This window comes from Neoarius graeffei, chromosome 17 (genome assembly GCF_027579695.1).
Source record: "Neoarius graeffei isolate fNeoGra1 chromosome 17, fNeoGra1.pri, whole genome shotgun sequence".
NCBI classification, from domain to species: Eukaryota; Metazoa; Chordata; class Actinopteri; order Siluriformes; family Ariidae; genus Neoarius; species Neoarius graeffei.
The window spans coordinates 46,462,503-46,534,591 of record NC_083585.1 but is presented as its reverse complement, the minus strand read 5'-3'; the positions used below and the strand labels follow the sequence as shown (position 1 = coordinate 46,534,591).

The window sequence follows — 72,089 nt, the reverse complement described above, 5'->3', positions numbered from 1 at the left end:
CAGAGACCCAGAGACACACACAGAGACCCAGAGACACACACAGAGACCCAGAGACACACACAGAGACCCAGAGACACACACAGAGACCCAGAGACACACACAGAGACCCAGAGACACACACAGAGACCCAGAGACACACACAGAGACCCAGAGACACACACAGAGACCCAGAGACACACACAGAGACCCAGAGACACACACAGAGACCCAGAGACACACACAGAGACCCAGAGACACACACAGAGACCCAGAGACACACACAGAGACCCAGAGACACACACAGAGACCCAGAGACACACACAGAGACCCAGAGACACACACAGAGACCCAGAGACACACACAGAGACCCAGAGACACACACAGAGACCCAGAGACACACACAGAGACCCAGAGACACACACAGAGACCCAGAGACACACACAGAGACCCAGAGACACACACAGAGACCCAGAGACACACACAGAGACCCAGAGACACACACAGAGACCCAGAGACACACACAGAGACCCAGAGACACACACAGAGACCCAGAGACACACACAGAGACCCAGAGACACACACACACACACAGAGACCCAGAGACACACACACACACACAGAGACCCAGAGACACACACACACACACACAGAGACCCAGAGACACACACACACACACACAGAGACCCAGAGACACACACACACACACACAGAGACCCAGAGACACACACACACACACACAGACCCAGAGACACACACACACACACACACAGACCCAGAGACACACACACACACACACAGAGACCCAGAGACACACACACACACACAGAGACCCAGAGACACACACACACACACAGAGACCCAGAGACACACACACACACACAGAGACCCAGAGACACACACACACACACAGAGACCCAGAGACACACACACACACACAGAGACCCAGAGACACACACACACACACAGAGACCCAGAGACACACACACACACACAGACCCAGAGACACACACACACACACACACAGACCCAGAGACACACACACACACACACAGAGACCCAGAGACACACACACACACACACAGAGACCCAGAGACACACACACACACACAGAGACCCAGAGACACACACACACACACAGAGACCCAGAGACACACACACACACACAGAGACCCAGAGACACACACACACACACAGAGACCCAGAGACACACACACACACACAGAGACCCAGAGACACACACACACACACAGAGACCCAGAGACACACACACACACACAGAGACCCAGAGACACACACACACACACAGAGACCCAGAGACACACACACACACACAGAGACCCAGAGACACACACACACAGAGACCCAGAGACACACACACACAGAGACCCAGAGACACACACACACAGAGACCCAGAGACACACACAGAGACCCAGAGACACACACAGAGACCCAGAGACACACACAGAGACCCAGAGACACACACACACACACAGAGACCCAGAGACACACACACACAGAGACCCAGAGACACACACACACAGAGACCCAGAGACACACACACACAGAGACCCAGAGACACACACACACAGAGACCCAGAGACACACACACACAGAGACCCAGAGACACACACACACAGAGACCCAGAGACACACACACACAGAGACCCAGAGACACACACACACAGAGACCCAGAGACACACACAGAGACCCAGAGACACACACAGAGACCCAGAGACACACACAGAGACCCAGAGACACACACAGAGACCCAGAGACACACACAGAGACCCAGAGACACACACAGAGACCCAGAGACACACACAGAGACCCAGAGACACACACAGAGACCCAGAGACACACACAGAGACCCAGAGACACACACAGAGACCCAGAGACACACACACACAGAGACCCAGAGACACACACACACAGAGACCCAGAGACACACACACACAGAGACACACACACACAGAGACACACACAGAGACCCAGAGACACACACAGAGACCCAGAGACACACACAGAGACCCAGAGACACACACAGAGACCCAGAGACACACACAGAGACCCAGAGACACACACAGAGACCCAGAGACACACACACACAGAGACCCAGAGACACACACACACAGAGACCCAGAGACACACACACACAGAGACCCAGAGACCCAGAGACACAGAGACCCAGAGACACACACACACAGAGACCCAGAGACACACACACACACAGAGACCCAGAGACACACACACACAGAGACCCAGAGACACACACACACACAGAGACACACACAGAGACCCAGAGACACACACAGAGACCCAGAGACACACACACACACAGAGACCCAGAGACACACACACACAGAGACCCAGAGACACACACACACACAGAGACCCAGAGACACACACACACACACAGAGACCCAGAGACACACACACACACACAGAGACCCAGAGACACACACACACACAGAGACCCAGAGACACACACACACACAGAGACCCAGAGACACACACACACACAGAGACCCAGAGACACACACACACACAGAGACCCAGAGACACACACACACACAGAGACCCAGAGACACACACACACACACACAGAGACCCAGAGACACACACACACACACAGAGACCCAGAGACACACACACACACACACAGAGACCCAGAGACACACACACACACACAGAGACCCAGAGACACACACACACAGAGACCCAGAGACACACACACACAGAGACCCAGAGACACACACACACAGAGACCCAGAGAGACACACACACAGAGACCCAGAGACACACACACACAGAGACCCAGAGACACACACACACAGAGACCCAGAGAGACACACACACACAGAGACCCAGAGAGACACACACACACAGAGACACACACACACAGAGACACACACAGAGACCCAGAGACACACACAGAGACCCAGAGACACACACAGAGACCCAGAGACACACACAGAGACCCAGAGACACACACAGAGACCCAGAGACACACACAGAGACCCAGAGACACACACACACAGAGACCCAGAGACACACACACACAGAGACCCAGAGACACACACACACAGAGACCCAGAGACCCAGAGACACAGAGACCCAGAGACACACACACACAGAGACCCAGAGACACACACACACACAGAGACCCAGAGACACACACACACAGAGACCCAGAGACACACACACACACAGAGACACACACAGAGACCCAGAGACACACACAGAGACCCAGAGACACACACACACACAGAGACCCAGAGACACACACACACACAGAGACCCAGAGACACACACACACAGAGACCCAGAGACACACACACACACAGAGACCCAGAGACACACACACACACACAGAGACCCAGAGACACACACACACACACAGAGACCCAGAGACACACACACACACACAGAGACCCAGAGACACACACACACACACAGAGACCCAGAGACACACACACACACACAGAGACCCAGAGACACACACACACACACAGAGACCCAGAGACACACACACACACACAGAGACCCAGAGACACACACACACACACAGAGACCCAGAGACACACACACACACACAGAGACCCAGAGACACACACACACAGAGACCCAGAGACACACACACACAGAGACCCAGAGACACACACACACAGAGACCCAGAGACACACACAGAGACCCAGAGACACACACAGAGACCCAGAGACACACACACACACACAGAGACCCAGAGACACACACACACAGAGACCCAGAGACACACACACACAGAGACCCAGAGACACACACACACAGAGACCCAGAGACACACACACACAGAGACCCAGAGACACACACACACAGAGACCCAGAGACACACACACACAGAGACCCAGAGACACACACACACAGAGACCCAGAGACACACACACACAGAGACCCAGAGACACACACACACAGAGACCCAGAGACACACACAGAGACCCAGAGACACACACAGAGACCCAGAGACACACACAGAGACCCAGAGACACACACAGAGACCCAGAGACACACACAGAGACCCAGAGACACACACAGAGACCCAGAGACACACACAGAGACCCAGAGACACACACAGAGACCCAGAGACACACACAGAGACCCAGAGACACACACAGAGACCCAGAGACACACACAGAGACCCAGAGACACACACACACAGAGACCCAGAGACACACACACACAGAGACCCAGAGACACACACACACAGAGACCCAGAGACACACACACACAGAGACACACACAGAGACCCAGAGACACACACAGAGACCCAGAGACACACACAGAGACCCAGAGACACACACAGAGACCCAGAGACACACACAGAGACCCAGAGACACACACAGAGACCCAGAGACACACACACACAGAGACCCAGAGACACACACACACAGAGACCCAGAGACACACACACACAGAGACCCAGAGACCCAGAGACACAGAGACCCAGAGACACACACACACAGAGACCCAGAGACACACACACACACAGAGACCCAGAGACACACACACACAGAGACCCAGAGACACACACACACACAGAGACACACACAGAGACCCAGAGACACACACAGAGACCCAGAGACACACACACACACAGAGACCCAGAGACACACACACACAGAGACCCAGAGACACACACACACACAGAGACCCAGAGACACACACACACACACAGAGACCCAGAGACACACACACACACACAGAGACCCAGAGACACACACACACACAGAGACCCAGAGACACACACACACACAGAGACCCAGAGACACACACACACACAGAGACCCAGAGACACACACACACACAGAGACCCAGAGACACACACACACACAGAGACCCAGAGACACACACACACACACACAGAGACCCAGAGACACACACACACACACAGAGACCCAGAGACACACACACACACACACAGAGACCCAGAGACACACACACACACACAGAGACCCAGAGACACACACACACAGAGACCCAGAGACACACACACACAGAGACCCAGAGACACACACACACAGAGACCCAGAGAGACACACACACAGAGACCCAGAGACACACACACACAGAGACCCAGAGACACACACACACAGAGACCCAGAGAGACACACACACACAGAGACCCAGAGAGACACACACACACAGAGACCCAGAGAGACACACACACACAGAGACCCAGAGACACACACACACACAGAGACCCAGAGACACACACACACACACAGAGACCCAGAGACACACACACACACACAGAGACCCAGAGACACACACACACACACAGAGACCCAGAGACACACACACACACACAGAGACCCAGAGACACACACACACACACACAGAGACCCAGAGACACACACACACACACAGAGACCCAGAGACACACACACACACACAGAGACCCAGAGACACACACACACAGAGACCCAGAGACACACACACACAGAGACCCAGAGACACACACACACAGAGACCCAGAGACACACACACACAGAGACCCAGAGAGACACACACACAGAGACCCAGAGACACACACACACAGAGACCCAGAGACACACACACACAGAGACCCAGAGACACACACACACAGAGACCCAGAGAGACACACACACACAGAGACCCAGAGAGACACACACACACAGAGACCCAGAGACACACACACACACAGAGACCCAGAGACACACACACACACAGAGACCCAGAGACACACACACACACAGAGACCCAGAGACACACACACACACAGAGACCCAGAGACACACACACACACAGAGACCCAGAGACACACACACACACAGAGACCCACACACACACAGAGACCCAGAGACACACACAGAGACCCAGAGACACACACAGAGACCCAGAGACACACACAGAGACCCAGAGACACACACAGAGACCCAGAGACACACACACAGAGACCCAGAGACACACACACAGAGACCCAGAGACACACACACAGAGACCCAGAGACACACACACAGAGACCCAGAGACACACACACAGAGACCCAGAGACACACACACAGAGACCCAGAGACACACACACAGAGACCCAGAGACACACACACAGAGACCCAGAGACACACACACAGAGACCCAGAGACACACACACAGAGACCCAGAGACACACACACAGAGACCCAGAGACACACACACAGAGACCCAGAGACACACACACAGAGACCCAGAGACACACACAGAGACCCAGAGAGAGAGACACAGACAGAGAGAGAAAGACACACACAGAGAGAGAAAGACACACACAGAGAGAGAAAGACACACACAGAGAGAGACAGACACACAAACAGAGAGAGAAAGACACAAACAGAGAGAGAAAGACACAAACAGAGAGAGAAAGACACACAAACAGAGAGAGACAGACACACAAACAGAGAGAGACAGACACACAAACAGAGAGAGACAGACACACAAACAGAGAGAGAAAGACACATACAGACAGATCTGGTGTTGGAGAGGTAGAGGCTTAGCAGTGGAGATTTGAGTGGCTGTTTTCTGAGCTTAGTCAACAGGCCGGCTCTGCAGCCTTGCTTTTGCTTCCGCTCCCGACGCCGCCTCCTTTGCTTTGCTTCCGATAACAATCCACGGAGACCCCGCTGGTCTCGCTATCTCGTCCGGAATGTTTTTTTTTTTTTCTCGTCCGGAATGTTGTGCATGCGATGGAAATCGCTACAAACCGTCATTTTCTGCTGGAAACCAATGTCCAGTAAGTCCATACGGTTGTAGTGGATATTGAAGTCCGGTACAGACGAACAACACGCAAAAATACACACAAAAAACATAAAAAACGTGCACAGGTAGGGAGAGCTTGTAGCCGCAGCCGTTGTAGTAGAATTGTATATAGTAGGGTTTTCCAGAAGAAAAGGTAGAAGTAAAAGCAGAAGTAGAACTAGAAGGCGGAATATGGTGTTTGACCGACAAGATGGCGTCTGTCACAATCTGGATCGGCTGTGACGTCACATGCAAGTGCTCCATAGAAAAGCAAACTGATTCTCAGCTGGCTCGCAAGTTGATCGAGTTGTGAACCAGCACCAGCACTGGCCCCGAACCAGCCCTGGAACTGATTTGGTGGAAAAGGGGTAACAGAGACCCACACACAGAGACCCAGAGAGAGACCCACACAGAGACCCAGAGAGAGAGAGACCGAGAGACACACAGAGACACAGAGAGACACCCACACACAGAGACTCAGAGAGACACCCACACACAGAGACTCAGAGAGACACCCACACACAGAGACTCAGAGACACACCCACACACAGAGACACCCACACACAGAGACCCAGAGACACACCCACACACAGAGACACACCCACACACAGAGACACACCCACACACAGAGACACACCCACACACAGAGACTCACCCACACACAGAGACTCACCCACACACAGAGACTCACCCACACACAGAGACTCACCCACACACAGAGACTCACCCACACACAGAGACTCACCCACACACAGAGACTCACCCACACACAGAGACTCACCCACACACAGAGACTCACCCACACACAGAGACTCACCCACACACAGAGACTCACCCACACACAGAGACTCACCCACACACAGAGACTCACCCACACACAGAGACTCACCCACACACAGAGACTCACCCACACACAGAGACTCACCCACACACAGAGACTCACCCACACACAGAGACTCACCCACACACAGAGACTCACCCACACACAGAGACTCACCCACACACAGAGACTCACCCACACACAGAGACTCACCCACACACAGAGACTCACCCACACACAGAGACTCACCCACACACAGAGACTCACCCACACACCCACACACAGAGACTCAGACACAGAGACACACCCACACACAGAGAGACACCCACACACAGAGACCCAGAGAGACACCCACACACAGAGACCCAGAGACACACCCACACACAGAGAGACACCCACACACAGAGACCCAGAGAGACACCCACACACAGAGACCCAGAGAGACACCCACACACAGAGACACACCCACACACAGAGACTCAGAGACACACCCACACACAGAGACTCAGAGACACACCCACACACAGAGACTCAGAGACACACCCACACACAGAGACTCAGAGACACACCCACACACAGAGACTCAGAGACACACCCACACACAGAGACTCAGAGACACACCCACACACAGAGACTCAGAGACACACCCACACACAGAGACTCAGAGACACACCCACACACAGAGACTCAGAGACACACCCACACACAGAGACTCAGAGACACACCCACACACAGAGACTCAGAGACACACCCACACACAGAGACTCAGAGACACACCCACACACAGAGACTCAGAGACACACAGAGACTCACCCACACACAGAGACTCAGAGACACACCCACACACAGAGACTCAGACACAGAGACACACCCACACACAGAGAGACACCCACACACAGAGACCCAGAGAGACACCCACACACAGAGACCCAGAGACACACCCACACACAGAGAGACACCCACACACAGAGACCCAGAGAGACACCCACACACAGAGACCCAGAGAGACACCCACACACAGAGACTCAGAGACACACCCACACACAGAGACTCAGAGACACACCCACACACAGAGAGACACCCACACACAGAGACCCAGAGAGACACCCACACACAGAGACACACCCACACACAGAGACTCAGAGACACACCCACACACAGAGAGACACCCACACACAGAGACCCAGAGAGACACCCACACACAGAGACCCAGAGAGACACCCACACACAGAGACCCAGAGAGACACCCACACACAGAGACCCAGAGAGACACCCACAGAGAGAGAGAGAGAGAGACAAAATTCCCTTAACATTTTATAAGAACAAAGGGTTGATGGATAGACAGCTAGTTCACCTCAATTTGTACTCGACTTATTATTATTATTATTATTATTATTATTATAGTCTCTCAGGGTGATCAGTGTTGCCAGATTGGGCGGTTTTGAACATATTTTGGGCTGGAAAACGTCAGCAGTATCCGGCAACACTGAGGGTGATGTCCTGCAGGTTTACAGGTGTGATGTGCACAGTGTTAAACTCACTCACCCTCCAGCAAACAGATGAACCAGTGTGTCTCTGTGACTCATTCTCACTCATATTCCGCACTCCAGTGAAGTTAAACCCGGTAACAGCGGCCCGGCCCGGAGTGGGTTCTGGGGAAATCTCTCCGGACCTGCACACTCTGGGCTGAACTTCAGCGCCGCGTGCGCGTGCAGCAGCTCATGCTGCCGAAGAAGAAACGGCGGCAGAGGAACTCGCTAGCTCCGCCTGCTAACTCTCCCCAGCACCGCGCTCACTGCTCCACACAGCTGCTCGCCAAACAGCTACACACAGCTATTCCCACTGCTCCCGTCTAATCGACACGAACACCGAATCCGTGTCCCATCTCCAGCTACACAATCAACTGTTCACACAGAACCCCGGAGCCTCGCTTCCACACCGCAGCTCGGCTCAACCCCCCAACCAGACTTTGCCCAAACTCTTCCTCAGTAGGATGCATATTAAATTGAATCAAATACAATAAAAAGTGCCCTAGATAGGGTGCACGAGCCGCTGTTACTGTGCCGAGTGTAGTGCAATAATATAGGGAGCAACAACTATTTTGAAATCCAGCCGTTGTTATCGCGACGCTTCGCTGTGTTTCATGGACCAATCAGGAGGAGGCACGGAGCTTCTGATTGGTCGCCGTGTCACTGCTGCACGTCGGGTTCACGTGATATTTGTGACACGTGAATGAAACGTGTCGCGCGCTGATAAACAAACAGAACTCGGCTGAGAGGCTGTAAACATTCAGCTTTACCTCAAACCTGACGAGTGCCGGAAACACGCCTGATAACCCACTGCTTCTGGGCTATAAATAATATCTCCTGATTAATGAGCGCCTATAAATCAACGGAGAATAAATACAGACAGGAAACAGACTGGCTTAACAGTCCATAAGTGTCTGGAGTGACTATACAGTTAATAATAAATATCTGAGAAGTGCAGGGGAACTAATGACACAGCAGTTATTGAATCAGTTCTTTAAAGCCTTTCTTGAATCATGTCAATCACATCAATATACACTGCACAGTAGGGGTGAGCAATATGACAAATTATATCAGGATACTTGACATTTTTACAATACGTATTATTCTATCCGTGCGGCACGGTGGTGTAGTGGTTAGCGCTGTCGCCTCACAGCAAGAAGGTCCGGGTTCGAGCCCCGTGGCCGGCGAGGGGCTTTCTGTGCGGAGTTTGCATGTTCTCCCCGTGTCCGCGTGGGTTTCCTCCGGGTGCTCCGGTTTCCCCCACAGTCCAAAGACATGCAGGTTAGGTTAACTGGTGACTCTAAATTGACCGTAGGTGTGAATGTGAGTGTGAATGGTTGTCTGGGGCTATGTGTCAGCCCTGTGATGACCTGGCGACTTGTCCAGGGTGTACCCCGCCTTTCGCCCGTAGTCAGCTGGGATAGGCTCCAGCTTGCCTGTGACCCTGTAGAACAGGATAAAGCGGCTAGAGATAATGAGATGAATGAGATGAGATTATTCTATCCACATTGACTGGATATGAGCAATCGTGCACTCTGATTGGCTACTCTACTACTAGGCTATCAGCTCATATACCATGAAACAAAATAGCAGAGCATGTTGTGGAACCAGGTCATCACAGGGCTGACACATAGATAACCATTCACACTCACACCTACGGTCAATTTAGAGTCGCCAGTTAACCTAACCTGCATGTCTTTGGACTGTGGGGGAAACCGGAGCACCCCCATGCAGACACGGGGAGAACATGCAAACTCCACACAGAAAGGCCCTCACCGGCCACGGGGCTCGAACCCGGGACCTTCTTCCTGTGAGGTGACAGCGCTAACCACTACACCACCGTGCCGCCCCACTATATCAGGATACTTGACATTTTTACAATACAGCCACATTCACTGGATATGAGCAATTGCGCGCTCTGATTGGCTACTCTACTACTAGGCTATCAGCTCATATACCATGAAACAAAATAGCAGAGCATGTTGCGGAACCAACCGAGGACCAAATAAAAACAAATGACAACGCTAAAGGCCAATTTATGCTGACAACCCAGTCCTCGCAGATAGCGTCGCAGACAGTGTCTGCGTAGCCCCCCCCACCTTCGCAGACGCTCTGCGTGCACCTCCCAAAAATTGTGACCACCGCAGTAGCCTCGCAGACAGCGTCGCAGACAAGAGGGCTCTGATTGGTCCACTCTACATCCACTGTACACGCACTTCCGCTTCCCTACTTTCCCGGTTTGGTTTGTTTTCACGATCGCCATTTTTAAAAACACGAGCGAAGATGGAGCAGCATGAAGAGCGGTTGATTGAGGAAGTACGGACATCTATACGACTCCAGTTCTAGTCATTATAAAAAAAAAAAGTTCTAGTCATTATAAGTAACCGGAGGATAAACACTCCACTAACCACACCCACCAACTACTCCTAGCGACTTCGTGCCCCCTTGCCTTGTGCCGGTGAATAACATCGCGCACGCCTATTAATCCCCGCTCAACAATAAATTACAACTGTCTGCGAAAAGCTATCTGCGAAAGCCTTGTCGCAAAAGCATGCAGAGGCCTTAAGACACCAACAAACAAACAGACAAATCAACTGTGGCAGCGGGGGCGTGGTCAAGCGTCGGTCTGTGACCGGAGGGCGGAGTCAGGGAAGGTGAGTGGCAGAATCACTACACCTGAGGTCGATTAACGTGTGTTTGTGTGTCTTCCCCAGTGACCGCGCCCTATTTAAGGAGAGAGCGAGAGCAGAGGGGAGCTCTCTCCCCAACCAGATGACTTGTGTGGCTGGGAGAGTTGATTTAGAACTGAAAAGTGCTAAATAAACGAGTTTTGGAACTTGAATTCTGGCCTGCCGTCTTTCTGTGCTCCTCCCACTCTTACAAACTGCCACATCAACATACTTGCAAAAATCTCTGATTACAGTAAACGTACAGCCCGAAGAAAGGTGAGATGAAGGAAACTATATCAGGATACTTGACATTTTTACAATACACATTATTCTATCCACATTCACTGGATATGAGCAATCGCGCGCTCTGATTGGCTACTCTACTACTAGGCTATCAGCTCATATACCATGAAACATAGCAGAGCATGTTGCGGAACCAACCAAGGACCAAATAAAAACAAATGACAACGCTAGAACACCAACAAGGGCGGCACGGTGGTGTAGTGGTTAGTGCTGTCGCCTCGCAGCAAGAAGGTCCAGGTTCGAGCCCCGTGGCTGATGAGGGCCTTTCTGTGCAGAGTTTGCATGTTCTCCCCGTGTCCGCGTGGGTTTCCTCCGGGTGCTCCGGTTTCCCCCACAGTCCAAAGACATGCAGGTTAGGTTAACTGGTGACTCTAAATTGACCGTGAGTGTGAATGGTTGTCTGTGTCTATGTGTCAGCCCTGTGATAACCTGGCGACTTGTCCAGGATGTACCCCGCCTTTCGCCCGTAGTCAGCTGGGATAGGCTCCAGCTTGCCTGCAGAACAGGATAAAGCGGCTACAGATAATGAGATGAGATGAGAACATCAACAAACAAATAGACAAATCAACATGCTTGCGAAAATCTCCAATTTTCGCAAGTAATAAACAGTAAACGTACAGCCCAAAGAAAGGTGAGGTGAAGGAGACGTTGTTGCCGAGGGGATTTGAAGCAAACACCTATATACCACATGTGTAGATTACAAAAAGTAGATCCTTAAAGACGTCCTTGGATTAATGAAATGATCAGTAGTGGACAATTACTTGAAATTATACAACAGTGCTTTTAAATTCTCTCTCAAATCTGATTCGTAAGAAGCTGTTGATTAATTTTCTATAACAGTAGCTCTGATAGTAGTGCAGTGGCAAGACTTTTTTTTTGTCTTATTAACTTCAAGAAAGAGACAAAAGATGAAGGAAAGACTGTTTATTTCTGCTATAATATATGTGATTTGGGGGGGGGGAAATGTTGTCTTTTGGCATTACAGGCATTTAGCAGATGCTTTTATCCAAAGCAAAGTATAACGTACCCAGAGCAGCCTGGGGAGCAGTTAGGGGTTAGGTGCCTTGCTCAAGGGCACTTCAGCCATTCCTGCTGGTCCAGGGAATGAAAGTGGTGACCTTTTGGTCACCTTCTCTAACCTTTAGGCCATGCTTCCCTTAGATGGTTTGTGGACACTTCAGTCGAACTATAAACAGTTTAAAATGATGTTTCATTCTTTAATAAATAAACATTGTGAGGATTGAAAAATTGCTGCAGTATAAAAGGAATAAAATATTTTACAAGAAGCTGTTATTGGAAAATAATCAGCTTTGGGCTGGTAATATTAGCTCTGCTTTACAACACCCTGCTGTTGATTTTAACTCGAACAGCACATCTCAAAATGTTTTGGTGCGCGTGTGTGCGCACACATTTTTTTAACAGTAGCTCTCAGGTAGAAACAGGTTTATGCAACACTTGGAGGTTTCTCTGCATTCTCGGCAATTTTTTTACCTTGCGCAATACCAGAAAAATGCAGTTGAAATCAAGCCACTTGAGGTGAATTGGTCCGCCTCTGAAAAAACTTGGCATTTGGATTTCCCAGGAAACATTGATTTTCGTGACGTCACGTGCGGGACGCCTCCTTCTGAATCCCATGTCAGCGCTGGTTTGTTTATGAGAAAACGACCTGGTGGTTTTCTGCAAATTTCTTCAACATTATCGTGTAATTATTAAAATGGTTAACAGATGTATCGTAGGAGGGTGTAGCAACACCAATCATGATGGGATTAGTACTCATCGTTTTCCAAAAGCTCGGACAATGAGAGAGAAATGGGAGCACTTGGTGTACACAGGCTGTGCACTGAAACCGTGCAAAGCTCTCACAGCCTGCTGGCGCTTCCGCAGATAACGTCACAATTCTGGCTCCAGACTCCCTTGGGATTTTTCCAGACGCGTTTTGTTATTTTATTTTTTTCTGCTGTAGACAGATGGCCTTGTGCAAAATTACCCTTCTTGATGAGTGTGTAAAGGGACATACTTTCATATAAAAAAAAAACGAAATTGGTCGAGAATATGCACTTTAATAATGTCAAGTGAGCAAGAGAACAGCACGGTGGTGCAGTGGTTAGCACTGTTGCCTCACAGCATGAAGGTTTCAGGTTTGAACCTCAGGTCTGACAGGGACCTTTCTGCATGGAGTTTGCACGTTCTTCCTGTGTCTCAGTGCTCTAGTTTCCTCCCACAGTTCAAAGACATGCAGATTAGATAAAAATAACCAGCCAGTGGTTGCACAAGTCCCATGTCTGGATACCCTGGTGAGGGTTGTGTCAGGAAAGGCACTTGGTGGACCAAAACAAAACCGTATGCCAAATTAAATATGTGGATCATAAATTGGGAAGGATGAGCCACTGGGGTGTGGCAGCACGGTGGTGTAGTGGTTAGCACAGTCGCCTCACAGCAAGAAGGTTCTGGGTTCAAGCCCAGCGGCCGATGAGGGCCTTTCTGTGTAGAGTTTGCATGTTCTCCCCGTGCCTGTGTGGGTTTCTTCTGGGTGCTCCGGTTTCCCCCACAGTCCAAAGACATGCAGGTTAGGTTAACTGGTGGCTCTAAATTGACCGTAGGTGTGAATGTGAATGGTTGTTTGTGTTTCTATGTGTCAGCCCCGTGATGACCTGGCGACTTGTCCAGGGTGTACCCCGCCTCTCACTCAGTTGGGATAGGCTCCAGCTTGCCTGCGACCCTGCGCAGGATAAGTGGTTACGGATAATGGATGGATGGCACTGGAAAATGGCTTTGGTATAAAAGAAATGAAACATTGTCAGACATGGTGTTATTGGAATATAATCAACTTTAGGGTGGTAACAGTGACACTGCTTCATGGTAGGCCATGTTGCTGACTTGTATTTCTTGTAACAGCATGATTCTTATCTATTTGCATAATGAAAAGTCCTGACATATCAGTAAAGTGAAGGGCTGTTTCTATCCTCAAGCAAACTCTGTCCCGGAGAACCCAGTGCTCTATATAGTCTGTCAATATTTGCATATCCTCATAACCAGGGGTCAGTTTTATTCAAGGAAATGCCGTTACACAGGTGCAAAAGGGACACAGTTCATCCTTCTTTGTAAAACTGACATCTGATGCTTTCTGAAGATTAACGACATTCAGTATTTTTGATGTGACACCGTTGATACTAATCCAACATGTAATATTGCGTGCATTTGTTTCCTTTCTTTCACATTAATTTTCTTGTGATTTTTCACTCTACTGTATTGTTGATTTTATTTTCTCTATAGACCGTCCTCTGATCCTCACCATTACACGCTCACCTTTACATGTTCTATAACCAAGATGATGAAACAAGTAGACAAGTAAACATTGTCCTTTTTAATTCCGTCACTCATTTGGCAGCAGAACTTGCTTGTCTAGAAGTTCAACACTTCTTGTACCTGACTTTTGCACTTCTTGTACGTTGCTCTAGATATAAGCATCTGCTAAATGCCTGTAATGTAATAGACGTTGAGCTATTCAGCTTCAGGACTGATGGAAAAATCAAGATGAACTAACTTGCTTTTCTCCCCTTTAGCTGTTTACATACTAAATTGGACCTTTGACACAGAAAACTCCAAACCTGAAAGTACATTTCCAAAACCGTAGTTTTTATGTTAACATTGCATTTTAATTTTTGATAATAAACCCTGAAAGGAGACATAAGAAATAATAAAAAAAAGTAATAATAATAATAATAATAATAATAATAATAATAAATAAAAGCTTCGGAGCGAGTTTGGCCTAAGGACAAATATGAGCTAACTAGTGAAAGAGTCAATGTCACTGAACATTTGATGGAGTAAATATATCTCAAAATGTGTTCTTTGGGCTTCAAAATATTTACACAAGGAGTAGTTGATTTAAATTTAGCATGATTGTGGGTGAGCTTTTGGAGAAAATGCTTAACATTTGGGAAAAGGTTTTACATCTACTTGGCTGTCCCTCCTACACAGCAATAATAAATACTTTTTAAAGCGAGACGGCCTTTCGATTTCATAAAATCTGTGAAATTTAGTTCCCTCTGAAATTTGGCCATTGTGATATATGTTTATTTCTGTAATATCTCACAAAACATCAGGCCATTCTGTGGCTGGGAAGTTATTTAATTTGAAAGGATTCCCAAGCAAATAATGTGCATGAAATTGTTCACTTCATGCAGTCAAGCAGACAGAGGAAGTCCGTATGCGCAGGTTTACCTTTGACCGTGCACTGACAGTTCCATCATTCTGTCACTAAACGAACAGCTGATCACACCGAGGTGCTCGCTGGCCACCGATATTTATTAGTTTGGTCCTGCGTTTCCTTTCCTTCACAACATAACGTCTTTTCTTCTCGCTTTCCGTTACTGTAGTCGGTCTTTCACGTTTCATTCGTGTCCTCCATTTTTCTCTCCTGTTTCAAATTTGTATCCCACAATGCCTTGCGCAAACGGGGAAAGCCCACTATGTACTGCATGGCATTGTATCTTGTATTGGGTCATGGTGAAGCAGGACAAAATAGCAGAGAATTTAGGGTTACATGGCCTTAAATTCACTAATTGTTCTATTTTTAAAAAAATAATAAAATTGGAAGTCTGTGATTCGAATTCAGTCGCTTTCGGTCCACTAACCAAAAGTAATCGGGTGTCGGGGAAAATTCTTTTTATGACCTACACTTGAAAAATCTGAAAGGCAGTCTAGCTTTAAAATCGTCCCTGATAGAACTTCAATCCAGTTCATTTGAATATTAGATATACAGTATAAATGTTACACGTTTTATAATGGACATTTTCACAAAGTATTACAAAAGTTATGAAAATTCAATTCCATTTGAATTGTATAAATCTTTTAATAATCACAAAGCAGCTTCACAGAAATACAGTGGCAAGGGAAAACTCCCTGAGAAGTCATGAGGAAGAAAGATTGAGAAGAACCAAAAAGGAAACTCAAAAGGGAACCTGTCTTCTTCTGGATGACATCAAATATTAGATTATAATATAAATCATTACAGTATACGGGTGTGTGTGAGTAAAGACAAACAGTACTAAGTGTTTGAAAAGGATGTTCAGTACTGTATGAGCAGATTGTTAATGAGTCCTGGAATGAGCACAGGACCGAGTTTATTATTACAGCAGCAGCTCTTAGGTACAAATCTTCACTTCCAGGTGAGATTATGCACTGAAGCAAGGGTGAAACTTGGGCATAAACTGGTTTTGGGAAGTGTAAGTCATCAGGGTATCCACGTGGAACCATCTACAACAGCAGGAAGTGAGTAACAAGTGCAGAACCTCCAAGAAGAAGTAGGTCATCAGTAAGACTCATTACTGTGTGTTGGCTGTATGAATTATTTCTGCATCCTTCTATTTATCAGTTAATTGAGTTATTGAATTGTTTTAACATTTTGATATGCAGTACAATATTGCTGTATGTTAGAAAAAAATACTTGAGAATGTCAATGGAGCTGCGTTGTGTGTTTGTGGATTTAGAGAAGGCGTATGACAGGGTGACAAGAGAGGAGTTGCGGTACTGCATGAGGAAATTGGGAGTGGCGGAGAACAGGGCCGTAACCAGGATTTTTCAAATACCGAGGTCAAGCATGGCTGACAGCCCCCCCGGCACAACTTAAATAAATAAATAAATAACAAACCAAGGATAGATTTGGTGGTGGACACATTTATTTTAACAATTCTACAACTGTGGCACCATAACTGTGGAGTTTTGTCTGACATAAAAGTCAAAACTGAACTGAACCGAGTGTATTGCTCAGCTACCTGAAGTATTGGCATTATTTACATTTCATTATCTTAAATTACATTAGAATGTAGGGCTATTAGTTCTGTGTGAAGACTATGTACTAGAGAGAGTGTGTGAGAGTGTATTATTTGTGTGTGTGTGTGTCTGTGTGAGTGAGTGAGAGAGCGAGTTATGAGAGAAAGAGAGAGAGTTACTCGAACAAGCCCGTTTAGTCAGCCCTGCACAGGGCTGCCTGCTGTGACAACGTAGTTTTGAATGTTTCTCGAAATGCTAACTAAAATGTAATAGGCAATGACAATGAAACGTTTCCCCTTGGAAAGTTGGCATGACACCGCTGAACGGTCTGCCACTGCACTGACAATATTTTCTCACCTTCCCTCCTTCTCTTTCCCTGCTCTTCTGTTGGCTGTCCAAACCTTAATTTAGTTTGTTGCAACGTTTTCATTTTGCACTCGGGTAAAGCTCTATAATGCGATGTGACTATTAGCCTACGTTAGGTTAGGTAGGCATATGTGATAGAGCGTAGACTACACCCTGCCTGTTTTATCCAAAACCCAACTTCCCCGGGCGACACTAGTATAGGCTACGTCGCGTGACGCTGCGTTAGACACGGCAACGATAGAGATAGAGGCTGAGAGATTTCAGATGACATTAGACAAATGTGAATTTTATTGGGGGGAAATACAGATGACATGTGGATGCGGACGCTGCGTTTTACATTGATCGCTGCTCGAATTCAGCGTAGACCAATTTTAAATTTCTGAAAAAAAATACCGAGGACATGACCTCGGTGTCCTCAATGGTAGTTACGGCCATGGCGGAGAAGTATGCGAGATTGGTGCAGGATATGTATGAGGACAGTATGACAGCAGTGAGAACGACAGAAGCATTGAAGGTGGATGTTGGATTGCACCAGAGCTTGGCTCTAAGGCCCAATCCCAATTCTAATTTCTACCCCTTCCCCTCCCCCTTCCCCTCCCCCCTTCCCCTTGGCCCTTCCCCTTGAAACTGAGCTACAAGGGATAGGGCTTGAAATTCAACCCTTACGTATTGGGATAGCCCTTCAACGATCGCATACGTCATCGCGTACCTCCGTCAGCGTTTACGTTAGCAAAACGCGACCAAATGCGTCATTGGCTGCGACCAGCCGCTACAGTCAGAGCCAGAACCAGAGATCTCTGCTGGCAGGGTGTGATTTGTTAACTAACACCACTGAATGGGATATCTTTGGCGCTTCGTGCACCACATCCGACAGAATGAGGTGTCAGAACACTCATGTAAACAATAAAAGCGAGAATAACAGAACAAAACGTACGCAGTCAAGCAACCGAAAACAATACTCACTCCCAAAGCTTTTTAGCAGCAGCTTGGATTTCAGAAATCGCTGCTCATTCTCAGCTCGAAAGCGAATCAAGCGGCGTGTTTCCTCTGGATAACAACTTAAAACACATAAATAATGGAGAAAATACATTTATGACAATCTTTCGCCGCGGGAACCGCCATCTTTCTGAAATCTGCATGAAATTTCGCTGAAATCCGCATGGCATTGTGGGAAATCACTCAAACCCCTTCGTTCGGAGTCAGCTCCAGGAAAATCTCCGTTTGGAGGGGTACAGAAGCCCTACCCCTTCCCCTACCCCTCCGCGTTAACTGGGATTGGGATACCCCTACCCCTTCACGTGAACGCGCAAAATGGAGGGGAAGGGCTAAGGGGTTGGTCCAAGGGGTGAAATGGGATTCGGCCTAAGCCCTTTCCTGTTTGCAATGATCATGGAGAGGTTGAGAGACAACATCAGCTAAGAGGCCCCATAGACAATGATGTTTGCTGATGATATTGTGATCTGTCGTGAAAACAGGGAGCAAGTGGAAGAAAACTTAGAGACATGGACGTATGCACTAGAGAGAAGGGGAATGAAAGTCAGTAGGAGCAAGACAGAGTGAGTCTATGTGCGTGAATGAGGGCGAGGACAGTGGAATGGTACAGCTACAAGGAATAGAGGTGGTCAAAGCAGAGGAGTTCAAATATCCGGGGTCAGCTGTACAAAGTAATGGTGAGTGCAGAAGAGAAGTGAAGAAGAGAGTGCAAGCAGGTTGGAATGGATGGAGGAGAAGGTCAGGAGTGATTTGTGACAGAAGGTTGCCAGCAAGAGTGAAAGGGAAAGTGTACAAGACAGTAGTAAGAGCGGTGATCTTGTCTGGTTTGGAGACAGTGGCACTGACACAAAGACAGGAGGATGAACTGGAGACAGCAGAGCTGAAGATGCTGAGCTTCTCATCAGGAGTGACAAAGTTGGACAGGATTAGAAACAAGAATATTCGAGGGACAGGACATGTAGGACAGCTTGGAGACAAAGTGAGAGAGGCGAGATTGAGATGGTTTGGACATGTACAGAGGAGAGATCCAGTGTACACTGGGAAAAGAATGCTGGAGATGGAGTTGCCAGGTAGAAGGAAAAGAGGAAGAGCAAAGATGAGATTTATGGATGTGGTGAAGGAGGACATGAGGATGGTTGGTGCTACAGAAAAAGATATGGAGGAGATGGAGGAACTTTATCCGCTGTGGCGACCCCCAACGGGAACAGCCAAAAGAAGAAGAAGAAGATTGATGTATGTTAGAAGCAATTACAAAATAACTATAAACAATGTTACAAAAAACACTTTATAACGTCATACCAATTACTAGTCTATATATTGTATACCGTATGTTTATTTGGCAGTAGCTTTTATGTATTGTTATGATCAATCTGCCTTTAGCCTCTAATGCAGAGAGAAACCCAGAACCAGGCAGAAAGGGCCAAAGCAAAAAGGAGGAAGAGAAACCGACGCAACAGGAACTGATGGAAGAAGGTTCTCGAGAAGCTGTTTAAGGATACGCAGGAAAAAACAGAGGAAATAAGAGAAAAACTGGATTCTATGAAATATCAAACCACCTTCAAATCATCTTCTGACACTTTCCAAAGAGATCAACAGGGAAGCCATGGCCTAACGTTTAGAGAAGCAGCTTTCAGACCAAAAGGTTGCCAGTTTGATTCCCTGGACCAGCAGGAATGACTTGAGGAATGGCTTGACCAAGGCACCTAACCCCCAGTACCCCCATACCCTCTGGGTATGTTGTATGTTGGTCTGGATAATCTAATGCCTGGTGAAATGAGTATGTACAGCCACAATTGTGAGTTATACTAAAACCAGCAGTTCAGAGATGGGGATTTTCCACCCAAAAACAACAACTGTTCAGAGAACAGTTACGTCATCATAATTCTAGAAATAACCAGAGTATATGAAATTCAGAGAAACTGGTCTCTAATGGACTGGTTCCAGTCTTTAACCGTACACTTAGGGTGCTTGCTTTTAACTATAAAAGATCCAGTAAACCTGTATCCTGTTAGGATATCAATAGATTATAATCTAGGATTTTCTAGTTAATTTTCTTAGGAATTTTAAGCCTTTATTTGTCACATGTACATTAGAACATAGTGAAATTCTTCCTCTGCATTGGACCCATCTGAAGCAGTGAACACGCTTGGCAATCCAGGGAGCAGTTGGGGTTTATGTGCCTTGCTAAAGGGCACTTCAGCTATGGATGTAGAGGGAAAAGTGCTTTTCATTCATTCATTCACTCCCTCACTCCCCCCATCTGTCTGTCGCCGTCCTCAGAGTTGAGGGTCAGAGATCCAGGAAGCTATCAACCAGCTTCCCTGAATTCTCTTGGGTGATTATGGACCCTTTTCATGTGACGTCACGACAAACGCGGCCGCCATTTTGGACATGTACTACCAGTAGTTTACCACAGCCAGCATTGAGGAACGGCAGCAAAGAAAGTGTTTATTTTCAGCAAGACTAACATCATGCCACTATATTGTTGTGCACCTGGATGTAGTAACCATCAACAAACAAGGCAAGGGTTAACATTTTATCGGATCCCGGTAGATGCTGACCGACGGAGAAGATGGATAGAGGCCATAAACAGGAAAGATTGGCAGCCCTCGGCATACCAGCGCTTGTGCAGTGACCACTTTGTTGGAGGTAAGACGAATAAAATTAGCCAGAAAAGGCATTACATTGCTGTTAACATTCTGTGGCGGCGAGTGTGTAACCAAATAGGCTAAAATAACCCATTGTAACCTCTTTGTTCTTCTGTAGTAGCTATTAGCTAACGACATTAGCTAGCGTTGTGTTCCTTTGCTGTTGGTAGACTGTAGGACAGATCAGAGGCAGTGTCCTACAAACAGTGCTTAGTTTGAGGGGGAGCAAGCCGGAGCGCGCTCCGGAACCTCGGGCGTTGGCTCCGGCAGCTATTTACACTGGATCCAGTGATCCGACACCTCTCTTGACTATGTAACAACAACCCCCCCCCCAAATAATTAAATTAAAAAATGCAAGTTTATTTAGTGTTAATGTCTGATTTTGATATCTGTCTTGTTGGTGATTTCTCTCATGAAATGACATCCACAAAATATCTGCAGATGAACTTAATTTGCAGTGTTATTACAAAACATGCCCAGAAGCGCAGCGCCGCGCCCCCCCTCTTTTTTTCCGCACCGGAGCCGCTCATCCTCTGCGCTCCGGGACCTCCCACTTTACAAATTAAGCACTGCCTACAAATAAGTGTTCAAAACAAGAGGAACATGTATTTGTCTCTTAAATCCAGGCCGTTCCCTGTAATCTGTAACAACGGTTGGAGAAAGTAATGGCAAATAGTGAGTGCACAAACCATAGAAGGTAAACTGTACACAGCGCCAGGGCAGTGTGATGGTATGTCTACTTTTAGATTGTGTTAGCTTATCAATGAACACACTCGTCACTCGACGAGTTTCACGTCTTTACGACGGATACTTAAATGTGTGTTAGGTATTATTGTTGCAGTCTAAGCAGTCATTGTAGCAGCTAGATGAGCGAGAACCGAAAGGGTCTGTGCCATAAACCGTTATTTCTGTACGGCGTTGCTAAGGTGTCGTTACTGTTGTTATTTCTCCCTCTGCTCGCCCTGTAAATGCCCTACGTCGCTGGTTAGCGAAGGTGTTTTCTGCATCTCGCTCCTTTTTCTTGTATGTTCTCCGTTTGTCGCCTTCCTCGCATTCAAACCAATTCGAGCCGAAGTCCGCTACATGTCCAAAATGGTGGTCGCGTTTACGAAGGTCACGTGACTGAAAAGGGTCTATAGCACACCAGAGGGACCCAAACCCTCAGCTGGTGGCAGGTACACATGCACACTTATGGGCAATTTAGAGTAGCCAATCAACCTAATCCACATGTCTTTGGGAGGAAACCCACGCAGACACAGGGAGAACATGCAAACTCCACACAGAAAAGCCCCTGTTGGCCACTGGGTTCAAACCCAGAACCTTCTTGCTGTGAGGCGACAGTGCTAATCACTACACCACCGTGCCGCCCTCACTTCCCCCACCCACACATTTTGTCCACACACTTGGTGGTACAGGGAACTGAATTAGCAACTTTTTGGTACCAAATCTGCTTCTCTATCCTTTAGGTCATGGCTTCCCTTTAATCTTTAATCAAACTGTCAATTTATTTGCTCTCGCATATTTTATATAGTGGGTTTACTTTGATATTTTGCTTTTGTAGCTCCAGCTTTTTATTTTCAAATTCATTTGTACTCAACAATACAGTATATGCTACCGTCTTTACACTTTTACTAAACCAAAATCCAGAAAGGATGATTCGATAAAAGGCAAACTTGGAAGTCTGAGTTCATTTCAGTTGAATCTTCTTTGAAATAAGTCTCCATGGCCAGCTCTTCAAGGAAGCTCTGGACAAAGGTAAGACCATTTCATGAGGAAGCCATGGTGTAATGGTTAGAGAAGGAGCTTTGGGACCAGAAGGTCACCAGTTCAATTCCCTGGACCAGCAGGAATGGCTGACGTGCCCTTGAGTAAAGGCACCTAACCCCAAACTGCTCCCCAGGCTGCTCTGGGTATGTTGTACATTGCTCTGGATAAGAGCATTTGTCAAATGCTGATAAAGGAATGTTCCAGTGTAAAGCTAGATGACCTTTCGATTTCATTAAATTGGTGAAGTTTAGTTTCCTCTGAAATTTGGCCATTGTGATATATGTTTATTTTTGTAATATCTTTTTAAAAAAAAAAAAAAACAGGCCATTCTGTAGCTGGGAAGTTATTTAATGTGAGGTGATTCCCGAGCAAATAATGTGCATGAAATCACTCGCTTCGCACAGTCAAGCAGACAGAGGAAGGCCGTGTGCACATGCACACTTTTACCTGAGCCGTCGTTGTCGTCTTCTTCACCTTTCAGGTTTTACACCAGCTGGCATCCACAGTATTGCATTACTACCATCTACAGGTTTACTTTTGAGCGTGCACTGACAGTTCCATCATTCTGTCGCTAAACGAACAGCTGATCACACCGAGGTGCTCGCTGACCACCTTACCACCTTATTAGTTTGGTCCTGTGTTTCCTTTCCTTCGCAACATAACATCTTTTCTTCTCGCTTTCCGTTATTGTAGTCGGCTTTTCACGCTTCATTCACGCACTCATGTCCTCCGTTTTTCTCTCCTGTTTCAAATTTGTATCCCACAATGCCTTGTGCAAACGGGGAAAGCCCACCATGTGATGTATGACGTAATACCTTGACGTGAGGCAAGGAAAAATGGCGGAGAATTTAGGGTCAAGGGGGCTTTAAATGAATTATTCTTTGAGGAAAAAAAAGTGATAAAATCAGAAGTCTATGATTCGAATTCAGTAGCTTTCATTCCACTAAAAACAAATAATTGGGTGTCGGGGAAAATTCTTTTTATGGCCTAAATTTGAGAAATCTCCAAGGCAGGCTACCTTTAAGGGACCATCGACCTGTTATTACTAGGCTTAGATCAAGTTAAGATTACAACTGCTTTCAGCACAGTATACTAAACTTTTTTTTTTCTTGTGCTACTGGGATCTCAATCAACAACCTTCACGCGTGCACCAGTTGATGTACATTAAGCTTCACAATCAATTTAAATTCAATCCATAACCTGATTAAGCCCTGTGATGACCTGGCGACTTGTCCAGGGTGTACCCCGCCTTTCGGCCGTAGTCAGCTGGGATAGGCTCCAGCTTGCCTGCGACCCTGTAGAACAGGATAAAGCGGCTAGAGATGAGATAATGAGATGAGATGAGATAATGAGATGAGATGAGATAATAATAAGTTCATTTATCAGCTGGGCAGATATGGTGCTTCTGAGGCACCTGATACACTCTCTGTATAAACACTCAACAATACATTTACAACAACTATATTTTTTTCCAACGCAACACCAAATGATTGTTTTCACTTAAAATTTGTGTATCTGAAGTCTACAGGCACTCATAATACTATTAGCTTTTTAAAATGAATTTTATTTCAGCCGATTCACCGACTCGTCCACTAGGTGGAGGTATGAGCATATAGCTTTGATTCACTACAAATTGAAACGTCAGAAGAAATGGAAACCAGCCATGTTGCCAGATTGTACAGAATGACACTAAATAAGGTACAGATGGCGAATTCAAAATAAGAGTTTGATAAAATAAAATAAAATAAAATAAAAGCACAGTGTAAGGAAAGCACGATGTAGTTTTTTGTAATCTTTCCAAAAAGTTTATGCCACCTTCTTAAATTCCTTTTAACTCTCAACACAACACAAACACACTAGAACCCCTCCACTTCTTCTCATCTCATCATCTCTAGCCGCTTTATCCTGTTCTACAGGGTCGCAGGCAAGCTGGAGCCTATCCCAGCTGACTACGGGCGAAAGGCGGGGTACACCCTGGACAAGTCGCCAGGTCATCACAGGGCTGACACATAGACACAGACAACCATTCACACTCACATTCACACCTACGGTCAATTTAGAGTCACCAGTTAACCTAACCTGCATGTCTTTGGACTGTGGGGGAAACCGGAGCACCCGGAGGAAACCCACGCGGACACGGGGAGAACATGCAAACTCCACACAGAAAGGCCCTCGCCGGCCACGGGGCTCGAACCCAGACCTTCTTATTGTGAGGCGACAGCGCTAACCACTACACCACCGTGCCACCCTCCACTTCTTCTCATATGTTTTTAATTCATTTCTAAACAGATCAATGCAATAATACTTTATTTATAGTTCATCATATTTTAACTTTTTAGTACAACATTCTTAAAATTGGAATAACTTAACTTTATAACTTTCTTTGTGTTTGGGTTTGTAAAAGTGGCTTCTGCTCCTTTCTTCTTTTTCTTTTTTTTGGGGGGGGGGCATTTGTTCTGTTCCCTTTGTTCTGTGGTACCTTTGGTGTGGTTCCTGACCATAAGAAAAGCTCAGAAATGTAATTGTAACCATATATAACCTGTGGTAAGGGATTTCTGCAGCTGGAATGGATTTCAATCTTTCATTTATGAACTGAATAAAAATCCTGATAGACTCGTATAACAGCATGATCATGTTTTAAGAATCCGGAATCTACTCAGTAATTAAAGCGTATTGATTTCTGGTAACTTTGGAATCTAGTATTCAGAAGTTTTCTATTTTTGATATGCATCTGGGTTTTTTTATAGCCTTATTAAAAACAGACAGAACATTAAAACAAATGCTTGAATGCCTTCATGCTTAAAAAGGATTAGATATATCTATTTATTATTTTGTAGCTTTATTTATTTACTTGTTTAATTAAAATTCAATATGCATATAATCTTAAAGTGGTCTTTATTTATTTGAATGTTCTCCCTCTCCATATAAGCCCCTTAATAATACTTTTAAATCTCACCTTAAAGCACAGTTTTACTCTTTATGTATTGCTTTACGGATTAATTTTATGAATTAATTTGACTCTTTAGGTATTAATGTCCCACAATAAACTTCTAGAACACATGGTGTTCTATGTGTAAAGCGTATATTAATTTCAGGAAATGTTGAGTTGTTTTCTATCCTGCGTTTATCTCTGTTACATTGTACGATTTTATCTCATTGGTCTCTGTTTATCGTTTTTATACACCATTTGTTCTTAACTATTGCATTTTCTTTTATTATTGTTTCACTCTACAACACAACTGTTAAATATACCCTAGAATTAAAGCTGACTTGACTTGTTTTATAAAATGTTTCAATTATTTATATAAAATATGGTTATAATTAATTTATATACTTATGGACTTAATTGCATACTTACATACTTAGTCACGTACATACTTGTTTACTTCGGTACTTTCCTACCTACTTCCTGACTGATGTCCTTCACCTTAAAGCATATACGCAGAACCATGGCCTCACTTTCATTTATAAATGCCTTGAGACCTCAAGAATGGCACAGGAATAGTTTTAAGCGTTAACAATAAACCTGATGTTGTAATTTTTATGATTAAAGTGATTCATATAGGTAGCGGTCTGAGTGAATGACCTTGACGTCTGTAACGTCACAGCAGGAAGTCTATCAGTCTCATCGCCATTTCCGCTATACTAAAACACAGAGCTGACTGCAACTCCGATCCTCCATTTTGAGCTAATTTATCGCCGTGCCACAGAGATGTGTTGCTGGCCAGTGCAGCAACACGACAGAAGGTGGATTTACGTTGCATTCATGGCCCAAGAATGTTCAAACGGCAAAGATTTGAACGCGTTTTGCAAGAAGTTCACGGGCACACTGGGTGCCTACGAAGTGGTCTCTCCTCTGCTCTGCACATTTTACTGAAGACTCGTATGAAACCTCTGAACTGTTGAGGAGCGTTGGCTATAAGCCCGTATTGAAAGAGGGTGCAGTGCCAACAATTAAATAAAACTACAAGAAAAGGAAAGTATTTATTTTATTTATTTTTTTAAAAGGAAAGTAAGTTCAGTTGCACCAGTTCTCCCAGAGTGTGAGCCAAGGGTTGTTGGTGAAACCCGGAATGGGACATAATATCGTTTGGGCAGTGACCTCCCCACGGTTGTTGCTAAAACCGGTGACATCCCGTCCCGTGTTTTAGTAATTGCCTGAGCCGAGCAGTAATGGCAGAGTACTCAGTAATGCAGAAAATGGAGACTGAGTGGACAAGCTGTCTGATTTCTCCACTGGATATTTCTGCCATCTCGCCCTTACGTGGAAGAAGCAAATGAACGGAGAACTGAATGAACAACTGACAGTCAGATTGTTTCAAAAACAATTGGGCGCAGCTCGAATGCCAACTTTGCGGTCGATTTTAACTCTCAAAAAAAAATAAAATAAATACATATATATATATATATATATATATATATATATATATATATATATATATATACACACAAAACCCCGATTCCAAAAAAGTTGGGACAAAGAACAAATTGTAAATAAAAACGGAATGCAATGATGTGGAAGTTTCAAAATTCCATATTTTATTCAGAATAGAACATAGATGACATATCAAATGTTTAAACTGAGAAAATGTATCATTTAAAGAGAAAAATTAGGTGATTTTAAATTTCATGACAACAACACATCTCAAAAAAGTTGGGACAAGGCCATGTTTACCACTGTGAGACATCCCCTTTTCTCTTTACAACAGTCTGTAAACGTCTGGGGACTGAGGAGACAAGTTGCTCAAGTTTAGGGATAGGAATGTTAACCCATTCTTGTCTAATGTAGGATTCTAGTTGCTCAACTGTCTTAGGTCTTTTTTGTCGTATCTTCCGTTTTATGATGCGCCAAATGTTTTCTATGGGTGAAAGATCTGGACTGCAGGCTGGCCAGTTCAGTACCCGAACCCTTCTTCTACGCAGCCATGATGCTGTAATTGATGCAGTATGTGGTTTGGCATTGCCATGTTGGAAAATGCAAGGTCTTCCCTGAAAGAGACGTCATCTGGATGGGCGCATATGTTGCTCTAGAACCTGGATATACCTTTCAGCATTGATGGTGTCTTTCCAGATGTGTAAGCTGCCCATGCCACACGCACTAATGCAACCCCATACCATCAGAGATGCAGGCTTCTGAACTGAGCGCTGATAACAACTTGGGTCGTCCTTCTCCTCTTTAGTCCGAATGACACGGCATCCCTGATTTCCATAAAGAACTTCAAACTTTGATTCGTCTGACCACAGAACAGTTTTCCACTTTGCCACAGTCCATTTTAAATGAGCCTTGGCCCAGAGAAGACGTCTGCGCTTCTGGATCATGTTTAGATACGGCTTCTTCTTTGAACTATAGAGTTTTAGCTGGCAATGGCGGATGGCACGGTGAATTGTGTTCACAGATAATGTTCTCTGGAAATATTCCTGAGCCCATTTTGTGATTTCCAATACAGAAGCATGCCTGTATGTGATGCAGTGCCGTCTAAGGGCCCGAAGATCACGGGCACCCAGTATGGTTTTCCGGCCTTGACCCTTACGCACAGAGATTCTTCCAGATTCTCTGAATCTTTTGATGATATTATGCACTGTAGATGATGATATGTTCAAACTCTTTGCAATTTTACACTGTCGAACTCCTTTCTGATATTGCTCCACTATTTGTCGGTGCAGAATTAGGGGGATTGGTGATCCTCTTCCCATCTTTACTTCTGAGAGCCGCTGCCACTCCAAGATGCTCTTTTTATACCCAGTCATGTTAATGACCTATTGCCAATTGACCTAATGAGTTGCAATTTGGTCCTCCAGCTGTTCCTTTTTTGTACCTTTAACTTTTCCAGCCTCTTATTGCCCCGTCCCAACTTTTTTGAGATGTGTTGCTGTCATGAAATTTCAAATGAGCCAATATTTGGCATGAAATTTCAAAATGTCTCACTTTCGACATTTGATATGTTGTCTATGTTCTATTGTGAATACAATATCAGTTTTTGAGATTTGTAAATTATTGCATTCCGTTTTTATTTACGATTTGTACTTTGTCCCAACTTTTTTGGAATCGGGATTATATATATTTTTTCAGGGCAGCACAGTGGTGTAGTGGTTAGTGCTGTCGCCTCACAGCAAGAAGGCCCTGGGTTCGAGCCCCGTGGCCGGCGAGGGCCTCTCTGTGTGGAGTTTGCATGTTCTCCCCGTGTCCGCGTGGGTTTCCTCCAGGTGCTCCGGTTTCCCCCACAGTCCAAAGACATGCAGGTTAGGCTAACTGCTGACTCTAAATTGACCGTAGGTGTGAATGTGAGTGTGAATGGTTGTCTGTGTCTATGTGTCAGCCCTGTGATGACCTGGCGACTTGTCCAGGGTGTACCCCGCCTTTCGCCCGTAGTCAGCTGGGATAGGCTCCAGCTTGCCTGCGACCCTGTAGAACAGGATAAAGCGGCTAGAGATGATGAGATGAGATATTTTTTTCCCCATTTATGTAGCATACAAGAGTCAAGGATGGAGATACTATCCACTCAGAAATGTACTTAAAATAAAGGTTCTGCGTATCTGCTTTCACCTGACTGACTCCTGAACCTTCATTTTGACACTGAGGAAACCTGCAGATCTTCAGGAGGGAGAGTAGGAAGTGATGATTTTTAATCAATCTGGCAACTCTGAGCTCCATCTGCTCTGCTGGCTGTTTTGGGGGTGACTTCCGGTTTCATGGTTTCCCTCCAGGCTGTAGAACTCAGTGTGTATCTCTGCAGGTAGAGCTGCATGATTTCTATTTCTTGGCTGCTGATTGTAATGTTATTTCTTCTCTGTTTTGGAAACAACTTCATGTGAGTGAGTGAGTGAGTGAGAGAGAGAGAGTGTGTAAACGTGGACATTGTCCCAGCTGAGTGCAGGCAGTGATGTGAGTGATGTGTATAACCAGGCAGATGTTAATCTTGTGCAGATGTGCTCCTTGTTTTGCCTGTGTGTTGTTTAGTGCATCACTGTTTGGGCAAGACTTCGCATTGTGTGTGTGTGTGAGTGAGAGAGAGAGAACAATGTTATGTTGTGTATTACAGTGCCTTGCAGTGTGTCAGTATTTTGTGAAAGCTTGATTAAGTGTTGTGCATCATGTACAGCGCTGTGCAAAAATACAGGTACAGAGAGAATGGAAACAACCAAGAGGTAACGAGTAACCTGCAACACGATGCTACCGCCACCACGCTTCACTGCACTAATGGTGTTCTCGGGTTAATGCGCAATGCTGGGTTTTTGTTTGAGTTAGATTCGCAGGGAACTATTTCCAACATGTTTGCGAAATATTCAGCATGTGTTTTGGGCAATTCCACGGGTAACTGACGCAACATTCAGAGGGTTTAAAATTAAACTGTGTGGCTATTCTAGAAAGAGCAAACTCAAACAAATGTATGATAACTTAAGGCCCAAAGGCTATTTTGGACAACAGTGGGTTTTTCCCAGATATGAATAATTTATTTAGTGGCATGCAGATAACATTGGTTACTGACACAACTTGGAGAATTCAACAACTGTGAACACACAAGTACAAAACGCCAATTTCTGTGAAACTTGTTGCAATTTTATTACCATTTTTCCCCCAACTTTGCTTTTAACATGCCCATCGTATACAATGAAAGAAATAAACTATGAAAAATGTTTAGAACTGACAGCTGAGATCATGGAATGTACAGTAACTGACGGAACATTCTTGGTAACTGACACAACACTTTCCAAATTTACATATGATTTGATGTACAGAGATGAAATGTGGTAATTTTCTCTTTCTTAGTCATAATATCAATCAGTGTTTGATCTAAAATCCCCCAAAGCTGTGATGATTACTCAATGGAATCAATTTTTTTCATGGAAATGTAAAGAATAAGGTCCATTTGATAACACAGTTTAACTTACCTGGACTTTTGACAGCAGTCTGAGTGCTTCTTTGTGTCTGTTAGTTTTGGGTTTAAAGTATATGCTCGCACGGTGGTGTAGTGGTTAGCACTGTCGCCTCACAGCAAGAAGGTTCCGGGTTCGAACCCAGCGGCCGGTGAAGGCCTTTCTGTATGGAGTTTGCATGTTCTCCCCGTGTCTGCGTGGGTTTCCTCCGGGTGCTCCGGTTTCCCCCACAGTCCAAAGACATGTGGTTAGGTTAATATGGGACGGCCTTGGGCTGAGGTGCCCTTGAGCGAAGCACCTAACCCCCAACTGCTTCCCGGGTGCTGTTAGCGTGGCTGCCCACTGCTCTGGGTATGTGTGTGTGCTCATTGCTCACTGTGTGTTCACTGCTTCAGATGGGTTAAATGCAGAGAGGAAATTTCACAAGTGTGTGATGCATAAAGTTGTGCTTTATTTCAAAATGGCCACCAGTCATGTGACGTGAGTTCAGCACAAAAATATTGACTGGTTCATTCACTGCAATCATTACTAATAATAACCCAATCAAATTTAACACCATATATACAAAATGAATTTTCACTCCTTGGGTTGACGATTTCGTGGAATTGCCCTTATGGCAAATTCAAATAGGATTTAATTTGGCTCTGTTATAATGACCAGTTTTCTGGAGTGTACAGGCTATATTTATCCTGTGAACAGCTTCTCCCAACTGGGCTGTGGCTTCCTCCAGCTCCTTCAGGGTTACGCTTGGCTTCTTCAGTGCTCGCCTTTAAGCAGAGCTCTGGTTATGCCATATTTTATCTTATTTTATTTTTACCTTCACCAACTTCGTTGGAGGATGTTATGTTTTCACCTCCATTTGTTTGTTTGTTCTCAACATAACTCAGGTGTGCTGGAGCCTATCCCAGCTGACTACGGGTGAAAGGCGGGGTACACCTTGGACAAGTCGCCAGGTCATCACAGGGCTGACACATAGACACAGACAACCATTCACACTCACATTCACACCTACGGTCAATTTAGAGCCACCAGTTAACCTAACCTGCATGTCTTTGGACTGTGGGGGAAACCGGAGCACCCGGAGGAAACCCACGCGGACACGGGGAGAACATGCAAACTCCACACAGAAATGGCCCTTTTCCACTACCCTTTTTCAGCTCACTTCAGCCTGACACGGCTCGCGTTTCAACTACCAAAAAACAGCACGACTCTGCTCGCTTCAGCCCTGCTTAGCCCCTAAAACTCGCACCGTTTTGGAGTGGGGCTGAAGCGAGCCAAAGCGAGCTGAGTGAGGCTGGGGGCGTGAGCAGACACTCCCCTGTGCACTGATTGGTGAGGAGGAGTGTCCTCACATGCCCACACACGCCCCGCGAGCACGCTGAGACCTGTAAACACCGTAAACCCGGAAGAAGAATAATTACGAGAATTTCTGAAGCCTTATGCGCCTCGCCTCATCTATACGCTCTTGCCAGTATCTGTTGGCGTTGGTGGTGACAACAAGCCACAGCACCAAGACCAGCAACACTAACGACTCCATGTCCTCCATGTTTATTGTTTAGTATTCGGGGCGTGAGACTACCGCTTAAAAGGTCACTGATGTCACTGTTTGCGCTGCTTAACGACATCACGTGACGTCCACCCACTTTCGCTAACTCCACCCAATGTGTCCACCCACTTCCAGCCAGCACGGTTCAGCGCGGTTGTAGTTGAAATGCAACTCCAACAGCCCCACTCAGCTCGACTCAGCTCGACTCAGCACGGCACGGCTCAGCCGCGTTTGTAGTGGAAAAGCGGCAAAAGGCCCTTGTCGGCCACTGGGCTCGAACCCGGACCTTCTTGCTGTGAGGTGACAGCGCTAACCACTACACCACCGTGCCACCTGGGGCCAAGGAACAATTTAATTAGATTTTGATGCAAATCCAGATATATATGCAGATCCGGGATTTTTTTTGGCCCGTTCCCAATGTAACTCAAAAAGTAGTGAACAGATTCTGATGAACAGCTTTCGTATTATTGTAGATTCATGTGAATTGATTTTGATACACTGCAAAAAATTGAAAACTGAATTTGAGTCGAAAATTCCTTAATACTAGTGAAATGATCTTGCTGCATGGACAGATATTTTTACGTGGTAAGACATCTTAGAATAAATTGGTTGCAATCTAGAACTAGGTTTAATAATGTCAGCATTGGTGTCTTATATTCTTCTAACAGGAAATGTTAGATTGTTTCACCTATTTTCAAGATATTTTCACTTGCTAATATATCATTTTTTGCAGTGTATGTGGTGTGGCAAAAGTATGCACTAGGGTTATGACTGTGAAAGTGTTTTCAAAATTTCTACTTTCCTGATGTTGCATTTGGTGAACTTTTACTCATATATATTACTTTTTTGAAGTTATTTTTATTGGGTCATGCAAAAACCTCCCGCACCCAACATCACCTCACTTTTGATAAATACATGTATATTAAATAAATAAATCATGATTATAAAATAAATTCATTGAAAGATGTGTAAAGTACTTTTATATAACAATAAATTGCTTAACAATTGTTGTAATAATAATTATAATTGTTAATTAATACAAATTTAATATTAAATTATTTTTTAAAATTATTATTAAATTTGTATTAACAATTTTAATTATTATTACAACAATTGTTAAGCAATTTATTGTTATATAAAAGTACTTTACACATCTTTCAATGAATTTATTTTATAATCATGATTTATTTATTTAATATACATGTATTTATCAAAAGTGAGGTGATGTTGGGTGCGGGAGGTTTTTGCAGGACCCAATAAAAATAACTTCAAAATAGTAATACAACCCCGATTCCAAAAAAGTTGGGACAAAGTACAAATTGTAAATAAAAACGGAATGCAATAATTTACAGATCTCAAAAACTGATATTGTATTCACAATAGAACATAGACAACATATCAAATGTTGAAAGTGAGACATTTTGAAATTTCATGCGAAATATTGGCTCATTTGAAATTTCATGACAGCAACACATCTCAAAAAAGTTGGGACAGGGGCAATAAGAGGCTGGAAAAGTTAAAGGTACAAAAAAGGAACAGTTGCAGGACCAAATTGCAACTCATTAGGTCAATTGGCAATAGGCCATTAACATGACTGGGTATAAAAAGAGCATCTTGGAGTGGCAGCGGCTCTCAGAAGTAAAGATGGGAAGAGGATCACCAATCCCCCTAATTCTGCACCGACAAATAGTGGAGCAATATCAGAAAGGAGTTCGACAGTGTAAAATTGCAAAGAGTTTGAGCAAATCATCATCTACAGTGCATAATATCATCAAAAGATTCAGAGAATCTGGAAGAATCTCTGTGCGTAAGGGTCAAGGCCGGAAAACCATACTGGGTGCCCGTGATCTTCGGGCCCTTAGACGTCACTGCATCACATACAGGCATGCTTCTGTATTGGAAATCACAAAATGGGCTCAGGAATATTTCCAGAGAACATTATCTGTGAACACAATTCACCGTGCCATCCGCCGTTGCCAGCTAAAACTCTATAGTTCAAAGAAGAAGCCGTATCTAAACATGATCCAGAAGCGCAGACGTCTTCTCTGGGCCAAGGCTCATTTAAAATGGACTGTGGCAAAGTGGAAAACTGTTCTGTGGTCAGACGAATCAAAATTTGAAGTTCTTGATGGAAATCAGGGACGCCGTGTCATTCGGACTAAAGAGGAGAAGGACGACCCAAGTTGTTATCAGCGCTCAGTTCAGAAGCCTGCATCTCTGATGGTATGGGGTTGCATTAGTGCGTGTGGCATGGGCAGCTTACACATCTGGAAAGACCCCATCAATGCTGAAAGGTATATCCAGGTTCTAGAGCAACATATGCTCTAATCCAGACGACGTCTCTTTCAGGGAAGACCTTGCATTTTCCAACATGACAATGCCAAACCACATACTGCATCAATTACAGCATCATGGCTGCGTAGAAGAAGGGTCCGGGTACTGAACTGGCCAGCCTGCAGTCCAGATCTTTCACCCATAGAAAACATTTGGCGCATCATAAAACGGAAGATACGACAAAAAAGACCTAAGACAGTTGAGCAACTAGAATCCTACATTAGACAAGAATGGGTTAACATTCCTATCCCTAAACTTGAGCAACTTGTCTCCTCAGTCCCCAGACGTTTACAGACTGTTGTAAAGAGAAAAGGGGATGTCTCACAGTGGTAAACATGGCCTTGTCCCAACTTTTTTGAGATGTGTTGTTGTCATGAAATTTAAAATCACCTAATTTTTCTCTTTAAATGATACATTTTCTCAGTTTAAACATTTGATATGTCATCTATGTTCTATTCTGAATAAAATATGGAATTTTGAAACTTCCACATCACTGCATTCCATTTTTATTTACAATTTGTACTTTGTCCCAACTTTTTTGGAATCGGGGTTGTATATGAGTAAAAGTTCACCAAATGCAACATCAGGAAAGTAGAAATTTTGAAAACACTTTCACAGTCATAACCCTAGTATGCACTCTACCGAGTACTCTTCTAGTATTTTACTAAGTTCACTCTATAATTACACATACTCTCCTATTATAATCTATGTATGTAATATATAAATGATAATGCTTGACCCAAAGAATGGTTTGGGTTGAGAGTGTGATGATTTAGATGAGCGGTTTTCATCATGCTAAACTTATGGTAAAAAGCTCACTTATATGAGCGACATTAACTTTGTAACTGCAGTGGAAAACCCCTTGTTTTAAAAGATTGAACTGTGAGGAAGTGACTGACTCTGGAACAAATGAGCAAAGAGTTTGGATTGAAGCTGCAACCAGGTCTGTTTAAGCATAATGACATGTTTCTAGTGTGGGATGGTGATAATAGCTGGTCAGTTGTTGTATGTGTGGGAGTCAGAGAGAGAAATTTCTTTACACAAACCCTCTGTAAATGTAAGCTGAAACCAGTGTGCGAGTATTGTGTTGGAAGGTGTGTGTGTGTGTGTGTGTGTGTGTGTGTGTGTGTGTGGTCGACTGCTCATGTTCACTGTACATTTAAAGAGCTGAATTTGATGTAATCGATCCGTCTTTTGTGTTCAGGTGGCAAAAAAGTGGGCGGTGCATGGATGGCTGATGGACAGGCGTCTGAACCAATCAGAACACAATGCTGGCACGGAACCGCTTCATCCTGCTGCTGTTGGTTGGTGTGGTGCTAGCAGTGCTAAGTTTCAGCATTCAGTACTGTAAGTGTGTGGGTGTGTGTTTTTGTGTCTGCCTGCATCCTGCCTGATAATCATTTAGTCTTTATATGCTGGTGACATTTGGAGACATTTAGGGCAATTTCCATGGGATGGTGTGTGTGTGTGTGTGTGTGTGTCCAGTGGGAATAATTTATCTTAGAGATACTCGAAGTCATTTCTGCAATAAACAATATGGAGCACTGTGTAGATTTGCTCAGAAACTTTCAGCAAAACAGCAATATTGCAACATTTATTACTGTCTGTTTATTTAATGTCTAAAAAACAAATTATTTAACGCTATGAAAAAATTGGAACAGTTCCCATTATTAGCAATTTTATCTCATTTTAACATAAAATTATTATAATTATTAAAAAATACCTTGGTGGCAAAAGTGCAGATAATAATAAATAGTCATGAAAGTGTTCCGGATTTTTAGATTTTCATGAAAATTCCTCTGGATTTTTTCCACTAATGACAAAATACCCGGAAATGTGGATATTTGACAAAACTCTTGAAAATCTCTGGTTTTCCGAATGGAGAAATTTATTTTTCAGATTTTTCGCGTTCCTAGACGCGGCGTAATACTTCGCATCGTCCTTGCATGGGCGTGGTCCTTAAATAGCCCAAACATAGTTCACTGATTAAAGACAGGTGTTCTTTGTTAACGGCGTGCGTGCTGGAGCTCGTTAGGCACGCGTGCCCAAGGTGCGCCTTCAGGTGCCTGACACCCTTCTGCGCAAGCGCAACACAATCGCACTAGAAAGCATGTTCAAGCTGCCAGTGTAGCTGCAGTCTTTTTAGTTGCGAATTACGAATATTTTCTCGTGTTAATAATTTGCCATGTCAAAACAAGCAAAACCTTCCTCCTTCTTTCGACGTGAAGAGAGGTAAGCATATATATATATATTTTTCCCCATCAAAGTTGCATTTTGTAGTTTCGAAGCTAAGTTTTAGTGCCGTTTCTAGAACACAACATCAAGAAAACGTGGAAGAAACAGCAATAATGGAAGAGCCGGTTTCTAAGCTGCCTAAAACTAGCAATGGTAATTATTTTTTGTTACTGTACATAATGCACTCAGGCTGCCCGTCAGTGTGTGACACACACACACCCTACACCCCTGATTTACATGAGAAATTTGGTATTCATTGGTGTGTTTAAATTTACAGACAATACAAACTAATGTAAACAATTGGCTTCAACTCGCATAAGTCTGAATTGGAAATTTTTAGTTCACTTTAGCTTCTGCAAACGCACAACTCTACTAAAAGATTGATAACCGAGGCTCAATGTCCCCAACACTGAAACCTGAAAGCTTTAGAAACTCTAACAGACCTTTACTTTTTAACAGCACTGTTTTGGGATTTTGCTGAGTTTGCCTTCAACTGTCTGATTTTTTTTTTTTCAAAGTAATGAACTGTGTAGGCAGGAAAATCACCGCGTTTTCTAAATGCACTCCTGAAAATTCCTCATTAGCTAGGGGAATTAAATTTGATATTTTTGACATGTTAATCATTAACGTACACGAAAGAAAAAGGCTTAAAAGTTATAACTTGTTTTAGTGAAAATAAGTACTAAAATGCACTAGAATGCAGGGTTTTGCGTGTTATGTTATTAAAATATTTTCAGGGGACGTTGACACCCCCCCCACCCCCCCCCCCCCCCCCGCCCCCCATATCTCTTAGTTTGACTTTCAGAAGTTCAGGGTTTTTTTTCTTTGCTCCACTTTCATCTCTAAATAAAAACAAATTTATTATTCAAGTTTGCGTCATTATCCATATGCTTTAGTGAGTACTCTAGCACCGTCTGTGAGTTAATGGGATTATTGATCAGTAGGATTAACAACTTTAATCCCGAAGTGCGCCTGTGTTTAATAATGCATTCGTTTAGAAAGTGCATTATAATAATATAACGAGAGCGAGCAGTATAATAATAAACTCCACAAAGATTTAGCTTTGATTACTGATGTGTTTTATTAGTAATATATCAGTATATTATCAATAATTGTAATTTAAGCAGAAATACACTTCAGGATGGATTGTTATAGGAAAATCATCAATGATTCAGCCCAGTGTAGAGCGGAGTTACTGTTACTACCCCGAAGTGAATTATTCTCCTGTGAGTGCACATCCTGAAGTGTTGTGTTATATTTTATACCGCATATTTGCCAATGATGACATTTTTTTCTTCACGTTTGTAATTACCGAAAAGCATGTCATGTTTTTAATTATCTATAATTACGTTTAATGTTGTGGAAATTCCATTAAAGTTAATGAGATGCAGCTTGTCATGCTATAGAGAAAACCAGAAACGGCAAAGTCCTCTATCCTAAAGACTTTTCCTTGATGGAAAACCATCACAAAGCACGAGTCTACTTCCTTAACTCTTATATAAACTATTCATTATAGAAAGCTGCATCATATCAATGACGTTTTTTAAATAATGACACTTTTTTTTTAAACAAAAAATCTGATTATTATGAACCTTAGATTATGTGGCGCGTCCACCATACAAGTCCCTGTGATTGAGCTTAGAAATATTAACATATTAGAATGAGCACATTAATGTAAATATCATTCAACAGCACTGTAGTCTCATCTCATCTCATTATCTCTAGCCGCTTTATCCTGTTCTACAGGGTCGCAGGCAAGCTGGAGCCTATCCCAGCTGACTACGGGCGAGAGGCGGGGTACACCCTGGACAAGTCGCCAGGTCATCACAGGGCTGACACATAGACACAGACAACCATTCACACTCACATTCACACCTACGGTCAATTTAGAGTCACCAGTTAACCTAACCTGCATGTCTTTGGACTGTGGGGGAAACCGGAGCACCCGGAGGAAACCCACGCGGACACGGGGAGAACATGCAAACTCCACACAGAAAGGCCCTCGCCGGCCACGGGGCTCGAACCCGGACCTTCTTGCTGTGAGGCGACAGCGCTAACCACTACACCACCGTGCCGTCCCAGCACTGTAGTATAAAACTATAATAAAGAAGTGTAAGAACCCCCAGATGTTTAAAACATTTGACTGCAAGTTTGTACGTTTTATACATTTAAAAAAAAATTATTTCGTTGTATTTTTCATGATTGGCAGCGGTTTTTATATATTTATTCATTACTTCACCTTATAAATGCTTATGATGATTATTAGTAGGCAGGTAACGACTTGCCAAATTCACGATTCACAATGTTTTTGAAAAAAACAAATTAAATGGAAAAGAATTGTACTCGCAAAAAAGAAACATTTATTTTCCTTTTTTTAAACATTACATTAATGGCATTTAGCACACGCTGTTATCCAGAGCGACATACAATGCACCCAGAGCAGTCTGGGGAGCAGTAAGGGGTTAGATACTTTGCTCAAAGGCACTTCAGCCATTTCTGCTGGTGCAGAGAATAGAACCGATGACCTTTTGGTCCCAAAGCTGCTTCTCTAACCACTAGGCCATGACTTCCCCTATTTTTTTTTTTAATCAATTTAAATATTTATTAAATAAAAGTTTCATTTTCTTAATAACAACAATAATTCTTTACCCACATTTGTAAAGGTTGGAGTAAAAATATAAGTATTAACTAAAATGTTCCTTTTATTAAGAATGAAAAAAGCTAAGTCTTTTCTTAATAGACTTTTATGTACATTTGTTTTACTTCCATTTGGTTTTCGTTTCTTTAGCTTTCAGCAGTCTGTAAAGCGAGAGCTATGATCTCTTGTTAAGTCTTTTTCTACAGTCAGTTCTGTAACAGCTCTTTCCCATTTAGATCTGCTTTAGTGGTATTAGAGCTGTGTTGCTTCCGCCCAGGGTGAAGTCACGTGTATTCCTGCTATTGTACGTTATTGCACTGTCTGCTGTGTAAACAATGTAGTTACAGCTAGGAAAAACTAACAGAATACACAGCCTGGTAATAATCATGATTCATTTTATATTTCAAATTGAATCATCATAAGTGTGTATCATAATTTATCGTCGCATGAGCTATCGTTCCATGCCTAATGATTAGTTTATCATATTGTTATATTTTGTCTAGATTTAGAAGTAAGGATGCATTTTGGTGAGTGAAAGCTCAGGCCAAGTTTACATTAGACCGTATCTGTCTCGTTTTCTTCGCGGATGCACTGTCCGTTTACATTAAAACGCCTGGAAACGCCGGGAAATGGGAATCCGCCAGGGTCCACGTATTCAATCCAGATCGTGTCAGCTCCGGTGCTGTGTAAACATTGAGAATACGCGGATACGCTGTGCTGAGCTCTAGCTGGCGTCGTCATTGGACAACGTCACTGTGACATCCACCTTCCTGATTCGCTGGCGTTGGTCATGTGACGTGACTGCTGAAAAACGGCGCGGACTTCCGCCTTGTATCACCTTTCATTAAAGAGTATAAAAGTATGAAAATACTGCAAATACTGATGCAAATACTGCCCATTGTGTAGTTATGATTGTCTTTAGGCTTGCCATCCTTCCACTTGCAAGTGGTAAGTGACGTGCATGCCCGATATGCACTGACATCACACACACAGCGGCTCAGTCCCGAATCACTGCTCGTGTGCTTCACTCGCGCGCTCTGTGAGCTGCGCAGGGCCGGAGTGCGCACCCTCCAGAGGGCACTCGCTGTTCAGGGCGGAGTGATTTGGAGCGCAGGATGCCTGCGGAGCCGAGCGTATCCGTGTATTGGCGTTGCTGTGTGCACGCTAATTGTTTTAAAAACGTTAATCTGATGATCCGCTGATACGGTCTAATGTAAACCCCACCTCAGTCAGTCCTTCATTCAGTCAGTTATGGTTGAAACGAATAGCAATTAGGAAGTGATTAGGTGGAAATGATTAGGCAGAGTCATTACAGACTTTATTAAATGATTGAGAGAATGTGCAGTTTCAACAGTGTGGGAAGAACAAAGGTTGATAGATCAGGTTGTTGGTGCTGCTGATGTTGATGTAGGCGAAAGAAATCTGATAGGCCACAGAATGATGTGCGTTTCGGTGGTTGTTTCCACGTGTTGGTGAACGTGATGACTCCACGTATTCTTTCCCTGACTGAATCTCCGATATTAAGACTCCATAATGCAAGGTGGATGGATATGCCACATCAACTGGACTACGCATCAGCATCAACAAAACCAAGGTACTGATGGCTAACACCAACAACAGAGAGCCAGTGAAGATAAAAGGAAACATCATAGAGGAAGTCGAGGATTTCACTGACTTTAGTAGCATCATAGACAGCACAGGAGGAACAGAAACGAATGTAAGAACCAGAATAGGAAAAGCCAGGACAGACTTTGTAATGCTGGGTAACATCTGGAAGGCACGCAACATCTCGACTTCCACAAAACTGCGGATCTTCAACTCAAACGTGAAATCAGTTTTGCTGTATGGGGCAGAAACTTGGCGAACAACAAAAGCACTCCAGGCTTTTGTCAACCAATGCCTACGTAGGATCCTAAGGATATGGTGGCCAGAAAAGATTACCAATGAAGATTGCTGACAAGAACAAAAGAAACACCCGTGGTAACCCAAATACAGCGAAGAAAATGTGATGGATTGGCCATACTCTACAAAAACCTAGGAACAACATGACAAGACAGGCATTACAGTGGAACCTCCAGGGGAAAAGAAAAAGGGGTCACCCCTGGAATACCTAGAGACGGAACACAACAACAGCGATCCAGACAGCTGGCTACACCTGGAAGCAGTTGGAGAAAGAAGCATAGAACAACACCGATACCGGTACAATACGATTATGGAGGGCACTCTTTCCGGATTCTTGATGGATTTTTTTTATTTTGTTAACTTTGAACACATCAGGATGGGTCACATTCTCTTGTATTCCTGTATTTGTTGTTTTGCCTTTCGGAATTTTAATCTTCATCTTATATTTTCTCTCCTGAGTCTGTTTTGTTACCTTTGCTCTCTCTCTCTCTCTCTCTCTCTCTCTCTCTCTCTCTCTCACACAGTCACAGTAGTGAGCTCATTACTTATTCATTCTTTACAAACGGGAGCTGAAAGGAGGCTGAATGTAGGACGGAATTTCATTTGAAATTCTCTCGCTCTGTCTTTCAGCTCGCCGATACCGTACGTGCCACTACACAGTAATGAGCGGGTAGTGAGTAGGGTTGCCAGATCTGTGCAACAGCAAGGCCAATGAAAACCAGATCACAAATCAATAATGACTGCTTAATGCATTAAGCTTGAACAAACCTAGTAATGATAAATCAGTGCATATCAAATCAAATATGACAGTAGAATTAATAAATGAACATTATTGTCTTGGATACTAAGCTGTTGTTCCCACTGACTGTTTAAAAGGAAGAAAAAAAAACAAAAAACACGAACCCATGGACAGCATATCTTCTCTAAATAGTGAAGCCACCACAGATCTTGTGTCCCTGCTGGCTGGCTGCAGTACAGTTTTGAGCACCACCCATCCCCATGTGTTTCAGTGATAAAACAGCCTTTTTATCCACCACAAATTCACTCTACGACCACTTCCTGGTCTCTCCCATTCGATGGTGTAGTGGAATGATGATTAAAAAAAAAAAAAAAAACAGTCCCTTCCATGCCAGGATCTGGTCTTCCCAGGCAGTCTCCTGTCCCAGTACTAACCAGCTCTTTTGAGGTGCATGGGTGCAGTGCCGATCTCCGTTTCTACGGCCCTCGGCCTCTCACCTATGCAGCTAGGGTTACATTGGGGGGCTGGTCCTCTTTTTGACTCCCCAGTCGCATTTGTATTGCAGCGTGCCTTGCCAGATGGCAGCAGGTACCATTTTTATGATGGTCTTCGGTATGACCCGACCGCAAGTAGAACTCACAATCTCCCGGTTGAGAGGCGGCTACGCTAGCCACTAGGCTAGCTTGCGGTTAGTGGAATGATCAGTTTCTATAAATTCACTCTTTCTAATGTAAAATAATGAATTTTCTGTGAGCACGAAACACTTCCTGTTCTACCCCCGTTCTACGGTGTAGTGGAATGAGCCGTTTCTGTAAACATGCGACTGAAACATGACATACAAAAGTGGACAAATTTAAATCGTAATGTTGCTAGTTTGCTGTTTTCACAGTAACACAAGAACATTGGTGGACAAAACTCACATTTATATGAAAGCAAACAATACACAGTAAAGTGGCGTCGCTACCAGGTGGAGAGGAAAAAAAAAGCCCTGAATGTACATAGTTCTCGGGGGATTTCCCCAGGACGTAGTTCCCCTTATGAGTCCCTGGAACTGTTTGGTTCGAAAGCACCTTCTAGCAGGAGGAAGTCCCAACCGCACAGACTCTGGCTCCAAATTTGACAACATGGCAGAGCTATTTTGGCTTCATTTTTAGAGAATGGGAGCCAATGGAGCCACGCCGTCCATGTTTTCTACAGTTGCTCTATTGTATATAGTATGATAAGAAAGAAAACGAGACCGTCAATGACGGCGTAGTTCACTCCAGCCCTGTCTAATCCAGAAGGAACGATCTAAAGTGGGCCACCTTGCGCAATAAATGTTGGAAGCTATATACACGATATACAAGTTATATATAGAAGCTATATACACCCTAAACTGTGGGTGGTAGAAATGGGCAACTGGACTTGCTTGAAAATTCTTGAAAACGTTTCACCTCTCGTCCAAAAGGCTTCCTCAGTTCTGTCTGACCTAATAGGGAGTATCAGATATTTATCTTCTCCTGGATCAGAATCAGAATTCTGATGACCAGCTCATCTAAGGTGTCGTTGAGGCATCATGTTGGTGTGGGTCACTGGAGGCTGGGTGTGAACGGCAAGTCATTAGGGTGATCAAAGGATTTTCAAGAATTTTCAAGCAAGTCCAGTTGCCCATTTCTACCACCCACAGTTTACTATGACCTGGATGATTGAGAATCTTCACAGACATATATATACACCCTAGGAATACCGACCTATTTGCCAGAAAGGATCCAAAATGGCGAGGAATTGCCCAAGAAGTAGTGATTTTTATTTATTTATCTATAAATCTGGGTAGACGTTATATGCACCCTGGGTACCCCTACCTTCATGCCCGAAAGAATCAAAATCGGTGAAGAATTGAGGGAAAAGAAATTATTTGTGTAGAAACTGCCTGTTAGGGCTTAATTACTCCATATCATCATTATTAATTGCAATTATGCAAATTTGTGTAGAAGCTATATGCACCCCAGGCAGACCTACCTTCCTGCCAAAAAGAATAAAAATCGGTGAGGAATTGAGAGAGAGAAGGAGTGATTTTCATGAAATGTAGTCGATGCCTGCCGGACGGACGATGGACAGCACATGATGGCATAAACTCATGACCTGTCTGCTAGATGAGCTAATAATGAGTGAAGTAAACATCAAAAATACTTTCTAAACCACTTGAACAGGAATGTGATTTGGAACACGCCCCACATCCTCACCATATCCGACAAATCCATCTACTGTACTGTAGCTGGAATAGAAAAATCCACATATCGCAGGTATACACAAGTGGACTTTCAGTATCAGACTCTCAATTTGTAATTTATTCCAGAGTGAATCGATCATAACTCCATGACTTCAATCACTGACGTGACCCAAGTTAGTATAAACTTCAAAACTAGTCATTTTAGGTACCACATTGTGACCAAGTTCAGAGTGAGATTACCGACTGAGTTCATATTTAATGTTCCTGTTTTGGTTTTATATTTTAAATTTTTTGTGTTTGTATATTTTGTGTGTATATAGCCTTGAGTTAATACATTTAACCAAAATACCAGTCTATATAATCGGATTTGGTATTCTTTCGGCATTCACGGGGTAATATAAAAGCTTACATTCAGAAAAAGAGCAGGGTATAAAACCAAGCTTCACGGCTTCCTTTAGCCAGAGGAAGACGCCGTCTTTCCATCGCTTTCCTTTTCTCTGTACGTTCTTGGAGGCTGTGGTCAGGCTACAGACTACAAAGAGCTCTTTGTCTGGCCCCTGCTATGTAGGGACCTGCTGTGGGCTCTGTGTGTGTAATGGGATTGGTCAGAGTGTGTAACCAAGTGGGAAAAAGGCTCGATTCTGAAAAGACTTCACCGAGAAGTAGAAACGCGTTCAGATGCTTTGCAGATGTTCTCATTAAAGCGCACACACAGAAACACACTTCAAAAATGCCAGCCTATTTCCAGACTCATCTTATACTTCTCCTGTTTGTCGGTAAGTTTGAACTGATGTGATGCTAAATCGATGTCTTAGTGTGTCTCTCTGGTTTCATCATCTGTATGAGACTATGTTTAGCTGGATAGGTTTTTTTTTTTTTGCTTATTCAGTCTGGTGTACTTGCTTCGAATTGCACTGATGAGAAAAGTGAACTATATTTGCACGACTGTTGAATTCTTTCAGCTGTTGAACTCATAGCTGTAAGATATTTTGTCAGCCAGTGTAATGCCATGCTGTTTCTCCATCCACTCTGTCTGTCTGTAGGAAATTTCCTTTTGGGAAACAGGAGCCAGGAATTTAAAATTAACTTGGTGTATTTTAGTTTTGAATGGGAGCTTTGGAGAAAATGCAAGGAGACGATCAGGACAACGTGATTAATTCGACATTTATTATTTACAGTTTTTTTTTTTTTTTTTAAATTAAATAATACCTTTTTTCACCTCTAAAAATAGTGTTTGTGCTAAAAGCTTTAGGTATGCTAAAATGATTCATATACGGTACATTTGATCTCACTTTATATTTTCTAACGTTTAAATTTCTATTAAGTTTGTTAGAGAAATATTGTATGCTATGTCTTTAGTTGGGCGGCACGGTGGTGTAGTGGTTAGCGCTGTCGCCTCACAATAAGAAGGTCCGGGTTCGAGCCCCGTGGCCGGCGAGGGCCTTTCTGTGTGGAGTTTGCATGTTCTCCCCGTGTCCGCATGGGTTTCCTCCGGGTGCTCCGGTTTCCCCCACAGTCCAAAGACATGCAGGTTAGGTTAACTGGTGACTCTAAATTGACCGTAGGTGTGAATGTGAGTGTGAATGGTTGTCTGTGTCTATGTGTCAGCCCTGTGATGACCTGGCGACTTGTCCAGGGTGTACCCCGCCTTTCGCCCGTAGTCAGCTGGGATAGGCTCCAGCTTGCCTGCGACCCTGTAGAACAGGATAAAGCGGCTACAGATAATGAGATGAGAAGAGATGTCTTTTTAGTTTTAAAGTTTATTTAAAGCATTTTTCAAGTAACAAAGCAGCACATAACCAGTCCTTTCTAATGGCAGTGTGCGATTGTGAGAAACTCCAACAACAGCAACATGTGACCAATTGAGGATTTCCTGATATATATATTTTTTAATCTATGCAAATTAGCAAAAGCGACAAGCCACAGTGATTGGCTCCATGATCTACAATGAGTCAACTCATGGTTGTTGGTTTGGCTCGAAGGTTAATGGGTGTGGTGGAATGTGTTAAAATAAATTATAGGTCCTAGGGTTCATTCTGTAAACAAGCAACATGTCTATTCATCTCATCTCATCTCATCATCTCTAGCCGCTTTATTCTGTTCTACAGGGTCGCAGGCAAGCTGGAGCCTATCCCAGCTGACTACGGGCGAAAGGCGGGGTACACCCTGGGCAAGTCGCCAGGTCATCACAGGGCTGACACATAGACACAGACAACCATTCACACTCACATTCACACCTACGGTCAATTTAGAGTCACCAGTTAACCTAACCTGCATGTCTTTGGACTGTGGGGGAAACCGGAGCACCCGGAGGAAACCTACGCGGACACGAGGAGAACATGCAAACTCCGCACAGAAAGGCCCTCGCCGGCCACGGGGCTCGAACCCAGGACCTTCTTGCTGTGAGGCGACAGCACTAACCACTACACCACCGTGCCGTCCTATGTCTATTCAGATCTGTTTAAAATAAAAACACAATATACAAAGAGTATCAGTCAAAAGTTTGTACACCCCTCCTCATTCATAGGTTTTTCTGTTTTGTGACTCGTTTCTACATTGTAGAGCGATACTGAAGACATCAAAACTATGAAATAACGTATGGAATTATGTGGTAAACAAAAAGGTGTTAAAAGAATGAAAATCAAAATCTGTTGCTTCATCTTTTAAATTCTTCAGCATAGCCGGTGTTTACCTTGATGCTGTTTTGCACACTATTGACGTTATCTTAACCAGCTTCATGAGGTCGTCAACCGGAATGCTTTTCAGTTAACAGCCGTGTCTTATCAAAAGTTAATTAGTGCAATTTCTTGTCGTCTTAATGCATTTGAGATCATACAGTAAATAATAAAAGTACAGTAAATAGCCCTATTCCACAGCTGTAGTAATCCATATTACTGTATGTCAAGAACCAAACGACTAAGTAAAGAGAAATGGCATCCATTATTACTTTCAGACATGAAGTGATAATTAATAAAAATAAAGAAAAAACATTGTATTAGGTGTGTTTAAACGTTTGACTGGTAGTGTGTGTGTGTGTGTATGCCAACACATTTGAATACACGTGCAACGATTTTTTGAGTGGAAATACACTATGGAAAGATGTACAACATAACATCTTTTGGAAAAGAGGAGGAAATGGCCTTGGATAGAAAGGATTACATGCTAAAAAAAAGAGGGCATGAGAGTATAAAGGGTGTGTGAGTAATGAGTGGCATGTTCTTCACACAAAGCTGCGATGTCAGCTCAGGACACTGAGACTTCAGTCTGTCTCAGGCTATATTTGTTTCTGGATGTGTATGTGCAGCAGATTTAAACAAAGTCTCTCTCTCGCTCGCTCGCTCCCCACCCAGTGCAACTGATGCCAATCAATCCCGTGGCAGAAGATGGGACACTCGGTAAAAACAGGAAGAGGCTAAACCCAGTGGTCCATACAGAAGCACCAGAGCTTGACCCAATCAGTGATGCTTACCGATACTGCAACCTGCCTAATCTCACAGAACACACCCGTGAGGGTAAGCTGTACACCCCCATCAAATAAACATATACAGCATATATGCCAAACTGCAACTCAGCCCATCACTGTGTGTTTAAACAGGATGATAAGCACACACACTTTGTTTATCATGCGTGTATGTTTTGTTGTGTGCAGGTCACAGTCCGGCGGACTACAAGCTGCTGTTTGTGCAGGTGATGATTCGTCATGGCGACCGTTACCCGCTCTACTCCATCCCTCAGACCAAGAGACCAGCCATTGACTGCACACTGTCACCTCACAGGTAAGCTCCTCATAGATACGATTCAATATCCGTGCTTTACATCAAAAGGGGAAAGTGTCAAAAATGGATGCTCTGCCCACACAATGAACTTTAGCTTTATTAGAAAGTTTTAGTTTTCGGTCAGTAGAAAGCCATTCCTGAAGAGAGAGGGGAAAAAAAACCTGCCTGGGCTATCATTCTTACACATAAGGCACATTACATTATAGGCATTTAGCAGATATTATTATTCAGAGCAACATACAGCATACCCAGAGAAGTCTGGGGTTAGGTGCCTTGCTCAAGGGCATTTAATAAATTCCTGCTTATCCAGGGAATCAAACCAGTGACTTTTTGGTTCCAAAGCTGCTTCTCTAACCATTAGGCCATGGTTCCCCCCACGTGGTTCTGTTTGAGATGGAAATGCATCCAGGTATAGTAGAAGGAAAGACCTGGATATGATTATTTTTTTTATTTTTAATTTTTTTAATTTATTCATTTATTTATTTTTTCTTTCAGCTAAAAACCATGCTTGAGTTATATAATTTTGTCAGTTCACATGGTATGTACGGTAAGTACAACCCTGATTCCAAAAAAGTTGGGACAAAGTACAAATTGTAAATAAAAACGGAATGCAATGATGTGGAAGTTTCAAAATTCCATATTTTATTCAGAATAGAACATAGATGACATATCAAATGTTTAAACTGAGAAAATGTATCATTTAAAGAGAAAAATTAGGTGATTTTAAATTTCATGACAACAACACATCTCAAAAAAGTTGGGACAAGGCCATGTTTCCCACTGTGAGACATCCCCTTTTCTCTTTACAACAGTCTGTAAACGTCTGGGGACTGAGGAGACAAGTTGCTCAAGTTTAGGGATAGGAATGTTAACCCATTCTTGTCTAATGTAGGATTCTAGTTGCTCAACTGTCTTAGGTCTTTTTTGTCGTATCTTCCGTTTTATGATGCGCCAAATGTTTTCTATGGGTGAAAGATCTGGACTGCAGGCTGGCCAGTTCAGTACCCGGACCCTTCTTCTACGCAGCCATGATGCTGTAATTGATGCAGTATGTGGTTTGGCATTGTCATGTTGGAAAATGCAAGGTCTTCCCTGAAAGAGACGTCATCTGGATGGGAGCATATGTTGCTCTAGAACCTGGATATACCTTTCAGCATTGATGGTGTCTTTCCAGATGTGTAAGCTGCCCATGCCACACACACTAATGCAACCCCATACCATCAGAGATGCAGGCTTCTGAACTGAGCGCTGATGATAACTTGGGCCGTCCTTCTCCTCTTTAGTCCGAATGACACGGCGTCCCTGATTTCCATAAAGAACTTCAAATTTTGATTCGTCTGACCACGGAACAGTTTTCCACTTTGCCACAGTCCATTTTAAATGAGCCTTGGCCCAGAGAAGATGTCTGCGCTTCTGGATCATGTTTAGATACGGCTTCTTCTTTGAACTATAGAGTTTTAGCTGGCAACGGCGGATGGCACGGTGAATTGTGTTCACAGATAATGTTCTCTGGAAATATTCCTGAGCCCATTTTGTGATTTCCAATACAGAAGCATGCCTGTATGTGATGCAGTGCCGTCTAAGGGCCCGAAGATCACGGGCACCCAGTATGGTTTTCCGGCCTTGACCCTTACGCACAGAGATTCTTCCAGATTCTCTGAATCTTTTGATGATATTATGCACTGTAGATGATGATCTGTCCAAACTCTTTGCAATTTTACACTGTCGAACTCCTTTCTGATATTGCTCCACTATTTGTCGGCGCAGAATTAGGGGGATTGGTGATCCTCTTCCCATCTTTACTTCTGAGAGCCGCTGCCACTCCAAGATGCTCTTTTTATACCCAGTCATGTTAATGACCTATTGCCAATTGACCTAATGAGTTGCAATTTGGTCCTGCAGCTGTTCCTTTTTTGTACCTTTAACTTTTCCAGCCTCTTATTGCCCCTGTCCCAACTTTTTTGAGATGTGTTGCTGTCATGAAATTTCAAATGAGCCAATATTTGGCATGAAATCTCAAAATGTCTCACTTTCGACATTTGATATGTTGTCTATGTTCTATTGTGAATACAGTATCAGTTTTTGAGATTTGTAAATTATTGCATTCCGTTTTTATTTACAATTTGTACTTTGTCCCAACTTTTTTGGAATTGGGGTTGTATACAAGTAGATGGAAGCTACAGGCATTTAGCAAACACTCTTATCCAGAGCGACGTACAACAAGTGCAAAAGTCAGGTACAAGAAGTGCTAAAGTTCTCGTGCCAACTGAACAAGTGACAGAATAAGACGGAGTGTAATATTCTGTTGAAGTACCAACACTCAGCAAACAGCCAACGAAAACAAGCTAACCTTACAAAAGCGGACTTTTCGTCTGCATTGCTCCCTGTCTTCCGCATCCTTCTCTACCACACCTGCCTCTTTCATGTCCTCTCTCACCACATCCATGTATCTCCTCGTTTTCGTTTGCCTATCAGCTCCATCCTCAACATTCTCCTTCCAACATGCTCTGCATCTCTTCTCAGGATGTGCCCATACCATCTCAGTCTCATCTCTCTTAGCTTAATTCCCAAGCTCTCCACATGTGCTGTCCCTCTGATGTGCTCATTCCTTATCCTGTCCAACCTCCCATCGCAAACCTTAACATCCTCAACCCCGCCACCTCCAACTCTGCCTCCTGCCTCTTCGTTAAGGGTACGGTCTCCAATCCATACATCACAGCTGGTCTCACTACTGTCTTATACATCTTACCTTTCACTTTTGCTGGGACTTTCCGATCACAAATGACTCCCGAAATCCTTCTCCAACTGCTCCACCCTGCCTGCACTCTCTTTCTCACCTCACTATCGCAGCCCCCATTGTCCTGCACAGTTGACCCCAGGTACTTGAATTCACCAACTTTCTTCACGTCTACTCCTTGCATCTTCACTACACTCTCATCCCCATTCTCACTGCTGCACATGTATTCTGTTTTGCTTCTACTCGCCTTCATTCCTCTTCATTCCAATGTATACCTCCATCTCTCCAAACCCAGCTCAACCTCCTTTCTACTTTCACCACATATCACAATATCATCCGCAAACATCATGTTCCATGGTGAGCTGGAAATGAGGAAAAATATGACTCCTACACAACATAACCATCACAATGAGTTATGCCTCAAATCTAGTTGTACCCAGCTATTATTATTATTTTTTATTAATAATAATAATAATAATAATAATAATAATAACATATGTTATCTCAGGTTGAAGATATCGCAAAGCTCTTAATTTTCACTCCTTTCTACACCTGCCCTCTGTTCTGTTTGTTTTCCTTGTGCTTCCACTTGACTGGTGAAGTGATGATCACTTAATGCCTAAGTGCTTTCAAGAAAAGCTGCCTCCTTGCAGCTGCTTCCTTTAGGGTTACGCTTAAAATGTTCAAACTGATCATTTTATAAAACATAGCTTTAGAAGCCTTCTCTTTTTGGTCTGTGTGACCTGTTTTAGTTTTGATTGTCGTGTGGGTGGGTGGTGAACTTGACACTTTAAAAACATTTTGGACAAATAAATGATAACCATATTGGCCTTTCTGTATTGTAAAAAATATAGTTGATCATCAGTAGATCCGTTTTTTATTGATTTTCCTGAGTAGTTTTTGTCCCTGATATTCAGCTTTCATATTCGACTCTTCTTTCTCATCTCGTCTCATTATCTCTAGCCACTTTATCCTGTTCTACAGGGTCGCAGGCAAGCTGGAGCCTATCCCAGCTGACTACGGGCGAAAGGCGGGGTACACCCTGGACAAGTCGCCAGGTCATCACAGGGCTGACACATAGACACAGACAACCATTCACACTCACATTCACACCTACGGTCAATTTAGAGTCACCAGTTAACCTAACCTGCATGTCTTTGGACTGTGGGGGGAAACCGGAGCACCCGGAGGAAACCCACGCGGACACGGGGAGAACATGCAAACTCCACACAGAAAGGCCCTCGCCGGCCACGGGGCTCGAACCCGGACCTTCTTGCTGTGAGGCGACAGCGCTAACCACTACACCACCGTGCCGCCTTCGACTCTTCTTTATTGCTAGAATGTTTTCACCATCACTGGAGCACTGTTAGACCAAATCACAAATACCTTTATGTTTACTATCCTGTATATAGGCCTGGATAGGATATAAAATATCTCTGCTATTAAAGACACTGTGTCGTGCACTGTACAGCCAATAAACCAGCAGGAGATTCAGCTACAGGAAACGTGGGACTCCAGTAAATACCTGTGAACTAAAATTAATGAAATTAGTACTTGTATGTATCAAGTAGTACATACAAGTTATCGATGCATTCTTTGCTCTTTAATAAAAACCTGAAAATTGATGTATAATTTAAAACATGCAAAGTAAAATATGCCATAAATGACATTAGATTAGATTAGATAAAACTTTATTGATCCGTTTGGGAGGGTTCCCTCAGGGAAATTAAGATTCCAGCAGCATCATTACAGATAAACAGAGAAAAGAAATAGAGAAAACTTCTAGATAAATGAAAATAAATTCAGTATTTACATATAAAAAGAATAAGATATGGGGAAGGGGGGGAAGGAGGGTGGTAAAGGGGGGGTGGCAGCAGGAGAGATATTGCACTTTATATTGCACATTATATTGCACATTGCCCGGTATTGCTTATTGTTAGGCTAGGCTACTGCTCCTTCCCATCCTCTGTCCTCCTGTTACTCCTCCTCCCCCCCAGAGAGGAGTTGTACAGTCTGATGGCGTGAGGGACAAAGGAGTTTTTAAGTCTGTTCGTCCTGCACTTGGGAAGGAGCATTCTGTCACTGAACAGGCTCCTCTGGTTGCTGATGACGGTGTGCAGAGGGTAAAGGCCAATTTATGCTGATCACCCAGTCCTCACAGATAGCGTCGCAGACAGTGTCTGCGTAGCGCCCCCACCTTCGCAGACGCTCTGCGTGCACCTCCCAAAAATTGTGACCACCGCAGAAGCCTCGCAGACAGTGTCGCAGGCAAGAGGGCTCTGATTGGTCCACTCTACATCCGCTGTACACGCACTTCCGCTTCCCTACTTTCCCGGTTTGGTTTGTTTTCACGACCGGCATTTTTAAAAACACGAGCGAAGATGGAGCAGCATGAAGAGCGGTTGATTGAGGAAGTACGTACATCTATACGACTCCAGTTCTAGTCATTATATAAAAAAAAAAAAGGTCTAGTCATTATAAGTAACCGGAGGATAAACACTCCACTAACCACACCCACCAACTACTCCTAGCGACTTCGCGCCCCCTTGTGTTGTGCCGGTGAATAACATCGCGCACGCCTATTATCCCCGCTCAACAATAAATTACAACTGTCTGCGAAAAGCTATCTGCGAAAGCCTTGTCGCAAGAGCATGCAGAGGCCTTAACTGGCATCGTCCATGATGTTCAATAGTTTGTCCATAGACCTCTTCTCTGCCACCGTCACCAGAGAGTCCAGCTTCATGCCGACCACAGAGCCGGCCCGTCTGATCAGTTTGTCCAGCCTGGATGTGTCCTTCTTGGATGTGCTGCCCCCCCCCCAGCACACCATGATATAAAGCAGGACACTGGCGACCACAGACTGATAGAACATCCACAGGAGTTTCCTGCAGATGTTAAAGGACCGCAGCCTCCTAAGGAAGTATAGCCTGCTCTGTCCCTTCCTGTATAAGTGTTTGGTGTTACAAGTCCAGTCCAGCTTGCTGTCTAGCCACAGCCCGAGGTACTTGTAGGAATCCACAGCCTCCACCTCGACTCCCTCAATCAGAACTGGTCGTGACCTTGGTCTGGACCTCCCAAAGTCAATGACCAGCTCCTTGGTCTTCGAGGTGTTGAGCTGCAGATGGTTCCTGTTGCACCACACAGCAAAGTCCCTCACCAGGCTCCTATACTCCTCCTCTCTGTCGTCACTGATGCACCCAATGATGGCTGTGTCATTGGCAAACTTCCGAATGTGACACAGCTCCGAGTTGTAGCAGAAGTCCGCGGTGTACAGGGTGAAGAGAAGAGGGGCCAGCACCATGCCCTGGGGTGCTCCGGTGCTGCTAATCACAGTGTCAGATGTGATGTCCTTCAGCCTGATGTACTGCGGCCTGTCAGTGAGGTAGCTGGAGATCCAGGTGACCAGGCAGGGGTCCACTCGCATCCTGTTCAGTTTGTCCTGAAGCAATAGGGGCTGGATGGTGTTGAAGGCACTCGAAAAGTCCAAGAAGAGGATCCTCACTGTGCCATTTCCCTTATCCAGATGCAAGTGGGCTTGGTGTAGCAGGTAGAGGATGGCATCTTCCACACCGACACCTGCCCGGTACGCAAACTGCAGACAGTCCTGGGCATGTTGTACCTGGGGTCTGAGGAGGCTGAGGAAGAGCCGCTCCAATGTTTTCATCAGATATGAAGTGAGTGCCACCGGTCAGAAGTCGTTCAGCTCGCTGAGCCGATTCTTTTTGGGAACTGGAACGATACATGATGTCTTACAGAGGGTGGGCGCACTCCCCAGCTGCAGGCTAAGGTTGAAGATGCGTTGGAGTGGTTCACCCAGTTCAACAGCACAGGTCTTCAGTAGATGGGGACACACCTTGTCCGGGCCTGCTGCTTTCCTGGGGTGAAGCTTCCTCAGTTGACCTCTGACCTGGTCTGCAGTAATGCAGGGATTAGTCTGTGTTGAGGTGGAGGAGTGGGCTGCTGTGATGACTGGGGGGAGGTGTGTTGAGGGAAGAAGGAGAGATGGCTGCAGTGAGGGAGAGGGTGGGGGGGACGTGGGCTGGTTGAACCGATTGAAAGTCATTCAACTCATTCACCCTCTCCACTGTCCCCTCAACGACTCTGGTCTTTGTATTGTGGCCTGTGATGGTTTTCACACCTTCCCAGACCTCCCTCATGCTGTTCTCCTTCAGCTTCTGCTCCACCTTTCTCCTGTAGCTGTCCTTAGCTTCCCTCACGCAGCGTTTTACCTCCTGCTGTGCTGCTTTCATTGCCTCCCTATCCCTGCTCCTGAAGGCGGCCTTCTTCCTGTTGAGGACAGCTTTGACTTCTTGTGTCACCCATGGCTTGTTATTAGGGTAACACCGTACAGTCTTAGCGGGGGAGACCACGTCTGCACAGAATAGGGCTGTGCCGATAGACGATGCCATCATCCATCGACGATGGTGGTCATCCATCACGATGGAGAGCCACCATCGTGATACCACGCCCCCTCCTGTCATAAACATGCATATACGGTATCATCTGGGCCTATTTAACCTAAAAAGTTAGTTTTTTGTTAGTTTCATTAGTTAGTTTTGTTTAATATATAAATATATTATATAACATATATAAATACATAATTATATAAATCATTATAAAGTAATATCCTATTACCACTTGTTCACGTAGGCTATGGTGCAGGGACGTGCTAGTGAACATAACGTGGTTACACAAATACAGTATGCTACTAATAATAAATTTCGACTTCATTTTTTAGCCTACACTATACTTTTAATGTAAAATTTGTCATGTTGTTCAAACAAATAGCCACTATTAACAGTCAGGAAATATTGCACCTTATCAAACGGCAGTGAAGCGCAGACTTCGGCAGAAGTCAAATAACTTTAATCTGGTAAATAGGCCTACTTTCAGACTCAAAATGGTCCACTCTAAGCCATAATGTCAAACCAAATGGAAGAATGAAGGTGATTCTGATAAATGTAAAGACAGTTAAAAAAAAAACAATATTAAATCATGATTTTAAAAGCTGGCGCAATAATTCAAACACTAATACATTGGAAAAATTAGCGCGTTCAAGTGCGCACTAAAGGCCGAAACGCATCTTCAATTGATATGGTTATAAACAGTGAGTAATAGCTTAAGTGTAGTTTCTTCTCATAGTTTGAATACTAGTCTTTCATTGTTGGAGCAGATTAATATCTTGCCGTGATCAGTGAGTGCTCGGGGAGGTTCATTTCCACCTGCGCTTTGCGCAGCTCATTTCTCCGAAGCCAGCTGTGCGCAAACGCAGTGTTGACTGCTCGGCAAACTCTAAACGCTCGGTCTGTACTGGCCCTCTGTTGCGCAAGCGAGTTGGTTATGGCCAGGTTCAAATTGTGCCCAAAACAACTTAACCACGGCATTTCAATTGCCTGATGGCTGCGACAATATTCGCCCCGTTGTTGCAGGCGATCTTTTTCTCCTCTATTTTCCATTCGGCAAGTGTCTCGCGCAATGCGTCTTCTAAATGGTCCGCTGAATGTGTCTCTGGCATGAAACTCGTCTGCAGGCATTTGGACTGCATTGCCCACTCTCGGTCCACATAATGTACGGTAGCTGACATATAGGGCATCATGTTGCAGCTGGACCACATATCCGTTGTCAAGGCCAAATATTCCACATCACCTAGCGCTTTTTTTTTCCTTTACGTGCCAAAGCCTCGGATGAGTATCTAATACTTTTAATAATAATAATAATAATAATAATATTATATTTAATAACGTGGTATTAAAATCCCCCCCCCCCCGCCCCGCCCACGATATCATCGTCCATCACGATGTTTGCACTGTAAACATCGTCGATGCCAATTAAGGGGACATCGCACAGCCCTAGCACAGAAGTTAAGGTAATCCGTCAGACAGTGTGTCAGCCCCTCTATGTCCCCACAGTGTGGGCTAAGCAGCACATCCCAATCCGTGATGTCATAACAGTCCCTGAGGGCATCTTCCATTTCAGGGGACCACCTCCTGATGGACATGCATTTCTTCAGAGCTGTTTTTACACATCAGACAACACAAAGGTAATTTAATCAGAAAGATGAAGTGTATATACACCGATCAGCCATAAAATGAAAACCACTGACAGGTGAAGTGAATAACATTGATTATTTTATTACAATGGCACCTGTCAAGGGGTGGGATATATCCGTCAGTAAAAGAACAGTCAGTTCTCGAAGTTGATGTGTTGGAAGCAGGAAAAACGGGCAGGCGTAAGGAGCTGAGTGACTTTGACAAGGGCCAAGTTGTGATGGCGAGATGACGGGGTCTGATCATCTCCAAAATGGCACATCTTGTGGGGTGTTCCCGGTATACAGTGATTAGTACCTACCAAAAGTGGTCCAAGGAAGAACAACTGGTGAACCGGCGACAGGGTCATGGGTGTCAAAGGCTCATTGATTCGCATGGGGCACGAAGGCTTGCCCATATGGTCCAGTCCCACAGAAGAGCTACTGTAGCACAAACTGCTGAAAAAGTTAAAAGTTAACCTTTCTGTTTTTGACAACATTAACTTTTTTTCACTGTACCTGTCAGCAGGGCTTTCACCAAAGCGTGGATACGTGGCGCTCCGCCACACTGTGTGGTGTTAGCGCTGCGCTGCCACTTGCACACCAAAAAAAAAAAAAAAAAAATCAATACCATAAATTGAACAATGCAGAGTACTTTCTGCACCTAAATATCTCCTATTCACCTCCTGAAAATGAGTAATAACTGTAGAAATAGGAAGATATTGTAATATATACGTCTAGATTATCTTGGTACTCAACCCAGAAGTGAAAGTCAAGGGTTTCGCTGCACGCACTGACTGCCATTCATAATTATACATAAAACCACCTTCTTGGTGCTGGTCAGTAGATGGCGCTGTTGCATGATTTGATCTCGATCTGTTCCTGGCATCCTGGAATTGGAAAATGAAAAGGCATGCTACAAAGTGTTTTCATTTCAAATCTAATTTTACCCTTTAAATTTTGCCCCTTGCAGATTTGACAAGGTAAAAAAACAGCACATTTAATAATGTTGAATTGTGCTTAAATCAGCCTGAGATGCCACCAGAACGCACCATTTGAAGTCTCTAATTTCAAATTTTTCCAGGAGAGCATGCCCCCAGATCCCCTAACAGGCTTCAGGGCCCTCAGGGCCAAGCCAGCTCTTATGGGCCGGGCTCCGCATCAATCAGTGCGTTTACATGCACATAGAGAAAATCGAATTTCTACCGTAGCGCGACTGAAATCAAAGTTCTAAATGGCATGGAAACACCTTAGCTCGGCTGAAATTGAACCGAACTGGATTTCTCGTAATCGAGCTACGCGACCTGGATTATGCGATTGTAGCCGAGCTACTTAGTGCATGTAAACCCTATCGAGCTACGTAGTCGAGCTACTTACTTCAGCACTGCCCCTTCCGGGAGTGACGAGACCACAAGCGGGAAACACAACAGCCTCGGTCGAAAAAAAAAAAAAAACAGCCTCGGTCGGCATGACACTTCACCTTAGCCGCCACTTTATTAGGAACACTTGTGTCTGGGCATGTACGCACCCATTTCCAATTAGTTGGTAAGTTATTAGCATGTTAGCAGGCTAACAGTTAATATGTTTACCATTACAGATCAACTTCAACTTAGTGGCCATTTTTTTTAGGAACACTTCTGTTCGTACATACAAACTACAAACACTCTTGTGAACACGGAACTGATAACTTTGTTTACACTCTTGAATAGCTCTTCTTCATGACGACAACCGGAAGTGTACCAACACGATGGGGCGTGTAGCGCCACCTGTGGCTCGGGTGCACAATGTACCTCACACAATAGCTCGATTTCCTTGTGTGCATGTAGGATTGGATTTCTCTGGCACCCCTGCTGGGACCCTTAGCTCGATTACCGACAGCAGCTCGATTTGGATGTGCATGTAAACGTACTGACTGGCACCGCTCTGATATTTTTTTCTGGGGAAAGCCCTGTCAGTGTTTTTAATTTTATGGCTGATCGGTGTCTATGTCAGGTGAATAATGTACAGAGCCTCTAAAGGGACGTATTAAAAAAGAAAGTGTCTGGTGCACATGTCATCTGTTAGTTGATTTATGGTATCTTCTGAAATATTTATGTCTCTCTCTGGACGGCCATCCTCCTGTCAGAAACCTTTCATCATATTTATGAAGTTCAGGCTTCTCAGGTTTTTTTTCTCATTCACACCAGAAACTTGTATATAAACAAACTTAAATATTTTTTCTATTTAATTAACACGTCCCGTTAGGGTCTCCGTAATGATGTGACTATGAAATTGTAGTTATTTGAATTTATATATTTTTTTTGCCTGTGAATATGTAAATATTACAAAATAATAAGTCAAATAAAATTAAAATATTAAATTCCATTGTACTTCTCTTATGTATGAAGATGCTGAAGTAATTTTAAGTAAGTCTGAGTGTTTCTCTTAGTTTCAGAACTGCAGAACTGGAATGAAAAGTGTGTGTGTGAGAGAGAGAGAGAGAGAGAGAGAGAGCGTGAGAGATATTAGAGTTTATCATCTGTAACTAATATTCTCTCGCCTCCCCCGCACTGCTTTGTTGCACACGTTCTCTTTGATATGAAAGTGTGTTTCCATGGTTTCAATCCCGTGTCCTGACCAATCACAGTTCTCAGAGGCCAGATGGACTATGAAGAGTTACTAAAAAAAAAAAAAATCCCATAATATACCCATGTTGGTGCAGATTTATTCTAATCTTCATCATCATAATTGTATTTACTCCTCACAATCATCTTTTTCAGTCTCTCTCTCTCTCTCTCTCTCTCTCTCTCTCTCTCTCTTTTTTTCAGCTTTTGCTCTCTCCATCTCTCATTAACTTTCTTTAAACACTCCCACACCCTTGAACTTTGTTCCAGCACTACTGCCTATTTAACCGGAAACAGGTTCTTGAACCGGTTCCATACAGGACTCTTTGAACCTTGGTGCCAACCATCAAACCGCTGATTCCTAGTTTCCTCCAGGTCTGAGGCAAGTATGCGTCATGAATGGAGGGCGTGGCACTTGGCACAATGGAAGTAAACAGCATTAAGAAGAAGAAGAAGCCTTTGTCACATGCACACTTCAAGCACAGTGAGATTCATCCTCTGTATTTAACCTATCTGAAGCAGTGAACACACGCACGCGCACACACACCCAGAGCAGTGGGCAGCCATACTACAGCGCCCGGGGAGCAGTCAGGGGTCAGGTACCTTGCTCAAGGGCACTTCAGCCCAAGGCTGCTCCATGTTAACCTAACTGCATGTCTTTGGACTGTGGGGGAGACCGGAGCACCCGGAGGAAACCCACGCAGACACGGGGAGAACATTCAAACTCCACACAGAAAGGCCCCCGCCGGCTGCTGAGCTCGAACCCAGGACCGTCTTGCTGTGAGGCGACAGTGCTAACCACTACACCACCGTGCCACAAGATGGCGGACTGCATTAATTGATTATCTGTGAGTTTTTGTTCTGTTACTGTAGATGTTTGTTTTTCATCCAAAAAACAAGCATAGATCAGTTGTTAATAATAAGACGTTGAAACTCTCCAAACTAATGACACGCCCGCTGATGATATCATGGTTTCAGATTCCGAACCATTTTATTTTTGGTCGAAATGCTCCGAATGGTTCAAAATTTGGTGCACAAACTAGAACCGAAGTCGTTCTCTTTTGGTGGAAAAGGAATATGGTTCTTGAGCTTACATCATTTAGAGTGTTGCTTTACTGCCCCCTAGTGGTGACGACAACCTATTACATCTAGTGTTTTCTCCTCATTCCCATTCTCACACTAGTTTTTCTACTTTTTTTTTTTTCAGAAAGCCCTCTCACCCTCTACTGGCCTCCTTCATTAGTCACATGGCACAGGGTGGGCGTGGTCACTGGGATGCATCACTGGGTTCACTGGCCCGAGTACCCAATCACAGCACCTGTGAGCTGGGAGAGCTCACACAGACAGGTAGCCAATCACAGCACAGCCTACACACACACACAGAGACTGGGTTACATCTCTAATAGCCTATGTCACTGATATCCACTGTGTAAATAATTTTTAATCGGTGATCTTATGGTCTGATGTAAGGCATGTCTATTTCACAGAAAGACGTGAGGTACAAATTTATCATTTGTGTACTCTCTCATCATTTTGTTTTCCTCTTCTCTGTCTCTATCTTCCTGTCTTTCTCCTCTGTGTGTCTATCTCTTCTCTCTATCTCAGGTGTGGTCCAGCATTTAAAAAACGGCGAGCTCCTACGCCAGGTTTACCTCAAGCATCACAAGCTGCTTCCTCCTGATTGGTCGTCGCAGCAACTGTGGGTGGAGACCACCGCTAAGAGCCGTACCCTGCAGAGCAGCTTGGCTCTGCTGTATGGTTTCCTGCCCAGTTTCGATTGGTCAAAAGTGATGGTGCGGCACCAGAGGAGCACTATGTTCTGTGGCTCGTGGTGTGACTGTCCAGCACGGAACCTCTTTCTGGATGAAGAGCAGCGGCGTCAATACCACCTTCGCATCTCTAATGCTGAACTCGAGCACACCTATGTCGACATGGCAAAGGCTTTGGGCGTGGCCACACGCACGATGCGGGCAGCCAATCCGATAGACGCGCTGCTGTGCCACCTTTGCCACAACCTTCCATTTCCTTGTGCCAGCCCAAATTCATTTCCTTCATTGGAAAATGGGGCGTGTCTAACCCTGCAGCACTTTGCTGTGATTCGCCAGCAGCAGAGAGACGACGAGCGGGAGCGGAAGAAGGCGGGGATTTATCGGCGTTTTGCCGTGCTTGCAGCTTATCCTTTCCTGAACCGGACAGCAGTACACATGGAAAGAGCTGCTCGCGACAACAGCGAGCCTGTCTTCGCACTAGCCTCTGCCCATGACATCACCATGGCACCAGTGCTAAGTGCCCTGGGCCTGGAAGGGGCAGGGTTTCCACGTTTCGCTGCTCGCTTGGTGTTTGAGCTGTGGAAGAGTCCAGATGCAAAGGTGAAGGGAACACGAGGAGGTGTAGCGAATGCTTACGTGCGTGTGCTCTATAACGGAGAGGACTTGACCTTTGAAACCGCCTTCTGCCGCGACCATGACCGCCACTCCACTCAGCCGCTGTGCCCTCTGGGTAATTTCTTGTCCTTTGTCAGAAGGGACATGTTCAGCATTGTGAACGCCACCAGCTATCATCAAGCCTGCCATCGAACCTATTAATAGGGAGACAGATGGATGCAAAGTAAGACGGATAGAAAGAACTGAATATATGTTTTCTGTATGTAGTAGTTTGATTGCGTTTCACTTTGAATAACACTGCCATTTAATGCCGTGCTAACCATGTTGCCTGGAACATTTCAAGTTGGTATCACAAGTTCATGTGCAGTGATGCAGTGTCTTGGGGATTCATCTGATTTGCACAATTGTGTTCCATGGAGTTATCTCTGCTGTACACAGTCTCGTATCTGTAGCCAAACAATCCTCAACAATTCCACTCAACAAAAAGTCTTGAGGCCTGTTCACACCAAACACGATTTTTGTTGTTGTTTACGTTTTAAAATTAACACATGCATGTCTCCAGTCTTAGAAAAATAGTTTCCATTTGATTTGTCCCTCTGAGGGAACCATTAAAGGTTCTAAGATCCGTACGACAGACGGCACTTTTCAGAAAAGATCTCAATCCATTAGTACATGGAGACTGACTTTGGCAATGGTTTGTCCAATGGTTTCACTCCCCCCCCCTTCTCTGATGCTGACTCGATTTTTTTTTTCTTTTTCTCAATGCCACAAAACTTCACCAACCAGGTTCTCTTGACATTCAAGGCCATGAAAATGACCGCAGAAAATTTGTCACTTTTTCTGTCAAAGCTTAGAGTGAAAGTGGCTCCACCAAGACAGAGCTAAAGCAAACAGTGTGTTTGTTTAATTAAAGCTCTGTTTAATTCAGTAGGAAATAATGAAATAAGAATCTGAAAATCGTGTTGTAGTGCTCGAGTTTGGTCTCAAGCCCACTTTTTGAAGGTCTTGGTCTCGTCTCGGAATCGACCGCGTTTTTACTCTGTCTTGTCTCAGTCTCAGACATAGAGGACTCAGGATTTAATTTCAAGACCACAGCTGTAGGGATTTCACTGAATTGCCTGTGTATTGTCTGATTTATTTGTTCACATCGTTACTGTGATTGGATGTAAAACTTCCTGCTTTAAATGCAACCAGTAACGTGACTCAGTGTTAATTTGAAATTTCCGTTACTGTTAATGGCAGTCAACCCTCCCTGCCCCCATTTGCACACACTGGTCTGGTCCTGGTCTTGACTCGGTCTTGCCCTGCCTTAAGCCTGGCGCACATGGGCGATTTTCCGTTGCTTGGTCGTGCAACTTTTTGACGCAAGCGAAAAGTTGCTTAGTGTGTGGATATTTCTGATGGTGATTTGTTGCTTGCGACAGATCGCAGGTATCAAACATACTTGATATTCTGCGACAAAAAAATAGCCAGTCGCTGACTTGTTGCAGAGATATCGCCACGTGTGCGTGTCTTTGTGAAACGAAGCGATCACCTTTGGAGATCGGCTAAGCCAATCTCCGCCCGCGAAGTAGTCTCCCTCCCCAAATCGCCCACTGGTCACAGATAACGTGCACACGTAGCTACCTGAGACGGGAAACTGGCGTCCAAAATTCGCAATACGCTTGCGACCAGAAGTCGCCCGTGTGCGCCGGGCTTTAGTTTTGGACTTGACTTGATCTCAACCTTTCGAAGTCTTGGTCTTGTCTGAAGACCTCAACGTCTTGATTAGTTTGTTCATTTGTTGTTTTGTCATGTTCGTTGATGGTTCAGCTCGGGAATTTGTATCTGAACAGTTTGTTTATGGTTGTAAACTTGCATATTTCACACTTTTGTGATGTTTAGTAATCTTGTGTTCATTGTGAATGGGTCTTTTACTTATCCTGTGGTCTACATCAGCATTTCTCAACCTTTTTTTCAGTCACGGCACCCTTCAGAAGTATGCAAATTCTCAAGGCACCCCCATATAAAATATACGCGTAAAATATATGCTGATCATACACTGACCCCGGCAGTGATGTTGTGACATGGGAAAGGGGGCCGTGAGACAAATTTTGATGACGCATGAGGTGGCGATGATCTGCATTAGTATAACTATTGTTTTTTGGAATTTTCATTTTATTTATTTCAATGTTAGAATATTCAATGTTAGAATACCCCTAACGAAGCCAGACCGTGGCACCCCGGTTGAGAAAGGCTGGTCTACATTCACATAAATGTCCATTGAGTGTGGACATGATCTAGACAGGAACTGTAGACTGTAATATACAGACAAGGAAAAATATAATTTCTCTACTTTTATTTCTTAATCTTTCATTATCGCCCTCGTCTGGTGAACATACCGTAATCATATGGTTTTGCGATTCTCAAAGAAGGAACTGTGTTTGAAGCCTGGGCAGCTTCATCCTGGATAAAAGCAATATTGTGCGTGCAGTAACATATCGCTGTATAGTATAATTTCTCACTGGCACATATCTATCAAAAACAGACAGGAGTGAATGAATCATTTACTGCCTGTTTAATTTACGCTCCAGATCAGGTTTGTTCTTTGAGCTCATTTGAATATAACGGTAACTTGCTCAAACCATGCTGTCATGGAAATCTGGATTGATCTTGAGGTCACTTCTGCTGCTGTTTTAATGTATTTAAATGATACTGACGCTCTTATTCTGTCTTAAAGCAGTGACCTGGACCATCCGTCAAACTTGTTTGCCAGTTTTGCACATTATTTCTTTTTGTTCCTCTTCGATGAATCCACCTATCTGTAGCTATTGAGGTATTTCACCTGACGTCACAGGGTCATGTGACGCCCCGGTGTCCGCCATTTTGAACGTCAAGCTAGCTAATGTCAACAACAGTAGCTGGTATGTTACTGTAGCAATGTTTACGTTCAGTCATTTGGATGACTGTTAAAACCTTTCAGTCTCAAGTTTTTCCTTTACTGGATTTACTAGTTTACTGAGCTAGCGCGCGCTAGCCTGCCGGCTGGCCGGTGCACACGCTAGCTCAGTACACTAGTAAATCCAGTAAAGGAAAAACTTGAGACTGAAAGGTTTTAACAGTCATCCAAATGACTGAACGTAAACATTGCTACAGTAACATACTAGCTATGATGTTGTTGACATTAGCTAGTGCTAACAGCTAGTTGCTAATACACTGCTACAACTACACCGACCCTAATGATACAGTTCTTCATCATTGCCTGGTAACAGCAAATTTATAACGGGCCATGTCTCAACAGACTAAGAAGTTATTTCAATGACATTTAATAACATTTTGTTTATCCTGAGGACCGAAAGTAAATGAAAATGTGAACAAACCTTAGCTGTAATAAGGGACGACCCGCTGATGTAGGCATGTTACCCAGCCTGACACACAATATCTGTAGGCATCCAAACTCTTCTACGCTTTCAGATCAATACCTGTGTATGGCGATGGGTTTTTAACGACATAGGTATACAGATCATGTGGGCCGAAGTCAGGTAAAGACGAGGGCTTCGTGTACTTCCGTACGTCAGTGAATAATCCTGGTGGAAGCAGGTAAACGTCGTTCTCTAAGCCTGGTAACCTCAATTTTTGCAAATACCTCTCCCTCTGCTCGCCCTGTAAATGCCCTACGTCGCTGGATAGTGAAGGTGTTTTCTGCATCTCGCTCCTTTTTGTTTTGTTTTTCGTTTGTCGCCTTCCTCGCATTCAAACTGATTCGAGCCGTGCCGTCCAAAATGGCAGCATCACATGACTTGGTCACGTGAGTGAAATACCTCAATAGCTGCCCAGAACAACTCAAAAAAAAAAAGTTATCTGAAAACTGAAAAATGTGTCTTAAATAAAACGTCAAACTGAGCAAAGCTTAAAGCTAGCACAGACATCAAGCAATAAATCACCCCAAACCTATATTTAAGGCGAGTCAGTATATTTTTCAGCGCTACACTCGATTTAACTGACTTCCGTAAAAATCATCTTGTATGAATAAAAATAATAAGCTAAAATCCCAGGGTTGACACGCTGAACGGAGAAAGTACTGGACAGTAGCACTTTGATTTAACGTACGTCTGCCTTTGAAAGAACACAATGAGGTTTGATATGCAGCCTGTCAGCTTTCATTTATCAAGCTGACAAGCAAATCAAGCACTGATTACCAGCACAGTCCTGAGGACAATCACACTGATTCATACGTAGGAAGGATTTTTGATGATAAACGTTTATCCCGTTATGTACGCAGACTAGTTTTTATATGAAGTGTAGTTTTTAAAAGTTTGTAAAGTTTGGAGGTTTCGGTACACGCAGCCACTTTATTCCCATCTTCCCACAGTGACCAGGATTAAGATACACTGTAGTTCATGGTTATAGATTTGTGCTTTTAACCTTGTTTAACGAAACACAAAATTATTTTCATGCATTCAACATGGAATAAAGTCACATCTGTTTTTTTAATGGAGAAAATTAGCAATAAAGTCTTATATAGTGAATGTTGAAGGATTTTGTATTGGGATTGCTATTTTTATTATTAATATTATAATGTTCTAGCACATTCCTTAAAATCAAAGTACATTTTGCAATAAAGTCACATTCCAAATGGAGTTCATGTTTTCAAGGGTTGACATTTTCTTCTGACAACTGTATGTTTTTTTTTTTTTTTTAGAAAATAAAATAGGTACGCAATCAAGAACTGTTTGAACAAAAATTATTATTATTATTATTATTATTATTATTATTATTATTAATGGTGCATATATAAGGAATAAAAAAAAAACTTGGGGGCATTTTGTTATAGGAAAAAAATCAATGATGCAACCCAACATGAAGTAGAGTTCCAGTCACCACCCTGAAGTTGATTAGTTTTCCAAAAAGTGTATGTCCTGAAGTGTTTAATCCCTCATACAACAATTTTCCAGTGCTGACAATGTTTCATTTATTAAAATACATCATTTCATACATTTGAATCCATTTATAGTGTTGTGGAACATCTGTGAAGTGAGTCATTAATAACAGGATCAAAAACTACAGCAGCTCCCTCACTAGCCTCTCTTTTTTTCTGTAAGACTAACACACACACACACACACACACACACACACAGTCAGCTTAGGTTTCCAGGAAATCACAAAGCTCTCCATTCTCAAAACTTTCCTACATCAGAAAGCTTGGTTAACGAAGACTCCTTTGGAAGAATGATAAACGAACATCCTCACAGTAAACTTTTAACAATTATGCACATACTTTTAATCTGTTTATGTATAGTGCACATTAGACAAGTCCCTATGATTTAGCTGATACTAGAGAAATGATAAAGTATTGGAAGAAGTCCATTTGTATAAACATGTGATTTGCCTTGCAGCTGGAACTAATAGAAAATCACATGAACACCTTCTGGGCAATCAGAATTGAGAAAACAGTACTGCGGTGGTATAAGGGGTATTAGATACAATAATGAGTATTACTGAACTGTTAGTTCTGGCAAAAACAAGTAACGCTGTGTAATAACTGCTGGAATCTGACGACCCAAACCATTGACAGTGGGACACTATATACAGGGGGCTGCAAAAGTAGGTATACAGTCATGAAAAACAAAATGTTCGCACAAAATGTTAGTATTAAATAAAATCTAGCACCACTATTATAATACTGGAATAATCCTTACTGTATACCTACTTTTGCAGCCCCCTGTATACATCCATCCATCTGTAGCCGCTTTATCCTGTTCTACAGGGTCGCGGGCAAGCTGGAGCCTATCCCAGCTGACTACGGGCGAAAGGCGGGGTACACCCTGGACAAGTCGCCAGGTCATCACAGGGCTGACACATAGACACAGACAACCATTCACACTCACATTCACACCTACGGTCAATTTAGAGTCACCAGTTAACCTAACCTGCATGTCTTTGGACTGTGGGGGAAACCGGAGCACCCGGAGGAAACCCACGCGGACACGGGGAGAACATGCAAACTCCACACAGAAAGGCCCTCGCCGGCCACGGGGCTCGAACCCAGGACCTTCTTGCTGAGAGGCAACAGTGCTAACCACTACACCACCGTGCCGCCCGCGGTTCTTGATATTATATGGATTGTTGAATAGAGCTATTTACTGTTTGATCTCAAATGCATTAAAAAGGCAAGAAACCTGTCCACTAATTAACTTTTGACGAGGCACACTTGTTAATTGAAAAGCATTCCAGGTGACTACCTCATGAAGCTGGTGAAGATAATGACAATCGTGTACACAAAACATCATCAAGGTAAACAGTGGCTACTTTGAAGAATCTATAGTATGAAACGTTGTTTTCTTTAACACTTTTTTTTTTATTTACCACATACACATAATTCCATATATGTTCCATGTGTTATTTCATAGTTTTTGATATCCTCAGTATTCTTCGACAATGTAGAAAATACAAAAAAAACTATGAATGAGTAGGGGTGTACAAACTTTTGATTGGTACTGGTAGTATTTATACCTGATTTTAAGTTATTGAGCTCAAGATTAAACTCCTTCAATTTAAGTGATCAGTCATTTGGGACTTGAATAATAATAATAATAATAAACAAATGGCACGGTGGTGTAGTGGTTAGCGCTGTCGCCTCACAGCAAGAAGGTCCGGGTTCGAGCCCCGTGGCCGGCGAGGGCCTTTCTGTGTGGAGTTTGCATGTTCTCCCCGTGTCCGCGTGGGTTTCCTCCGGGTGCTCCGGTTTCCCCCACAGTCCAAAGACATGCAGGTTAGGTTAACTGGTGACTCTAAATTGAGCGTAGGTGTGAATGTGAGTGTGAATGGTTGTCTGTGTCTATGTGTCAGCCCTGTGATGACCTGGCGACTTGTCCAGGGTGTACCCCACCTTTCGCCCGTAGTCAGCTGGGATAGGCTCCAGCTTGCCTGCGACCCTGTAGGACAGGATAAGTGGCTACAGATAATGGATGGACGGATGGATAAACAAATAGATGGATAAATCACAGGCCACATGGTTGTACATTGTGGAGTCCACTTTCAGAATCATGACACTGGGTGGCAGCAGTGCTGTACTTATTCAAAAAACTCATGCTGGAGAGCCTCAGCAGATTTCCACCAAGGTCCATCATGTCAAAACACACAGGACACACACACAGGGGTGCCGTTCTCCACTGGGAATCTTTTTCTTCAGAAATCCTAAAAATAGGGGAGTGTGTGGTGTACATCAGTGCAGATTTTAAGCTGAGGATGGCCGTGTGTGTGTGTGTGTGTGTGTGTGTGTGTGTGTGTGTGTGTGTGTTTAGAGGTGTTGAGAGAGAAAGAGTGAAAGAGCTCGAGGGCCAGCACTCAGCATAAGACGATTTTAATGAACCTTGCTTAAGAGCCAAAGAAAAGATCATTCATTTAGTGAGTCAGACGCAGAAATCGATCTTCATTAAAGTGTGTGTGAGTGTGAGTGCACTATAGAGGATGATTAAAGCATTTATAGTGTGTGTGTGTGTGTGTGTGTGTGTGTGTGTGTGTGTGTGTTCAACAAATGATATGCACACTGGTCATTTTTCAGCCTTTTCCAAATACAAAGATGGAGAAGATGGAATTCCGTTTTAATCATTAACATGTGTGTGTGTGTGTGTGTGTGTGTGTGTATCTCACTCTCTCTTGTTCTCTCTTTCTGTCTTTCTCTCTTTCTGTTTAAATGGGTCAGGCGTCTGTCTCTGGGGAGAGCCATGGTTCTGTAGAAAAAGGGGGAAAAAGGCGAGACAAGACATGGGTAGAACAAAGTGTTTATGATGACAAGCAGCATCTTAAAGACCATCTATGTTTTTGTACCAATGTGTATGAGTGACAATGACTCGCACTCACAAACACACTAAATGTAACATCCACGTCGTTTCCTGAAGTCATGTCAGGCTGCTTGTGGGTCCCTGTAGCTCTGTGTTTTTGTGAAAGTGTGCGAATGCAATAGAACCTCACATGTCATGTTAAGCACTGGGCCTCCTCACATATATCTGGCCCTTAGTGTATTTTGGATTAAATTCTCTCACGAAAAGTACATTCCTAGTCACTCTTACTAATAACAATAATACCGTGCAGTGCCCTGGATGCATTTTGTTTACATTTTTGAAGAATTTTGCTGGTTGCTATGGGTAAGTCACACAGTCATAACATAAAAGTTATTGTACTGAAACATATATTTTATAATCCAGGCTCATATTTCAACTGCACACTCGTGTTTCTCAGAAACATTCCTCTTAAGCAACTTGTAACGTACTTCAATATAACATCAATCCACAGCTTTACTGTCTCACACTCAACCGTGTACAGTCCTGCCTTTCATTTATAAACCATAAACACGTTTCGCTGTTTGAAGAATGCTGGAAGATGAGCCGTATGGGTCTGAGTAGCATTGAATACATTTTTATGTGAATATCGTACACAAACATTTTTTTTCAAACCGTCTAGAACAACCCATACTACAACCCCGATTCCAAAAAAGTTGGGACAAAGTACAAATTGTAAATAAAAACGGAATGCAATAATTCACAAATCTCAAAAACTGATATTGTATTCACAATAGAACATAGACAACATATCAAATGTCGAAAGTGAGACATTTTGAAATTTCATGCCAAATATTGGCTCATTTGAAATTTCATGACAGCAACACATCTCAAAAAAGTTGGGACAGGGGCAATAAGAGGCTGGAAAAGTTAAAGGTACAAAAAAGGAACAGCTGGAGGACCAAAATGCAACTCATTAGGTCAATTGGCAATAGGTCATTAACATGACTGGGTATAAAAAGAGCATCTTGGAGTGGCAGCGGCTCTCAGAAGTAAAGCTGGGAAGAGGATCACCAATCCCCCTAATTCTGCGCCGACAAATAGTGGAGCAATATCAGAAAGGAGTTCCACAGTGTAAAATTGCAAAGAGTTTGAACATATCATCATCTACAGTGCATAATATCATCAAAAGATTCAGAGAATCTGGAAGAATCTCTGTGCGTAAGGGTCAAGGCCGGAAAACCATACTGGGTGCCCGTGATCTTCGGGCCCTTAGACGGCACTGCATCACATACAGGCATGCTTCTGTATTGGAAATCACAAAATGGGCTCAGGAATATTTCCAGAGAACATTATCTGTGAACACAATTCACCGTGCCATCCGCCGTTGCCAGCTAAAACTCTCTATAGTTCAAAGAAGAAGCCGTATCTAAACATGATCCAGAAGCGCAGACGTCTTCTCTGGTCCAAGGCTCATTTAAAATGGACTGTGGCAAAGTGGAAAACTGTTCTGTGGTCAGACGAATCAAAATTTGAAGTTCTTTATAGAAATCAGGGATGCCGTGTCATTCGGACTAAAGAGGAGAAGGACGACCCAAGTTGTTATCAGCGCTCAGTTCAGAAGCCTGCATCTCTGATGGTATGGGGTTGCATTAGTGCGTGTGGCATGGGCAGCTTACACATCTGGAAAGACACCATCAATGCTGAAAG

At 43.9% G+C, this 72,089-nt stretch overlaps 2 protein-coding genes across 4 annotated transcripts in view; one reads left to right on the top strand and one right to left on the bottom strand.

The window, feature by feature from the left end:
- Nucleotides 1–9,567, bottom strand: part of LOC132864305 (solute carrier family 25 member 36-A-like) — a 75,171-nt gene extending 65,604 nt beyond the window's left edge. Inside the window, exon 1 of the mRNA XM_060897677.1 lies at nucleotides 9,112–9,567. Within this exon, the coding sequence (XP_060753660.1) occupies nucleotides 9,112–9,152 (41 nt within the window). The 5' untranslated portion in view covers nucleotides 9,153–9,567. The remainder of the gene's footprint in view (nucleotides 1–9,111) is intronic.
- A 12,123-nt stretch (nucleotides 9,568–21,690) lies between these two features.
- On the top strand, nucleotides 21,691–65,531 carry pxylp1 (2-phosphoxylose phosphatase 1). Of its 3 annotated transcripts, none has more exons than XM_060897675.1 (6): nucleotides 21,691–21,850; nucleotides 36,576–36,718; nucleotides 48,445–48,606; nucleotides 48,744–48,870; nucleotides 61,443–61,582; nucleotides 61,841–65,531. In XM_060897675.1, exons 2-6 carry the CDS (start codon nucleotides 36,640–36,642, stop codon nucleotides 62,818–62,820), a joined length of 1,488 nt encoding a protein of 495 aa, XP_060753658.1. In that variant the 5' UTR covers nucleotides 21,691–21,850; nucleotides 36,576–36,639; the 3' UTR covers nucleotides 62,821–65,531. The 3 variants fall into 3 exon arrangements, with proteins under 3 accessions (XP_060753658.1, XP_060753659.1, XP_060753657.1); XM_060897676.1 differs by lacking the exon at nucleotides 21,691–21,850 and adding an exon at nucleotides 30,324–30,350; XM_060897674.1 differs by lacking the exons at nucleotides 21,691–21,850; nucleotides 36,576–36,718 and adding an exon at nucleotides 45,483–45,870.
- Nucleotides 65,532–72,089: the final 6,558 nt, after the last annotated feature.

Bases quoted from the DNA above. Each gene is read 5' to 3' on its own strand.
- pxylp1 (XM_060897674.1), top strand. From the start codon at position 45,690: ATGGGATTGGTCAGAGTGTGTAACCAAGTGGGAAAAAGGCTCGATTCT. The intron at 45,871-48,444 runs GTAAGTTTGAAC...CTCCCCACCCAG, and splicing joins TATACTTCTCCTGTTTGTCG to TGCAACTGATGCCAATCAAT. The intron at 48,871-61,442 runs GTAAGCTCCTCA...TTTTTTTTTCAG, and splicing joins TGCACACTGTCACCTCACAG to AAAGCCCTCTCACCCTCTAC.